The following is a 72,089-nucleotide window of genomic DNA, read 5'->3' on the forward strand; positions in this document are numbered from 1 at the left end:
TTCCTGCTCTGAGTTCTATTATCATTTTATGTATCATGCTTGATTAGAACTTCATATTATTATATTGTTAGTGTCGAAGTCGACCCCTCGTCACTATTTCTACGAGGTTAGACTAGATACTTATTGGGTACATGTTGTTTTATGTACTCACGCTACACTTCTGCACTTGATGTGCATGATCTGAGGCAGGTGCATCTGGTTATCAGTCCGGCGCGCACGCTTGACTTCTGGTTCGAGACTACACGGTGAGCTGCCCTTCTGAGCCGTTCAGCCGCAGCCAGAGTCTCTCTTTTGATTTATTTTCTGTCTATTCTATTTCGGACAATAGAGTAGAATTCTTTTGATCCTACTAGTAGAGAATATACTTGTGACACCAGGTCTTGGCACATACTAGTAGACTCAAGATTTTGGATTCATTGTATGATTTCGATTTGTACTCAGTTGCTTCCTTTTACGCATTTTACATCTATCATTTCCTAAATCCTTTAAATTGAGAAAAGTTATTTACTTGGTAAACTTATTTAAAACGGGAAATCACTAGTTGTTCCGTGTTGTCTTGCCTGACAATGGTGTTGAGCGCCATCATGGCCTATAAAAGAATTGGATCGTGACATTAACATGTCCGAATATGCTCAACACTTCTAATAATTTTTCAAGTTCATTCAAAAATAATTGTCCTTTTCATTTTTCTAAATACAAAATAATATTTCCATTATATTTCGAATTAAAAAGAAAATAAAAAGGAAGAAAATGGAATAGATTTTTTTTTAAAAAATACGAAATTACATGTGACAACGTGTGTATTTCACCGTTTGCAAAATATTTGGTTCTCTATGCCACGTCAGCAATTAAGGGGCATTTATTCCACTTTTAAAAAGTTTAAGGGGATAATAGGATCCCCACAAAGATAAGGTATGTCGTAGAAACTTCAAGTATAATTTAGGAAGGACTTTATGCATTATCCCCTATTATTTGAATACTATCCAAAAATGAAAGATCAATTGATAAAACTATTACACGGGTTAATGACTTACCATGGTTATTTTGGTGTAATTCAAATATCTTGTTAAATTTCTTACCATGTTCATTTATGGTGTAATTCAAATATTATGATTAAATTTTGTGAAGTCAATCCAAAATAAAACTAATAAAATTTATTAATGTGCGCAATACTAAATAGCTTACCTTGATCATTTATGGTGTAATAAATAAAATTGGTTAATTGAGTTTTTGGTTAGGTACTTTATTTAATAGGTAAGTTATAAGTAGCTTAAATTTATCAATATGCGTAATTTGATACTACAATACATTTTAGAAAGAGTGATCCTTAGTCTCCTCATAGAAAAGGGGCTGTTTGGTTATTGAGGTTAGAAGAATAATTTCGATATGAAATTTGGTATTATATTCCAAACTACACCTGCTTGGCATTCCATTTTGATATAAGCAATTCTAGTATAATTTTATACCGCAACTTGAATATTATTTTACACGGGTACATTGTAGGATAATTCATACGAGAATTAGCTTTATAGGGGTAAAACAATAGAATTACCTTGATGTTGATCTTTCTATTTTTTATTTATTTAAGGACAAGTGTAAAGTTATAAAACTTTTATAATATACCTCCAAATTTTTGTTTTTACTAAAAAACAAACGTTCCGATAAATATATATAACTAATAATTCACGGATAATTATTCCTCACGTACAATTTCTTTGTCATATTCTTTTACTTATTTTTTAAATTGGAAAGACTATATAGCGTACACTCTACCCTCCCCAGATCCCACTTGTCGGAACTTATTGGATTGTTGTTGTTGTTAAAAGACTAAAGGTAATTCTTAAAAAATTTCATATGCCACACTTTCAAATTTTACGGGAGAAGAAACTCGATTTCTTTTAGCGTATTCTTCTAGATTATCAAATCTTCTTCATGTATGTGACCTTCGTTCGCCAGAAAATCTGCATATTCAGGGACGTATGCAGAAATTTTTCTAAGCGGCGTTAAAATTTTTGAAAAACAAAAATAAATAACTTTAGTTATTATATTTCTAAACAAGAAATAACATTACTAGAAATTCGGCTAAAACCGATCGCGGCCGACCGACCGACTTCGGTTTGTCAAAAAATCGACCGAAAAACCAATTGAAGTCGGTCGATTTTTAAAATATTTTAAATTTTAATTATTTTTTACAAAACCAACCAACTTCGGTCGGTTTTATTTGGCACAAAAATTATTTTCAAGAAACCGACCAACTTTGGTCGGTTCTTGCATTGGAATAAATTAAAATTAATATTCAAAAAATCGACCGAAATTGATTGGTTATTTCGGTTGGTAATTTTAGAAAACCAATCGATTTCAGCCGGTAATTTTAAAAAAAAAAAATAAAATCGATCGAAATTGGTTAGTTATTTTCATGCGAAAATGCAATTAAAGAGAATAATAAATAAAATAAAAGAAAGTCTTAAACCAAAATGCACCAATAGTCCTGTGATAGAGTAGTATTCTGCCACAGTACAGACCCCGATTCGATTCTTATATCGTGCGTTTTTTAATTATATAGTTAAAAATACCGACCGACTCAGTTGGTTTTTTCGATAAATTTTTTCTTTTTTGGTCGTTTGTGAAATTTAATTAACCGAGTGTCCGAGCATCTACTTATCTTGATCATTTCTAAAATCTGACCAAGAGCACCATCTTTGAATTGAGTCTTGATATTACCATCGGTATCCAATTTAATCTTTCCTGCACACGGGGTGAGGAGAGGAGACCAAGCTATTCTTACGTTAATCTGTCAGCAAACGTACCAAGGCTTTGGTATAAACAAAACTCAAAATAATGTAAACCAAAATAAAAAATAAAAAATAAAAAATATAGTGGGACTAAGGTTTTCGCCACCACCTTGGGCTTTGACCTGTCCTCATGACATTATGTCATCTACGTCGTCTTGTGCTCCCGCATGTACTAAAGTGGGGTCCCATAAGTAGTCATGCGCAAAGAAAAAAGAAAAAACAAATGTATTTTTATTTTCTAATCCCAAATAATTTCAGGAATATAATGCGCATGCCTTTTGCCAATGCCAACATATATCATCAAAATCTTCAAAATCCTCACATGCCAACACTTGTACTAGGTGGTCAACCTATACTCCATTTTTTCTCGGTATGTATATGTAATTAATCAATTTCTATGTAGTATTAATTAAAATGTTTTCCTTAGCAGAACTAGCATGCCCAACAAATTGTTATTTTTTAAATTTTTTAAAGATTATCAAAACTTGCAATCGTACTTTCAAATCACTTAAAATACCTTCAGGTCAAACCATTCCAAATAGTTAAAATAATTTACCTTAATGAGATGTAAACTTATAAATTATCATCCCATCTTGAATCTCGTTTTCTCCCCCCCGCCCCCCACAACCCTCCCCCCAACCAAACAACCCCACCCACATTTTCTTAATTTGAATGTGTGGTCACGTACACCCTTTTTTAATTATAGATGTGATCATATTGTGTCTAGAGGTGGTGGCAGAATTTCTACTAAAAGAGTTAAAAAAAAAAGTTAAAAAATTAAAGGAGATTGTATAACCAGTAAAAATTGAACTAGTGACCTCATAAAGACTTCAAACACTCTTAATCATTAAGTTATGCTTTTGGCCTCTATCAAGAGAATTCAAAATATAATATATAAAGACACAAAACGAATTTTGCCTTATATGTAATATGTATAATGTAATTTTTGGGCGAAAGGAGTTCACCTTCTGCCCCTAAATCCGCCCCTGACTGTGTTAGTCACGAACGAGGCTTAATCTACTAAATGAACAGGTATTTTAATTTCTAATTATGTGCTTAATAATTTTCTCCTTGTCTCATGGTCTATATTCCAATCATCTCTATTTGTCACAGAGGTATGCTTATGGATTTTGCAAGTTTTTCTTTCTAGTAAGAAAAATTAACCATTAAAACTCTAAAGGGAGATTCTAAAATGAGAGATGCTGATTACAATAATAAAAACAAATCAATCCTTTATCAATAAGGGTCACTCAGAAAACTGTATTTTTGTGGCATGCACCCACTAGTCCTTGTTTAACTTGTTAGGTCTGTTGTCAATTGTCCTAACTGTGCAGATCATATCCATTTTGAAAAAGGGAATAACTATTAAATATAACCAGATCTTTGTCTGCTCAGATTTTAACTATAAAAGGGTAGTCACGTTAAGCACCTTGTATCCACTCTCACACAAAACTCGTTTATCCTTCTTCTCAACGTCTCTTTACTTAGCTCTTATCTAATCTTCTCAATCTCTCTTCTTCTTAATTTGTTGAAACTTTCTAGTTTTTTTGATAACCATGGGAAGTGAAGCTTTGGAGTTTTTTGCTTGTGATAATACTTTTCGATATGAACCAAAACGCATAACAATGGAGGAGAGTGATGATCTTCCCATTAATGATGGTTCTTGGTTTGAAGAAGAGATTGATGTTGATCTCAAATGGTCTTTTGCTTTGAACAGGTATATATATATAAATAAACCCTTTATCAGCGATCTCCATTCAGATTCTTCAGTGTATATATAGAAACTAAACTTTACATAAAATCTGGTTGTTTCCTAAATAAATATTAATTTGGGATGTCTATATATATAAGATACGTTTAAAACTTTTAAATTTGTTTGTTTTCCTATGTAACCTTTGTTATTTTGTTATTAACACGTCTTTTAACGTACGAGCTTCATTCTTTCCTATGATTCAAGTACCTTTCTTATGAGTTCAGTACTTCTATTTGCTCAGATGTCCCATCACAATGTGTGACCATCTTATTAAAAGCTTAAAATATTATAGTAAACACATAGAAATAATTATTTATTTAATTACGCCTTTAACAGCGTTATCAAATTAGTTTTTTTTGTGTGTAGATTCTTAAAAGGTTTTATAAGATTATTTCTTTAATTATGACTTTGCTTTTGGTACCTTCTCTTTCTTATACATACGTGCTCCTAGATGATACATGAAGCATAGTTCAACCTCGAAATGATTCTAGTACAGATCGAGGAGTCATACAAGCAACATGACTTGCCTACCATGGAAATTTGGTTTTGGGGGGGGGGGGGGGGCTCCTTTAATTTTTTCCTTTTCCCATCCTTTTTCTTATATTCATTGATAATCTAAAAAATATTCACATAATTAGATTACTTAAAAATCAACTATATAAATGCTTTAAAAAATGAGTCAGCATCTTGAAAAAAATATTTATGAATTATCTGTTGGAGTCACTATATATTTTTTTAAATCATCAATGGATTTTGATGACTTTTTACCCTCAAACGTCATTATGAGAAGATAAGATTAATTTGACGTGTATCTCTCGTAATGATGTTCGTATCCAATTTGCAGATGGCCATCATGTGTAATTCTCAGGTCCTCGTAAAGATTAACACTGTAATCTACCTGAAAGATTTTGTCAGATGATTTACTTTTTAAAAAATTGTATATTCCACGTCACTCATAAAGAAATAATTTAAATCATGTTCACACATGTCAAACATGATTATTTATTTACCACAGTAATTTATATTTTTGAGGTTAGATTTGGATAACGGGATGGCATTTGAATGACTAATTAAGTTTTGACTTATTATTTTTACTAGTGTGCTGCACAAAGGAACAAGCGAGTACCAAGATATCGCCCTTTTGGACACCAAGCATTTCGGGAAGGTTGATAAAATTAATTATTATTTTAAATTTTTTATTCGGTCTAATTCTTTAATGGAAAAGTAAGTTTGATCTATTCTTAAATATTTCTTATTATTATTGTTACTAAAATATAATGCATGGATGTAGGTATTGGTGATAGATGGGAAGATGCAGAGTGCAGAAGTGGATGAATTTATATATCATGAATGCTTAATTCATCCAGCTCTCTTGTGTCACCCTAAGTGAGTATTTAATTAATCATTCCTTAAGCATGCTTAAGGACATAAGCATTCTTACCTTACTTATTATGATGCCTTTTTGACTATTAGAATAATCATATTGGATTAGCTGTATAACTGCCAGGCTTCATAACCAAACACTACAAGAAAGAGAAGAATTAACGAATTCTGTCGTTAAACAACATATTTTCATCGCTAAACTTATTTAACGATGGATTAACAACGGATTACTAAAAAAAATCCTATTAGATATAGACTAGTTATCGATATATTAGTGACGAATTTTGTAGCCAATTGTTGTTTACTTTGAAAAAAAAATTCTTATATATCAATTTGCAGCCCAAAAAATGTTTTTATAATGGGAGGTGGTGAAGGATCTGCAGCAAGGGAAGCTCTCAGACACAAATCTATGGAGAAAGTTGTCATGTGTGACATTGATCAGGTAAATTTATTTATTTATTTTTATTTTGTTGAGAAGTTCAACACTATATTTTATTAGAACATACCGACAGCTAATTACTTTACTGGAAACCAACCCCAACAAAAGTAAGTGATGGTGTTTCAAGTGAAAAATGAGAAGTCAAATAAGAATTAGTATATCCTCTTTTACTGTACAAAATCTTGATTCTGTAAAAGAAAAACAAAAGGTGAATTATCCGTAAGTGTGAAATCGAACTTTATCTCTACTCTTTGGTAAATAACAGATTATGTGCCTCTATAAGAAGTTAAAAATAATAAAAAGTAGTCAAAAGAAGTGTGATTACTAAATATGCAAAAAAGACAATAGTATTGTCTCTAGCAGCTAATATGTAAAAATTGGAATAGAGGCCTAAATTTTGTTTGTGTGACTTATCTAATCCTAACTCCTGCTTATAATTCTATTGAAAATTTATAATTTATTAGGACATACCGACAGATAATTACTTTACTGGAAAGTGGAAACCAACCCCACTAAAAGTAAGTGATGGTGATTCAAAAGCAGGGGCGGACCGGAGCACAAAGACCGGGTTCACCGAAATTTGTTTATACTTTATACCTTATAAATATCTATAAATATCATATTGTGAACCCATAACCTATTGTATATTAAGTTGAGATCGTTGTAGGAACTCATTAACTTTAAATTCTGGATCTTTCTTTGTTCGAGAGAGAAGTAAAAAAAAACAGAATAATATATCCTCTTTTACTGTACCAAAAGGAAAACAAAGGTGAAGAAAAATTAAACACACCAATATGTAATATTAGTACATGTTCTTCAATCCAGCTTTAACCACTTGAATTACCATATTCCTTTTAATTTCTTATCACAACAAGCGTATATTATATTAAATTTACCGATAGTCCCTAATCCCTATTAAAGTTATAGCTTGAATTATTATGAAAAATGTCTTATACAAAGTATTTATTAAGTAATGGTACAAAAATAAAATAAAAAAATCTTATACAATTTTTTTAAATTTTTTTGGGACTTTTTTGCAGGAGGTTGTGGATTTCTGCAGGAAGCATCTAACAGCAAACCATGAGGCTTTTCGTAACAAGAAGCTTAACTTGATCATTAACGACGCCAAGTAAAAATTCTTTCTTTTTAAAATTACATACGCCCCGTATCCTCTCTGCCTTCACAAGTTAGAGGTAAAATTTGCGTACACACAGGGGCGGATCTAGCAAGAGTGAAGCGGTGTCACATGACACCGCTTCGTCGTAATTTTTGTTAAATGTATATATAAATAATCTGCAAAATACCATATAAGCTACATAAATTATTAGGTGTGACACCACTTGTCATCCACACTTCTTGGCCAGTTGGTATAGCGCTTGATTTCTTTAGGGAAGGTCACGGGTTTGAACTTCCTTGGAGAGTGTTTCATTCGGTTGTTAAACACTTTTGACTTTTGTTGTTTCTTTTTAATTTTGGGTCAATTAAATTATTTTGTTACTTTTTTATTCTTTAATTCTTTTACTTTTTTGTTAGAACTTCTTTAAATAGTTTTACTTTATAAGTGTACTCTATAAAATTATTCAGGGTTCTCAAATAGATACTTTTATTTATAATTCAACTTAAATTTTAATAGATTATCCTAAAGCATCTATCAAACTTTCAAAATCAAGTTTAGAATCTCAAAATTCATCTAAATTGGAAGAAACGGCCAATGGTCGAAGCAACATCGACAAAGTAAAGGAGTTAATTTAAATTCCTTAAAAGTTGACGCTAAAAAATTGACAACTCAAAAATATTATTTTTTGGAGTATAGTGTAACCAAATACGTGATCTTTTGCTTCTATAGTTACTTGATTCAAAATGAATACATTAACTAAGAGGAAGGAAATGTATTTTCAAGCATAAGATATACACCCGAGCGGATGCATCATGGTTGAAGCGCTGTCAAAAAGGTGTAATTTTTTTTTCTCTTTAAATGTAACACCGCTTATAAAAAATTCTGCGTACGCCACTGCGTACACACTATTCTCCAAAACTGGGATTGTTGTTGTTGTACATACGCCCGTGTAGTTTACCCATGTTGACTTTAAATTGATTTGATTTTGCATGAATGAAGAGCTGAGCTAGAGCAGAGGCAAGAAAAATTTGATATTATAGTTGGAGATTTAGCTGATCCAGTTGAAGGAGGACCTTGTTACCAACTCTACACCAAATCTTTCTACGAAAATATCCTCAAACCTAAGCTCAACGACAGTGGCATCTTCGTTACTCAGGTCACCTCTCAAGCTTCCTTATAGCTATTGTTCAATCACATTTATTTTATATATTGTTACTGGCAGTATAATAAATTTTTACATCGTTGGTATTACTTAAACTCTCGTACATTCAGGGCATGTGCATTATTTTTCAGGTTACTAATTCTACTAATTATAAATAGTTATCTTTAAAAGGAAAGCCTTGGAGTAACGGTAAAGTTGTCTCCGTGTGACTTATAGGTCATATTTCGAGCCGTAGAAGCAGCCACTAATGCTTGCATTAAGGTAGGCTATCTACATCACCCTTAGGGTGCGGTTCTTCTGCGAATCCTGCATGAACACATGATGCTTTGTGCACCGGCTATCCCCTTTTTTATGATAAATAGTTATCCCTAATTACCTTTAGGGTGACCTGATAGCGTAAAAAAATAATAATCATGCTCTTGTTGGATTACTCAAACTGCTAGTCAATATGCAGGCTGGACCAGCAGGGGTTTTCACACACAAGGAAGTTTTCTCATCCATTTACAACACAATCAAGCAGGTCTTCAAATGTAAGTCTCTATTGTGGCTGCAACATCTTCTTAATTTGAGTTTTAACACTTCTTTCTACATATTACTAAATTTTTAATGTTGATGCAGATGTGCTGGCATATACAGCTCATGTACCCTCTTTTGCTGATACATGGGGATGGGTTATGGTTAGTACTAAGATTCAGATCAAATCCTAAACTAAATATTAGTTCAATATTTGCACAGCTAATAACTAACAAAGTTGGCACTAATTTGCAGGCTTCTGACCAACCATTCTGTCTTGATGCTGGAAAACTGGACAAGAAAATAGCTGAAAGAATTGAAGGGGAACTCTTATATCTTAATGGTGCTTCTTTCTTCTCCTCCACCATCTTGAATAAGACCGTTGCCAAAACGTAAGCTCTATCGATTATTTCTTCTTATTTTTGGTATAACGAAAGAAAATTTCATATAGATAATAGTTATAAGATACTTAAAAAGAGTTATACTTTGCCATTACAGGCTGAAGAATGAGACTCATGTGTACACTGAAGATGATGCAAGGTTCATTCATGGACATGGAGTGGCATTCAGAAATTGAGGCAACAAATTGGTGGGGGAACTGTACAGTCAAGTGTTTGGAAACAAAGAAATATGAAGTAGGGGGGTGTTGAAACATTGAGAGTTCTCTCAAAGAAAGTTGTTACTTAGTAGCTTTTGGTTTGGTTCAGCAAAATAGGCTTAGGCTTCTTCTGGTTGTCCTATGACTATACATTTACTATTTTATGTACTGCTCAGAAATGAAAAACAAAAAAAGACCTTTTTCCAATCATATGTCATATTTTACATATTTGGTAAATATTACTTCTTGTTGTGTTTTACAAGTACCCCCCATACCCCTTCACAATTTTTATTTCCTAACTGAACATGAGAAATGAAATGGATGCAACAACAACATCCCAGTACAATCCCACAAGTGGGGTAGAAATGAATGCAACAACAGAAAATATTAGAATCACTTGTTGCTATGTCGTTGTTAGTGATGACTGATGATCACTTACTACTACTAATAAAACTAAAAAAAAATGACAGAAAATAATCAAGAAACATGCTCATACTGAGCATTGCCTGTAGAAAGAAGCAAATCATAGTACTAATATTGAATTCCACTTTCTAACCAAGAGCTTGTAACTTAATGGCATTCAACACTGAGGGCAGCCAGCTAATAGAAGAATAGACATCTTGTTTGATTATCTGCTGCAAATTAAGCTAGATTAAAGTTTCATGAGTTGTATTTTGTAGACAACTTTTCGGCGATTATGGAAAGAGTCTTATTGCTAGAATAAAACTATATTTTACACTTAATTCCACTAACAAGATGCATAATCATCAAACTGAATCAATCAACCAGTCTCCAAGCACTGTATATAGTGGTAGTACAGTCCCTCCCAAACTGGTCTACTCTCAGGAAATGTTTGAAACCCGAGAAACAAGAGACAATAAGATTTATTCTATAAAAGATCTTAACAACTGCATCCAATCACAAACTACACAAAAATTGTCCCTTTCTTATGGAGATTTATCTAGATACATAAGAGGAAGAGAAGGAACTTTATATATCCTTTCTCTACTCAATCTAGAAACAAGATCGAACATTATTCTGGTTCTTCTCCAACACTCTCCTTAACTGTATTAACACTAGAAGAACAAGTATCGGTATATAAAATAGCACGTTTGGACCTCATACACGTGCACTAAACTCTAAGAATCCTTATTTATTTTGTATCCATAAGTTCATTTTGGTTTCACAGTAAGTTTCTGTGAGCAACCTAGGTTAGCCTTGATGAGGTTGTTTTGCGCCTCATGTTCCAACTTTCAGACATTTACAGGCCATCCTTTACATTTTCCTCATTCTATATCTACTATTAAAGTGTTTACACAACCACTCCTGAGTACTCCATTTTAAGACTTGAGTATGATTAGACCAAGTGATTCCAGATATTGCAAGCGATTCATATTAATATCCTATCCCTCCTCAGACCAACGCATCCATTAAAACTAAGGGTGTAACATCAAGAACGATTTAACTTATATATGCTGCAAGTATAAATAAAGTTTTTAGGGGTCGTTTGGTATGAGGTATAAGAAGGTATAAAGAAAAATTTAATACCACCTTAATACTCTGTTTGGTTAGCAAACCAGGTATAAGTTATCCCGGTGTAATTTTAATACTGGGATAACTTATACCTTATAGAATGTGGGGTAATTAGCACCGGTATAACTTATATCTTCTTCTTAGAAATTATACAATTGTCATTCTTAATACAACATGCCAAACAATGAATAAACAACAATCCCAGCATAACTTATCCCAATATAAGTTATACCGGCATAACTTATACAATGAATAAACAACAATCCCAGCATAACTTATCCCAATATAAGTTATACCGGCATAACTTATACCAGTATAAATCGTATTCCAACCAAACGACCCCTACAGTGTCAGTGATACTCAACATGTTGTAATAGGTAATAAGCCTTAACTTTTAGTTACTAATCTTACTCTTTATGAACGATTATATATAATTAACCGTTCATTTACACTGTGAACATATAAAATCTAATCAGAAACAGAGAAAGATCACAAATTGGAAATACAGAATCACAAATTGATGACCTCTCAACTTGGTTGCACTTACTGTAATACTAGCAATATAATATGAACACAGTTTGACGTCATCATTTCTTGAATTCAAAATACTTTAAATTCATTGATAAAGAGTATTAGCACATACAGTAATACAAACTAGAAATCAGAGAGAGTTTACAAAGAAACTTAACAGATTTATCATGACATTTGAAAGGCTTAAATTAACTTCTCTTAACAGGATCAAAGTTGGAAACACCAACAATAGCTCCAATAATGGCAGTAAGCACAACCCCACCTGACACTATGCTGAGCAAGAAATTCTTCAAAGATGGTGAAAGTCCTTCAGCAGCCTGAGCTACATCTGGCACCACCATTGAAGCTGTCAAAGCAGCTGCTGTTAGTCCAGTAATTGCCTTCTCCTTCAATGAAGCTGATATTTCAAGCTTTGATTTTGAGACTTTGTTCACAAACACTGCCTTTGATGGATTCACTGGCAATGGCTTAAAGAAAGCATCTGAGGTTGGTGTAACCCTCTTTTGGCTTGCTTTGGTCACTGGCATAGCCATGCAAACTGAAGCCATTTTTTTTCCTTTTTTTTTTCTTCTGATCTTTCTTTCTTCAAGATTTCTCAGAGATAATGGAACAGAGGAGGAAAGAAAGGTTTTTGCATAGGGTAAAGGAGAAATGAGAGGTGGAGAGTGGAGATTTTCTGCCTACGTGGCAATCTAATGTTGTCCTACGTGGCAACTTCTAAGCCATCTTATAGGGGATAATGTTATCCAGCAAGATTTGATGAGTCTCATATGGTGGAATTATGAGTGTCAAACGGGCGGGCGGGCGAGATATGATTCGGGTCGAAAATGGATAAATTATTCGACTTAACCATATTTAATACGGATAAAAAACGGTTTAACCGGCAGATAATATTGATAATTATATTATCCATGACTTCTTGCATATGATTACTTTTGGAAGAATTCTTAGTCTCCCTAACTTGAGGAACTCTCAATTTGAAACTTTATAAATGTAAAAGTTAGACCCCTTAGTTATCTATTGATTATCTACTTTCTAAATGGATAATACGGTTCTTATTCATATTTGACCCGTTTTTAAAAAGTTTGTTATACGATCCATTTTCAGTGGATAATACGAGTGGTTAACGGTTTTCTTTTAACAATTTTGTCACCCACGCGTGAAATGAAAGAGTATCATTCGTGAATAGCCAAGAGTGCGACAATATGGTTCAATAGTTTAGTATAGAGATTTTAAGATATTCACATAAAAACAAAACCAATTTAAATTTCAACCAAGATAAATGAAAAATTAGCAGCCCATTAGTCATTGGTAAAGAAAAATGTAGGCATCATAAAAAAAAATAAAAATTAAGTGGCTTATTCACTGTACTATCTTTTTTGATGAGTATAACTTATAGTAAAATTTATTCATAAAAAATTCATATTTGACATTATAATTGGATTAATTATACGTACCAACATTGTAAAGAACTTATACAATAATAATGTAATTTAACTTATAGCATGAGGTGCATAGATATAAGTTTGTGATTGGAACTGAGACAAAAATTCAAATTGGAAAATAACCATAAACGTTGAGACAACAACGATGGTAAGGCAATAGGAGGAACTTGCTCAACAGATGCATTACAAAATACAAATTTTGGATATATACACCCAAGTCTCACAACTAAATACACTTGATACTTGTTCAATTATAGTCTTTAAACTAGCAGGTTGTGAAAACAATTTTCACTTTGACTACTCGACTAAAATTTACACTCACACAAGAATTTTATATCTTACCCACCAAATGCAATACAGTTCTAATTGAATTTCAAAGATCTCACTTACTGTTAAAGCGCATTTTGTGAAATGTTCTCTAGCTGTTAGAAATAATTGTCGGGAAAAAGGGGGAATTTTCTTTTTTTGGGAGAATGATTTTAACTCTGGAAGAAAAGGATTTGCAATCCTTTGCCTTACCACTTAGCTATGTCAATTGTCATCGCCAAAATGCTACAAATACAAAATATGTAGATAAAAACTTTCAAACTGGCTTTTTAATTCAAACAAGTTCACCGCAAGGGCTAAGTTTGCTGTTGGCGTTTTGTCATCCATATCAAAAAGAGAATCTGAAACATTAAAGAGAAGCTAAGGTAGAAGGTGAAAGAATATGTGGCTCTGTAACATAAAACACTGAAGCACACAAGATTTTCCAATATTAAAACATCACAAAGAATTATTTCTTGCACAAATGGCCACTTGCACACAAAATGTTTGCAGATGAAACTTTTATGTTACAAATATTATTTAATGTAGTACACAGAAAACCAAAGGAGACGCATAGCTTGTCAGCTCTATTATTGTGGGAAAGAACTGCTCAAGTCTTTCCTCATATAAATCTCAAAGAAAAAAATTCATGATACTTTAGATTTACGTCTTTGGGAATGTTGATACTGTTGCGGAAGCCAAATGTATATAGTGTGAATAAGTCACAATTACTATACCAAAAATTATGACAGCCACCAAATAATAAATAAGACAATAAAATAACAATAAAGGAAACACCAGAATTTACGAGGTTCGGCTAATTTTGCCGACTCCTCGGACACAACCAATATTTTATTCTACTCCAAAAATACAAGTGAAATAATACTAAAGAGAGAAGATACAAATGCCTTAAACAGATGAGAAGACAAATGAGAGGTGTGTTTAAATCCTAAACATTAGGCCTTCTTTTATAGGGAAAATTTCCTAACCAAATGGCTAACCCACCGATGTGGGACTTCGCCAAATTCAACAAATCTCCACCTTGGCAAAATTCCACATCTTCAATCTTCTCTCAATAACAAATTTTGGTTGTGTCTTCATCTTCAATCTTCAGTGTTCAACAATGTTGATCAAATCCAAACAATGTTGAAACTTGACCGCAGTCACCACTTTTGTCAACATATCAGCAGGATTCTCTGTGGTATGAATTTTCTTCATCGTGACTCCACCTTCTTCTATGATTTCTCGTACAAAATGATACCGAACATCAATGTGCTTCGTCCTTGCATGATAAACTTGGTTCTTTCGCTAATTGAATAGCACTTTGACTATCACAAAAAATTGTGATACCTTTTTGTTCAACACCAAGCTCCTTTAGCAATCCTTGAAGCCAAATTGCCTCCTTCACAGCCTCTGTAATAGCCATATACTCTGCCTCTGTTGTAGACAAAGCAACTGTTGACTGCAAAGTAGACTTCCAACTAACTGGTGCCTTTGCAAAAGTAAACACATAACCAGTAGTTGATCTTCGTTTGTCCAGATCACCCGCAAAATCTGAGTCACAATATCCAATTACAGACTGATTATCTTCCTGCTCAAAAACTAACCCGACATCTACAGTATTATGAATATACCGTAGAATCCACTTCACAGCTTGCCAATGCTCCTTTCCTGGATTATGCATATATCTGCTAATAACTCCAACAGCTTGTGAAATGTCAGGTCTCGTACAGACCATTGCATACATCAAGCTACCAACAACATTTGCGTATGGTACCTTTGACATATACTCTCGTTCAACTTCATCCTTTGGCGACATAGTAGTACTCAGCTTAAAATGAGGAGCAAGTGGAGTACTAACTGGCTTAGTCTTGTCATCTATGCCAAAACGTTGAAGTACTCTCTTCAAATATTCGTTTTGAGATAAACAGAGTTTCTTTGAACGTCTATCTCTTATTATCTCCATGCCAAGAATTTTCTTTGTCTCACCTAGATCCTTCATCTCGAACTCCTTCTTCAGTTGAATCTTCAACTTATCAATTTCTTCCGAATTCTTGGAAGCTATCAAGATATCATCAACATATAGGAGAAGATATACAAAGGAACCATCTTTAAGCTTGTGCAAATACACACAATGATCGTATTTGCTTCTCTTGTACCCTTGCCACAACATAAACTCGTCAAATCACTTGTACCATTGTCTAGAAGATTGTTTCAATCCGTACAACGATTTTTCAAGTTTGCACACCATATTTTCTTTTCCAGCAACTTTGAATCCTTCTGGCTGAGTCATGTAGATTTCCTCCTCCAAGTTTTCATGAAAAAACGCAGTTTTTACATCCATCTGAACTAGTTCCAAATCCAATTGTGCTACCAAAGCCAACATAATTCTAATGGAGGAATGTTTTACAACTGGAGAAAACACTTCATTGTAATCAATTCCCTCCTTTTGAGCATATCCTTTGGCCACCAATCTTGCTTTGTAGCGAACATCTACTTGGTTAGGAAATCCTTTCTTCTTTGCAAATACCCATTTGCACCCAATTGCTTTCTTTCCCTTCGGGAGATTGGCCAATCTCCATGTATGATTCTGATGAAGGGACTGTATTTCATCATTCATGGCAATCCTCCACTTATCTTCTTCTGAACTTTGGACAACGTCTTTATAAGTAGTAGGAACATCATCAGCTACAATTGAGGTTGCACAAGCAACCGTCTCTATGAGACGAACATGTTTCGTTATTGTTCTTTTTGGCCTGTTGGTTGCTATTGATTCAAGTTGTTGTTGAGGTTCCTGAGTTGGAATCTCCTCTACTGGCTCTCCTTCCAGAGGGTAATCTTCATTTGTTTCCTCATCTGCTTCTTGTGTAGGAAAAATAAATTTTCCCTCAAACTCCACCTGCTTAGAAGCACCTTCATTTTGTTTGGTATCTTCTGTTACCTTATTTACCATAGCAGATTCATCAAAGGTAACATCCCTGCTGAATATTACTTTCTTTGTCATAGGACACCATAAGCGATATCCTTTGACTCCAGAAGTAATTCCCATAAAAATAGCCTTCTTTGCCCTTGGATCCAATTTTGACTCTGTCACATGATAATATGCAGTTGAGCCAAACACGTGCAAAGAGTCATAATCTACAGCAGACTTTCCATACCATTTTTCAAATGGTGTCTTGCCATCAATAGCAGCAGATGGTAAGCGATTAATGAGGTGGCATGCATATGTAACTGCCTCAGCCCAAAATTCTTTGCCCAAGCCAGCATTGGACAACATACACCGTACCTTCTCCAGCAAGGTCCGGTTCATACGTTCTGCCACTCCATTCTGTTGTGGTGTATATCTAACAGTGAAGTGTCGGACGATGCCATCATTTTCACAGACCTTATTGAAATGATCATTTTTGTATTCACCTCCATTGTCTGTGAGAATACACTTGATCCTCCTGCCTGTTTGATTCTCCACCATCGTCTTCCATTTGAGAAAAATTTCAGCACTTCATCTTTGTTTTTCATTGTATACACCCACACTCTTCGAGAAAAATCATCAACAAAGGTTACAAAATAGTACTTCTCACCCAATAAAAGTGTTTTGGAAGGACCCCAAACATCAGAGTGTACATAATCCAAAATGTCTTTAGTATTATGGATCGCTGTACCAAATTTAACCCTTGTCTGTTTCCCTTTGACACAATGCTCACAAAACTCCAAGTTGCAAGCCTTGACTCCTTTTAACAATCCTTGATCTGATAGAGTTTTCAAGGATTTTCCTCCAGCATGTCCCAAGCGCATGTGCCATAGCTTGGTTGCTTCTGCCTCTTTGTCGTCACTGGATGTCACTGTCGCTGTCCCAATAACTGTACTGCCACAATAGCGGTACATATTATTATTCTTCTGATTAGCCTTCATTATCACTAGTGCACCGAAACATACTCTCATCACTCCATTTTCTGCAATGATTTTAAACCCTTTTGATTTCAGGGCTCCCACAGAGATGAGATTCTTCTTCAAATCCGGTACATATCGAACATCTGTTAATGTTCTGATCATTCCATCATGGTTCCTTAATCGTATTGAACCAATGCCATATGAGGTAAGAGGGCTGTTATCCGCTATGTGGATGACTCCATATTCTCCTTCTTGAAATTCCATAAACCAGTCCCTGTTGGGACACATATGATGGCTACAAGCCGAGTCCATCAACCATATGTCTGATGATGTTAATGACTCTGTTGTAACTAATGAGAAGTCTGAATCATCACAATCAGCTACATTTGAATCCATAATGGCCTTTCCATTGTTATGTTTGGCCTTATTCTTCAACTTCGGACAGTCTTTCTTCCAGTGCCCCTTTTCTCGACAAAAGGCACATTCATCTTTGCTGGGTCTGGATCTTGACTTGGATCTTCCCTTCTTTGTCCTCATTTGACTTTGAGGACGACCCCTCACAAATAGTGCTTCTCCTTCTCCGCCCTTCTGTTTTTCTCGCTTTCTTTGTTCATAGCTGTACAAAGCCGAACAAACTTCTCTGAGAGAAACTTCGTCATTTCCATGGAGTAGAGTAGTTTCAAGGTGCTCGTACTCATCAGGAAGTGACGCCAACAACATCAAGGCCAAGTCACCATCATCATAAGTTGTATCCATATTTTGCAAATCTGTGACCAACTTATTGAAACTGGTGATATGTTCATTCATCGTGGTACCAGGAACATAGGTGAAGTGAAACAGTCTCTTCTTCATGTACAATTTATTTTGACTGTTTTTCTTCAAAAATTTATCCTCCAGTGCTTTCCATAATTTACTTGCAGAAGTTTCCTTTGTGTATGGATATTTCTACTCTCTAGCAAGGTAGGATCGAATGGTACCGCAAGCAACACGGTTGATAATTCTCCAATCTTCTTCTCCAATAACATCTGGTTTCTTTTCTTCAATGGCCAGATCTAGCCCTTGTTGAAAAATGACATCTAGAACCTCGCATTGTCACATCCCAAAATGTCCGGACCCGTCAAATATTTCTACCGCAAATTTCGCATTTGACACAATTCTTGTCATAAGCGAAGATGCCAATGATGACGTGTTGTTGACACTTGATGTAGATTCTTCTTGTCTATTGTCTCCCATATTTGACACAAATATTATTTAATAGCTGACGACACAAATCAAGATTATTTCCTTTCTGGTGTGGAAGATCAGACTAAACTGCAACCACAGAGCATACTCAGACAGAACCTTGACTCAGTTACCAAGATAAATCTTTTCTGATGTGGAAGATCAGACTATGTTGCAACCACAGAGCATACTTAGACAGTACCTTGGCTCTGATACCAATTGTTGCGGAAGCCAAATGTATATAGTGTGAATAAGTCACAACTACTATACCAAAAATTATGACAGCCACCAAATAATAAATAAGACAATAAAATAACAATAAAGGAAACACCAGAATTTATGAGGTTCGGCTAATTTTGCCTACTCCTCGGACACAACCAATATTTTATTCCACTCCAAAAATACAAGTGAAATAATACTAAAGAGAGAAGATACAAATGCAATGCCTTAAACAGATGAGAAGGCAAATGACAGGTGTGTTTAAATCCTAAACATTAGGCCTTCTTTTATAGGGAAAATTTCCTAACCAAATGGCTAACCCACCGATGTGGGACTTTGCCAAATTCAACACTTACTGCTCTTTGATCGAGAAGATGAACTTCCTGGGGAAGAAGATCGTATTTTATATTAAGCTCGTCAAACATTTTCTTCATTTCGAGGCTCAGCTCAGTTCTTGTCTGTTCATTTCACAAAAGTTTTGAAAGTTCATAGTATAATTGAAATAGAGTACCATTTTGATTTTGTTCATATTTTCAATCTCCTTCACCACCACGTTGTGATTGGATGCCAATATTGGGGAGTTTTCTCCAAGTACCTGATAATTCAACAAGAAGAAAGGTGAAAAATAAAAAACTTGAGTGAAAAACGAATGATATTACAAGGTATAGGGCAAAACTTATACAATAAGATATCCTTATCTACATCACGTAGTTGCGAGTTTGCATTGTCTTTGAACAGGGTTAATCAGTTTTTCCATGAAAAGAATACTGGTCAACGACTCGTGTTCAAACTGTAATATGCTTTCTCAAATTCTAAACTTTAAACTGATTGCTCTTGTAGAATAAAGCCTGAGCTCAAATTCCAAATTCATGGTATATGTTGGAGAATAAAGCCTAAGCCAAATTTTAAATTCAAGGTGTTTCAGTAATCAGAAAGAATCCTACTCCGCCTTAACATCTACCTGTATCTCTCTCGACCCATAGGGAGGACTTGGACATATGTAGGATCCAACTGCACTAAGTTAGGCTCGGGGCTTGGACAGGCCCCTAGTTGTCGTAATAAACCCCAGCTTTCAACATTTCGAGAAAGCTAAGGTTTTAGATGAATGTTCAACAGCTAATTTTCAGATTCTAGCTAGACTATTTTAACTTTTGGATTCGCTAAAGCCACATCAAGAAGTATCTTACAAATTGCTGCAGAAGTCATATCTTTAATTTTGAATGCTGTGCTTTTGTCCTAATAAATTTCCAGGGATAATAGACTACAAATACCGGAAAAAGAAGAGAAGAATTTTCTACTTACTTCTTTGTTTTCTCTTTTAGAGCTCCTATCTTTTCCACAGGTGTCCTGTAATCAACGGAAAACTCAAAGGCATCACCCATATCAGGACTTCTGTAGAAATTGCTGATTGGCTTGACGGCCAAAACTGAATTTGGGTAGTATATCTTTTCGTTATCAAACCTCAAGAATACTGTGGTCAGGATATTCATTTCTTCAACAATCATCTGCAATTTGCAAGATAAAAGTGTGAATCAATAAAGAAAATGCAAAACAGCAAGAAGATGCAATTAGCAGACATTACCTGAACACCATCAATGACACATCGATCACCAACATCAAAAGGATGCATCACAAATACGAATATAAAAGCTTCAAATATAGTCTTGCAAGTATTCCCAAAAATAAAAGCAGCAACCACGAGTTGTGACGACAGAAAGACAATCACTTTAGTAGTCGCTATCCCCACCAAAAGGAGCTAAATGATGATTATTATGACAACCAGAATGCATGTCACGATCTTGTTCAATTGCTTCACAGCAGTTTTTGTATCATTCAAAGCATGCGATAGAGCTCTTCGTCCTTGATAAACCTTAACCTGATATGCCAAAAAGGACAAATGTGCCAAATACTCATTCCACGACTGTCTCAGAAGGAGAGCCCTAATTGTGCTCCCCTAATCACCAGAAAAATGTCTAGAATTACTTTTAATTTCTAGATCCTAATATTCTGCATCATGTTGGCAATTAAATATCAGACGAAATGGATCTAGTTTAAATCATGCCTAAAGTTTTTCTAGTAACCAAATCTGATTTAGATTCTTTTATATCGGTTTGCCAGGCATAATCTAGGAAAATGAGTAAGTTGTGAGCATACCACCCATTCCGTCAATGATTTCCTATCAATCTGTCCAGTTTCTGCCACATCTATCATGGGGAACACAATATCGACCTCTTCTTTAATCAAGAATCTCGTAAGGTCATACTCATCAATGTACCTAGACATCCAAAAAAAAATGAATCTGAATCAAGAGGGATAACACTTGCTTACATTTAGTCGAAATGTGACAAATTAAAACATCAAAAGCCATGTTTAAAATGCCAGTGTTTTCTTACCAGGAACCGGGCGATGCAACATTCCTGAGAATGTGATAGGCAGCAGCAATTGCTTCCTCCTCATTGTTGATCTCCTTATCTGCTTGCTCACCACCTGCATAATAGTCATTCTCACCGAGCGAGCCAGAGATAGTGGAAAGTCCTGAGTTAGATATTACATCAATTAACGTTTTCATGGTCCATGCAGAGACCTTTTCTCGCTTCATCTGATGAAGTTTATTGATATCAATCACTGCCTTTTCTTTATTTTCCTTCCCATCTTTTCCCTTCTTTGTTCTGCGAAACTAAATTGACCGGAGGCACTGTTTGATCTCCCCGACATCTGAGCAGACTCCATAACTGGGAGTCCTGTTAGACTCAGTAGAATATATTGATGAAACATTGACTCTTGAATCCGGTCAAAGAATGTGTTTACGTGGAAAGAGGCAGCCAAAATCTTTAGCAGCAAAGTCTTCAAGAGCCACAAGAATGCACCAATAAGCAAAGCTGTAATAGTCCAGGTAATAAAATTAGTAACCATCTCAGCGGTACGCGACCGTTCCTCGTTTGAGAAGAGCAGAACCCATGTGAGAAGAACCAAGCTAAACCAAATGCAGACTTGAACACTTTTCTTTAAACAAAAGACAAAATACAACACCTTCTTCCTCAACAAAAAGTTCAATTCTATCAACAAGGCAACAAAATGTATAAACCATTTAGTAACCAGCATGCCACTAAAGGTCACCATAACAAGGACAATCCACTTCCAGATCCTCAAATCCCAAAGCTTCCAATTTTGGAACTTTTTTACCAGTAAACTAGCAAGTAAACAACCTAAAAGGCAAAGAAATAGCAGCCATTGAATCAGCACTTTTGCTTTAACTCTGTTATACTTCAACTTATTCCTTGAGTTCACTTTCTTATATATCTCCTCATCTTTAAATGTACTACTGGAACCCATTTTAGCAGTAGGAGAAGCGTGATTAGATACATTCCTATTGGTACAGATTGTTCGCCGAATCTTGATTTGGGTTTCGAATACGTACATCTTGCAAGGGATTTTCGTCGAGTGAGAGTTTCAGTGGTGGGGATTTTGGGTGGTTTGTTGGAGCTTGGGCTTGGGCTATACCTTGCAACTTCAGGTGAGGAATCACTGACTTGGACTGTTGATTTTGGTGCAACAGGACTTTTAGAATCCTTTTGATCTCCAGAGATCATGACAACCACTTCACCACAGGGGGGTTTTCTTGTTCTCTGCCATGCTTATCTCCCCACTAAATTTTGCAACTTTACCATTTGTATCCATTCCACCCAAGCTAAACATCAAAAAACCTAAAGAAATAGAGAGAAGACAACATGTAACACGTCTTGATCATTCGTGGTTCAATTTCACAATAAATGTGTACCTTTTACTTGGTTGTGGCATTTATGATTATTGAAAGAATCACACATTGCAATAATGAAGAGAATTTGAATACTCCCTCCATTTCAATTTAGATGAGTTAGATTGATTCGACACGGAGAGAAGAAATACTTTTAAAATTTATGGTCTTAAAAGTTTTAGGTAAAAACTTTATGGGGTCGTGCCATTTGCGTGGTTACAAAAACTTCTTAAAATGGGTAAAAGAAAAAGTTTAAAGTTGAATTATTTTCAATTATAAATATGTGTTATTCTTTTTTGGACAGACTAATAAGAAAAATGTGCATCTAAATTGAAACTGATGGACGGAGTATTTGCAAACATTAAGTACCAAAGTACTACTATGACACTACAAATTCAATGCTTGTACCTAACCAAACCAACGTTTAACAAAACAGGCTCACACACACGGAGGTAACCTGGTTCATCAATATCTTGATCGCCTCACTGGGACATATACTATTAATCATGCGTTTGGATATAGTATATTCTAACAATTGTCATAGTTAAAAGTCTAATTGAGAGATTGTTTGGATATATACTATTAACCATGAGTTTGGTATAGATATAATATTTATTATTAAATAATTATTTATTTAGTTTTAATAAAGTTTTAAATAGATCATATATTAGTTTGTGTCCTTTACTTATATAGTAGATGATTTAGTGTATAAAGTTTAGCTTATACATGAAAGATTAAATCATCGGTTCTTATAAATATAAAGTTTGAGTTCATAATCTAACGATGGAATTGGACAAACCAGCATGGATGATTGTAGCACAAGATTAATATAATTTATAGAAAAAGGTCAAAGTTGCGCACTATCAAATATTATTTAAAAGTATACCCTTATACTATTTGGTCAATTGTGTCCCTGCCATTATACTTTCGTTCAAATCTATCCCTAATTTAGACGGCTGATCACGTGGCACTACAAGACTCAATTGACTCATCCCCAATTTAAAATACATGATTCCTCTTATCCGACCCTAAATCCTCCACCTAACAAAACTCCAACAAACAGATCCATGAAGTCTAACAGATCCTTTCAAACTTTCCCGGGCTAAGAAGTGGAGATCATCCTCGATATCCCTTCTCATTGTCGGGCTTTTTAGAAGTGTTCCCCTCAAGGCCAAAATAGCTTTAGGTGCACCACTGGGTCTGATAAGTACAAAATCAGTAAAGTTGCAGATCGATCCCACTCCAATATTCCACCAAATATGGATCCATCTCTTTCACCGTTTAAGGTTTTCGTTTTCCGGCAAGTTCAAAAAGTAGCGGAACCTCCTATTTTTTTTTAGATATTACAACTTGCAAATAAGAAAGAGAAAATGGATAAAGGCAGGGATGTTTTGGCCATTTTTTAATCAAGATCTGTATAACTCGCAGGCCTTCGTGCTGGATGAAAATAAAGAAGAGGAAAAATAGTGAGAGAGTAGAGGTAGTCAGTCGTGGTGGCCTTGTGATTTTTCCGTCGAGTTTCGCTGGTTCCGTTGCTGGTTTGGTGGAACGGAGTTGTTGAATGATGAAACATGAAGAAGGAGAAGGGAGACGAAGAGGAGATCCAGTACCGTGGAGATTAGTGCGCCCGGTGAAATTTTTCATTGACATGCCATGGGTTCCGGCGATTTTGGTATGAGGTGAGGGAAGAAAAGAGAGAAAGTTGGAGAGGTGAGCAGTGAGAGGTCGTGTCTGGTGAGGGGTTACGTTAGGTGGGGGGTTTTAGGATCGGGTAATGGGTGAGGTAAGAGAGTATTATTAGCTGTATATATTATTATTGTTTTGATTTATTAAAAGACGAAATTTTTTTGTGGGTCAATATGCCTAGTAAATTGGGATATATATATTATTAATTATGAGTTTGGTTTAGGTATAGTATTTATTATGAAATAATTGTTTATTCGATTTTAATGAAGTTTTAAATAGGTCATATATTAGTCGGTGTCATTTACTTATATAGTAGATGATTTAGTATATAAAGTTTAGCTTATACACGAAAGATTAAATCATCGGTTCTTATAAGCATAAAATTTGAGTTCACAATCTAATGATTTAATTGGACAAACCATCATGGGTGATTGTAGCACAAAATAAAATTTAATTTATCTTGATTATGAGAATGATTTAATTCCAACTTCTTATGCTAGTACATTTTGTATATATTGAACAGGCTAAGTAGAGATAAATATTTTATACTGAATTAATAAAATAAACTCTCTAGCCATTAAATGTACTTATACTCTTAATTTTGATATAATTATTGTTAGTTTTGTATATTATTATTGTTTTGATTTATTAAAAGGCGAGATTCTTTCGTGGGTCAAAATGTCTAGTAAATTGGATAATAATAATAATATATATTGGCAAAATAATAGTTAGCTGATGGAATCCATATCTCGGTTTAGAGATTGATGATACATCTTTATGAAAGCTTATAAGTTTTTCATGTGTAAACCCGACCGGTGAATTTTGTATCCGACATATGAAATAAGTTAAGCGCAAGCCTAAAACAATAATCAATAAATTAAATTGTCAGTAATTTAATTTAATTGATTAGTATCTGAATCTTAACACGGGGAGGTAAATAAGATTTAATGGATGAATTTAGAAAATGAATAAGGAGTGTAATTACGAATTTTTAGTGGAATAATTCGTAATTAATTATAGTTGATATTAATTTTGAAAATTAGAAATTAATTCCGTAATTGGAAGTCTTGTTAATTAAATTATGTGGTCCATGTTGTGCCTAAACAATAGGAAATAAAGGAATCCCTTTTCTGGTGGAAAGAAAGGATTTTAGCCCATAAAACTTGTGTTATAAATACATAAGGTTTTCCACATACAGGTAGAAGAACAAGGTTGCCGAATTTTCAGCCATTTTTCCGAGAAAATTTCACCAACACGAAATTACTATTTTCTGATATTATTTGAGTAATACAGTAGAAGATCGTGGAACGTTCGGAGATCGTGATCCTGCGAGTGGTGGTAATTTCATTGAGTTGCTGTGGAATTAGAGGCTCACATGATAGAGGAGCTTTGTTCACGCTTCAAGAGGTAATCCGTGAAATCCTGTTTATACTAATTATCGAGATTACATGTGACTTTGATAATAGTATTGCTTTCGCTGCATATAATAATCCATCACGCTCAAGTTTTTTTTTTGAGAAGATAGATACCGTTATTAAGATTAAATATTGTTCATAATATTACAGACCCTTTGTGTCTCTTGGTGGACACATAAGTTCCCAAGACTAGCTAACAGATTATATGCACCTTCTGAGAGGTGTTTAATAAAAGGAGAACAACCAAGCTTATCTAGAGAAAGTTGTTGCATAACGATAGGTGGAGGTGTAGCAAAAATTGATAGTTTCCTGATTCTGGATTGATTAGAGGCTTCCTTGGCTAGCATGTGTGCCACCATATTTCCTTGACGGAAATTATGTCTGATCACCATCTCCTCCTTCTTCTGGGGCACTAACAATCTACAAGAGTGTATAATATCATTAAAAATATCATGATTTGTTGTTAATACCTGCATTATCTCAGTAGAATCAGTTTCTACTTCAAGTGGGTAGAGTCCATTCTATTTTGCTATTGTGAGACCTGTTTGGAGAGCTAGAAGCTCTGAGTGTAGGATGGTCACAACATGGACTTGTTGGCTGAAACCCATGGTCCAGTCTCCTGAACTAGTTCTGAAGACTCCTTCTATAGCGGCTGATCCTTTTTTAAAAGCACCATCAATATTGAGTTTGTGCCAATTTCTCGGAGGCTTATGCCACTGAACCTTAATTTTTTTTGGGCATGCATGCCAATTTCATTTTCGGCAAAGAACTTGTATTCTAAGGTGTGGTTGATCATAGTTTTGACTTTTAAAACAAGGGTTATATTATTGTGGATGTTGTTGTTTCTGTTAAGCCAGATGCCCCATAAGGCAAAAGCAAAGAATCATCCCAAGTAATTGGGAGGTTGGGCAAACCATGGTTTAAAATTTTAATGGCGAGTAACCAATGTTCATTTGTGTTTTTTGGAATGTGGTGAATAGCTAAGGTTTGCCAAAACTTGAGAACGAAAGGGCAGTGTAAAAAGATGTGCTCGATAGTCTCATCTGCCTCTCGACACGTTGTGCATTGTTTGTCAATATTAATCTCAATATAAGCTAAGTAGGATCTTGTGGGGAGTTTATTGTGTAAAACCAGCCACATGAAGTATTTGATCTTGTTGGGGCAGTTTATTTCCAAATCTATTTAAGTTTTTCCTATTATGTTGAAGATTACTAATGATGGTATAGCAAGAAGTTGTGTTGAAAAGACCACTTCCACTATTTTCCCAGATAACAATATCTTTGTGATTTTGGGTTAAAGAGAGAGGAATTGTATTAATCTGTCTTTGGATGGGATCTGGAAGATTGAAAGAAAATTTGCTTAGGTTCCAAGTGTTATTAGCAATAAGATCAGTTATTTTGATGAAGAGATCACCTTTATTGAGGGGACCATCTATACAGTTTCTAAGGCATGGCATGGATGGAATCCATCTTGAGTTCGAGATATCAATGTTAGAATTTTTGTTAGGAATCCAAAGAATGCCTTTGTTACAGTAATACCACCCTTTAAGGATACTTTTCCATACAAAGGAGGTATAGATTGTGTGCTTGCATGAGGAATAGGAGCAGGCCAATGTTTTAGCCCAAGGAGAGTTGATTTGTGAGATTCGGTGCCAAGAGAGACCCATTAACATAACAAGATTTTTATCTTTAGCTGCCCTTATTCCAAGTCCACCAAATTCCTTAGGGGTGGTGATGGTTTTCCAATTAATGAGGTGAAGCTTCTTCTTTTCTTTAGTAGATCCCCAAATAAAGTCCCGTTGGATTTTATCAATATGTTTATGAATCTTAGTGGGTAGTAAGGTATATTGTATAATTTAGTTAGGGATGACATTAATGGTAGAGTGGGCTAACGTAGTTCTCCCCGCAATATGAAAAAAATTAGTTTTCCAACTAGCAAGCTTGGTTTGCATGTTATCAATAATAAATTGAAAATCCTTTGGTTTGGGATGGCGATGGAGCATAGGAAATCCAAGATATTTCCCAAAATTCTTTGATATTTTAAGGCCAATAAGATTGGCGTAATGCTTGGCCTTTTCATTAGGCATTTGTTTGAAAAAATAATTTTAAACTTATTGTAGTTTATTTTTTGTCCTGATAAAGAACAAAATGATTTTAAACAATCAGAGATACATGCGCAACTTTTGTCATTGGCCTTTGAAATCAAGGTTAGGTAATCAACAAAAAAGAGATGAGATAAGGATGGACTTTTATTTCTAATATACTAACGGGGTCCCAATAAAGAGTATCAACTTTATGGGAGATCATACGAGAGAGCATTTTTAGACTTAGGATGAAAATATAGGGAGATAGAGGGTCTCCTTGTCTAATTCCCTTACTAGGGCTAAAAATATTTGTGACACTCCCATTAACTAAAACTGTTATGTTGCTAGTGGAAATGCTGCTCATAATAAGACGAGTTATTGATGGAGGAAAGTTGAAGTAGCGAAGAGTACGATAGATAAAGGATCATTCTAGCCTTTTCCAGATCAATCTTTAAGATCATATTAATTTTAGACCCTTTCATAGTTCGGAAGTAATGAAGGAGCTCTTGAATAATAATAGTGTTATCACAAGCTCTCCTATTTTTGATGAAACTGGATTGGAAAGGGCTAATCAAGTGTGGGAGAAAGGGTTTGATCGTGTTAGCTATGATCTTAGTAATGAGCTTGTAGCTAGTATTACACAAACCTATGTGTCTCATTTTTTTTTATATTATTAGCGTTGGAAAATTTAAAAATTAAGCATAACAGGGTGTTATTAACAAGGTTAGAAATAAATTGTGTATGGAAGACATTGTGGCAGAATTTGAGTACTGAGCGGCCAACAATATCCCAATATTTCTGATAAAAGAAGGGATATAAGCCTTCCGGCCTGGGTGCCTTGAAGGGTTTAAAAGCAAAGAGGGTATCTTTAACTTCTTTTGTGCAAAGAGGTCTGTCTAAGGACGGGAGATCAACAATTGGTAGGGTCATTTTTAATACTTAGCCAATTTGTTTTTGAGTGATCAGTTGTGAACAATGATTGGAAATTGGTGAAAATATGATTTTGAATGGAGGCTTGATCGTCAATCCAGTCACCATTACTATTTTGAAAAGAGACTATTTTGTTCCTTCTTCTTCTATTGGTAGCGGATATGTGAAATTTTTTTGTAGTAGCGTCACCCTCATTAATCTAAAGAATCCTAGTCCGTAGTTTCCAATAGTCCTCTTCCATTCGGAGGATAATATTGTATTCATCTTTTAGTTGGACCTCTAAGGTTTGAAGAAAAGTGTTATATGAATAATTAGGGGATTGTTGGATTCTTTGAAGTCTAGCAAGTATCTTACCTTTTTTTTAAAAAAATATCACCAAAAGTGTGAGACTTTCAAGATTGAATTTTTTAATAAAGATATTTGTAGCACTACATAAATTGTTACTTCTCCAGCTTTCCTTAACAATGTCTCTAAATTGAGGGTGGCTACACCAAATTGTTTCTAGTCTAAATGGCTTGGAGGATGGGAAGAAGTTTTAGGGATAAGTTCAACTAAGAGGGGGTTATGATCTGAGTAGGTTTTTGGGAGGTGTATTATGGAGACTTTAAGAAATAAACTAAGCCATTCTTCATTAGCAAAAATTTTATCAAGGCGATCCATAATTATACTTTTACTACTTTTCCTATGCTTAGACCAAATGTATTTGCACCCCTTAAAGCCTAGGTCCATTAGTTGACAATTATTTAAACAATTTCAGAGGAAATTAGCACGATTCCGGTTTATAGGATTGCCACCAAATTTTTCGTTTGTTGACATAACATCATTAAAATCGCCTCCTACTAACCAAAGGCCTTTATAGTTCTCAAAAGTTGATTGAAGATTATTCCAAAGAATATTACGGAAGGACCTATTAGTACTAGCATAAATGGAGGTAAATAACAAGATTCTACGTAAAGGGAGTACCTCTATCATTGCATGAATTTCTTGATCCCTTCTAACAAAGCTATGTATAGTGACGATGGTGTTATCCCATAGAACCACCATACCTCCTGCTTGACCATCTGCCGGAACTTCGATCATGTCGGAAAACCAAATTCATTTAGAAGAAAGAGATGAGAAGACATCCTGGTTTCAAGAAGAGTAGCCATGCAAGGTTTGTGGGTGTCAACCAATCCCTAAAGTTTCTGCGGAAGTTATCATTTTTTTCTCCCCTAATGTTTTAGATTATAAAATTAGTGGCTCGATTCATGTTGATATTCATGGCTGGATGATTCCCGTTTTCCACTACTGTCCTCCCCCTCATTGGGTTCCTCCTTATAAAGGGAATAAGGATCATTGCATGGGACTACAGTTGGATCCTGAGGGGGACGGATGTCCATTGAGCATTTGAAGAGTGCTGGTGGACAACTGAGAATTTGCCTCTGCTCTTGCATCTCCGTGAAGAGAAAAACCTTTACTTCATTTAGGTTTGAAATTACAACTAGTGATTCCGGTATCAGGTTGACAACATCTTTTTGTTCTTCCACCATTGGTTCTTCTGGGCCTTGTTCTGGCACTAATGGTGGAGGGGAGTGGACTGGTGGTTGTTATGCCATTAGTGGTGGATGATGAGGCATGGGTGGGTGTTATGGTGGCATCTGAGGGGGTGGATCATTGTTTGGGACTCGATTGTTCTACGAATCCCAAGGTATGAACACAGGATTGAGGATGGCTATATTTTCTGGGCGAAAGAAGGGAATGTCCATGGATATGTTTTGTAGAGAAATGGGATTGAAGTGGTGTGTAAGGCTCCACTGGGCTCTTATCGTGTTGATCAAATCAGCGTTCATGTTTGGAGCTAGAGGGTTGAGGACATTGTTGATCCAAACATGGTTCAAGTAGTTGTTCATCACAAGTTGCATGCCCTCCGAAACTAGTTAAGCTAAGTAGTTGGAGTTTTGAAGGACTATCACTGTCTCCTGGCCTTCTATGATCATGTTGAGAGTGATAGCATGACCCATCAGGCCCAGTTCTAGCCATGAAAGGGGTTGGTGATTTTGAGGTAGTGGAGTTTGAACGTAGTAGGTCGGAGGGTTGGGCATTTGAGGAGGGAGTGGTGAGAGATTTGCCATTGTTTGAGCTCTGTGGTGTCTGAGTATTTGTATCAGATGAGACCTACGTCTCAAGGTGAGAGGGATCCTTGGCATTGTTTAAGTTGGAGTAAAGGTTTATAGTAGTGGAGCCTTGGGTAGTGAAAGGGTTTCAGAGGTTAGTATAGGGGTTGGAGTTAGGGTGATGATTGGAGTTTCTACTTGCATGTTTGTGGAGTGGGATAGCGTAGGTTTATATTAGAGATTTCTTCAGATTTGCATGATGGCACGTGTTGATAAGTATTGGCCATTTGTAAGGTTTGGGCATCTTGGTTGGATAAATGTGGTGGCCCATTGGATTCATGTAAAAGAATTTGGTGAGTAGAAGACGTTTTATTAGTGTTAGTAATAGGCAGGTTTAGGGAGATAGATGGACATGGATCCTGTGGCTTAGTGATATCCATAGGGTTATTAGGGGGACCATTAAGGTAGAGGTGATCATTGGTAGAGTGCATGCCATTGAGCTGTTAAAAGGAGGGGAATCCACGTGGGAATTAGTCATAGAAGATAGATTATTAAAATATTAGCATTGGGGGGGGGGGGGGTATTCTACAAAACCATGTGCTGACCATTTAGAAGAGAAAACTGGTTTTCCATTGATAGGCCATAAAGATTAGCAGATTTTTCATTGAATTGATTTAGAGTGTCAATTGTTTTGGGTGTATTTGTAGATATTAGTTCCTTGGACTTTTATTTAAGAACTTGGATGTTAAGATACTCACCTGAATTAGCATAAAAAATACGGACTGTTATATCTGTACTTGCTTTTGCTTCCTGAGTTGTTGGGATGAAGTTGTCTTTTTTAAGAGATGGACCCTTCCTTTTATTCTTGAAGTTGACAGTGTGCCATTACTTATCCATTGGGATTGTTTTATATAGAGCAACCGTAGCAGTAGTTCCCTCCAAATTGGTTGAAACTGTAGAGTTGTCTTGATAGTTAATTAATTTGTGCTGACATTGTCTTGTAGAGTGACCTAGAATGCTACAAGATTTGCAGAGTAGATTCTCTCCTTCGTAGAAAATTAATTGTGCGTGATTTCCTATGAAAAGGAAGGGCTGGACTGGACGGTGAAGTGATAGCTCCATACACAAACGTGTGTATCTTCCTCGTACAGCAGTAGAGGTGCATGCATCAACTTTTAATAATCTGCCTATTGTGAGCATGTGATTTTTGCCCTATATGAATTACTCCCATAAATTCAAAACAAATAATTTCTTTCAGTGTTTGCAATTTCGTGGATTTTTGTGATATTTTCTGTTAATTGTTTGCATTTTTGTTTGTGCATTTTAATTAGTGAAAAATACAAAATATATGTGCATGTGCATTTAGGAGTTAATTTTGCATTTTAGGAATTAATTAGTCATTAATTTTTATAAAAAAGAAAAGTCTCAAAAATAGTTTACTTTAGTTTTAATTTTGGAATTTAGGTTAGTTGGTCCTTTAATTTGGTTAGTTAATATTAGTAATTAGGAGTTAATTATTTTGTAAATTGTTATTTAGGTTTTCTTTTTTAATTTTGAATACAAAAGAAAAGAGAAAAGGAAAATTTTTTTTGGACAATTTGTGAAAGAGACTAGAAATTGGGCCAAATTTTGGTCTAAAGGTACCCAGCCCAAACGAATTCCTCGCCCCAAACCGGCCCAAACCCGCCCCATTGCCCGGTCCATTCCCCCCCAAATTAAAACGACACCACTTCAGTCTTGTTTATCCGGACCGTTGATCTCAGTTGATCAAACGGTCCGGAACTGGTTCAACATTAGTATTTAAGTGTCGGAAACCAGCCCCACCCCCCTCTCATCCTTCACCCCTCCCCCCTATTCTCTCCTCAGAAACACTCCCAAACCCTAACCCGCCGCCCCCTTTTCCACCACACTCGCCAGCGCCGCCGCCTCCGTTCACCACCAAAATAACACCCCATGACCACTAAACCCCCCTCATTCCAAATCCCTGATTGGTTTCCCTCGAATATTGCCATAGCTCCTCGAATCTTAGATCTGAAATGAACCGCAGAAATCCCCAAGTCAAGTTTTGGCGAAATTTCGTGTTGAATCCGATTTTGTTCGTGTGTTCTTCGTAAGAACACACGATTAACATCAGGTTTGTCCGGAAAATCTGAGGATCTGAAGACCCAGGCCCCCTCTTTCATTTTCTGAACTCTTTTTAGGTATTCTTCTTTTCTTCTCCTGGTTTAATCTGTTCTCCATTTATTTTTCGGGTTTTTGTTTCAACTCCTCTTCTTGAATCATTCTTCATTTGTTCCGGAGTTTATTTATTCATGCATGAGTAATTGGAGTCTTGTTTTTAGTTAGTATAGTTAGGTTGTAATCAGATTAGTTTTAAAATTGTTAGTTTGGTTAAGTTTAGTTAGTAAATCATTTAGGCTAAAGCTTTAATTGTCCTGTGTTATTTGGTGTTTTCAACTTGTTAATTAGATAATTGCTAGTTGGGCCGAATAGATTTTTGATCTTGAGGGTTGGATTTTGGGTCTATTCCATTTTATTTGGGGCTGAACAGCTGGGTCAAATTGACCCATAGCCCATTCGGTCTATCTAGTATATTAACAGGGGTTCAGGGGCAACTTGGAAAGTCTAGGTGGGGGTAGTCTAGGGAATTGGCATAAAGAATCTTTAGTGTAACTGATTTGGAAGTTTCTAGTGAGGGTTTCTTTGTGAATTTCAGACTTTTAATAATATAACTCGAGTAACAAGCCAATAAGTGAGGGACTTTTAAGCTAAAAGAAGATTTAAAAAGGGACTAAAAAGGTAAAAACAAATCTGCAAGGCTGCCCTAGTAACTTGCCTATAAAGGCATCATTTCTTTCCTTTCAAGGCAGACCCAAGAGAGTTTTTGAGAGCCGGAAATCCAGAAGATATAGAAGCTGCATAATTTTACTATTTCATAGACTTCAATAGCTAAAAATTCTGAGAGGAGAGGGAAAAGGGCTGAAAATCTTAGAATAACATTGTTTCATTAATTTCTTTGGTGATTTTTGAGGTTTTCTTGGTGTTAAGTCAATTTTCTGGTCAGCTGGTTCTAATATGGGTTAAAGTCGAGTTGTCTTGAGGTTTGCTACTCCATCGAGTGACTGAAGTTAGTGTTTGGATGATTGAATCTTATCTGCTGGTTCAAACTTGGCTCAAAGCTGGTTTTCTTTGGCTATTTCTGGGCTAACACCATTGCTGTTGTTGTTCTGCTGCTGAACCATCAATTTCTGTTTTGTTTTAAAATCCAGGTACCTCTTGGAACTATATACAACATGTGCAATGCAAACTTGTATTTGAGTGTGGAATACCATGGATACAAGTTGTCTTTTGAGCTTACTCTTCTATTTTATTCATTTCTGTAATGTCCTGAATACAATCTTATATTCTGTCTAGTAGGGCAGCCCTTCTCCCCTCTTTTATATTGTTAATGTCTTGCAAAAATCTGTGTGTGTGTGCTCGTTAATTTAATTCTGGGAATGTACAAACATGTGGATGGTTTACGTTGAGTTGAAGTTCAATCATATAGCTTGCATGTTGTTGAATCTTTGTTTTGACAAGTGAGCCATGAAATTATTATACTAAAAGTTTAAGCTCACGCTAAGCATGTTTGTTTCATATCTGTCAAGGGTTAATGTCATTTTGGGGCTGGTTTGAATTTATTTGATTAACATGGCTGTACAAGAAAGCAGAATTGTCTAATGATGTACAGCATGATTATAGGATGATTACAGTTTCCGTTTTTTTTTGTTATCTGTTCTGTCCTTTGAAAACGATCAAGTTCAGAAGCTAAATGGATGTCATAGCCATTTTGAGCAGAATAGTTTGGGGACAATTTGGAACCATCTATTCCTTGCTTGTGCGCTAGTTATGTGGCTATAGGGACTCGATCTTGAGTCCCTGTTCGCCTTTGCAAAATTGGGCCTTCTTTTGGGCCCAACTTAAGTCCTTTAGAAATCAGGGAATTGGAGCTATTGCAACATGGTATTGGGCTCTCTTTGAGCCCAGATTTAAGATGGGGACTAGACCCACATCAACATTGCAAATAATTCTGATGTTCTGCATGTCCAGAGGCTCGACCATTCGCCTATTTTTTGGTGTTTGCGATCTGGGCCTCTGCTGGGCCAATTGCTCATGCAGAACCATCATATGCGATCTTCCATTTAATAGGTCCTGACATGGATTTAGGCCCCTTCAACGTCAATAACATTTAGTTCGAATTCATTATCAATCCGTTGGCTACTAGAACTCAGTTTGAACACTTAATTGAAAGAAGAAAATAGGAATCCTCTTAGCCTTGTAAAGTAATAAACTAAGTCCATCTATTAGATTCGAGGTGCACCAAACCAAACAAATCTTTAAATGTGTGGCCCTCGCTTAATTAATAGTCCTTAGAAATAGAGGCACGCCATTTAGTAGAATTTCCATGGCCCTCGCATTTATTTAGATATAAAAATTGACAAATGAACGGAGTTTGCTTATGTACGTTTAATATACTATCCTAATTATGGACACGTTCGCGTGACATGATTATGGTTTCTAAAAATCAAAAACCGGAGTATGCGTTCGCGCAACTTCGGCCGAACTTTCTTAATAATAGCCAAGCATTATTAATTGTGGACACGTACGCGTGACATGATTTTTGACGCGCCAAACAAATGGGTACGCGTACGCGTGACCCATTTCAAGATAATTTCCTTAGTTTAAAAGCGGTAAATGGTAAATGCACATAGGTTTTAAAATCAGTAATTGAGCAATTGTTATAAGCCAAGTATGATCAAAGCGACCGTGCTAGAACCACGGAACTCGGGAGTGCCTAACACCTTCTCCCAGTTTAACATAATTCCTTACCCGGATTTCTATGTTCGCAGACCGCAAATAGAGTCATTCTTTTCCTCGATTCGGTATTTAAACCGGTGACTTGGAACACCATAAATTATTCCAAGTGGCGACTCTGTTTTTTTAATAAATAAACAATCCCGTTTTGATTGTCACTTAAATTGGAAAAAACTCCCTTATACCCTTCTGAGATAGGTAAAAGGAGGTGTGACAGCTCTGGCGACTCTGCTGGGGATCGAATCCAGAATCTCTGGTTCAGGGTTCAAGAATTCGAGCTTGTTAATGATTTTTACTTGGCTTCATTTATTGTTAATATTACTGTATTCTGTGAATCTTTTGTACTAAATGTTATTTGTTTACTACTTTATTATTGTTTGAATTGTATATAAATGTTTTTTTATGCCACCTCTCTGAGTCTTCTGAAAATGATACACACATTCGCGTGACCCGCTTTTTCTGTTGAAATTATACCAAATAGAACGAGGCTGGGCAAACAACAAGGCCGGGTACACTTCAGTTCTCCCGGTACGTCGCCCCCTCTTCGACCCCAGTTGTCCGCTCGGGTACCCAAGTCTAGACCAAAACCCCAGGAGTTAAACCTAGAAAAACACAGCTTCATGCCGGATCCCTAATAGGAGCATTTGTTTGCATCATGTGCATTTGACTTAGGGGACTCAACACAGTGGTTGGGTCCGTCTAGGACATGTGTGCCCGAAACAACAGACCATCCTGATTCATTCGATGTGCTATGTGTACATTTATTTATTTTGGCTTGCATGCTTACCGACTAGGGAAAATAAAGCAAAAAGAAAAATCAAGAGTGATGTAGGGAAGGAAATAAAGCCCGATTCTAAAGAAAACCCCGGTATTTGAAAAACGTCCCGAAGCTCTGCCAAAATTTTTTAGAAAAGAAAGTTATTTCAAAAGAGTCAAACACTGTGTTCTTCCAAATGTGTCAAAACTGACCGAACTACGCAGGTCTGATTCTCACCGGATGTGGGATACGTAGGCAACCTACATAAGGTTCGGCCTTATTTTTTTTAAAAAAAAGAAAAAGAAGAAAAAGAAAGTCGATGGTCAAGTGAATGCAGTCTGGATTTTTGATCAAAATAAGCCGATCCAGCTTCGTCAATGTCTTAAACCGTTCTTGCCGAGATAGCCTCGGAGTATTTTTCAGTTGTCGAAAGGCTATTTTCGTAAAAGAATGGACAAGTTTGTGAAGGGTCATAAAATAATCCTCCCCGGCCTCAAAATTCATGTGAAATTGGGAAGGGGCCGCATTTGCAAAAACAGTCACTTGGCTTAAATTGGCATATAGGGGAAGAAATCATGGTCCTTTGATTTGTTTTTTTTCTTTTCTTCTTTTCTTTTCTCTTTTTTTTCTTTTCTTCTTCAAAAACCTGTTTACAAAAGGGTCCACTCGAGTCAACCCTAACCTTAACCTTCCACAGGAACAAAATGAATACCACCAGGATCCGCCAGAAGTGGTCAGGGAACATGCTTAGTTGCACTTGCGTATGTGGTGGAATGATCTAGATGAAGATGGTCAGAAATGGGTGAAAAAGCAATTGGGTGCTCTTATAAACATTTTTGAGATCAAACCACGGGAAGATCTGATCAAGGCTTTGGTAACTTTCTGGGATCCTGTCCACAATGTCTTTCGTTTCTCGGATTTTGAGATCACCCTTACTTTGGAGGAGATAGCCGGGTATTGAATTCAGACGAGATTTGAGGAAGTAACAACTTATATTTCCAAGGGCTCCATCGGTGCACAAGTTCTTTGACCTCCTGAATATCAGTAAACAGATGAATAAAGAACGTGTGAGCAATGAGTGTTGTGCTTTCCATTTCTTATACTTCAGGTTCGGGCACTCTGCTGGTTTTGAAACACATGAAAAGGGTCTGAGCAATAAACAAGACAAGGGCCTTTGGCAAATTCATCGCCGGTTCGCATTTATTGTGGCATTCTTGGGGATCATGGTTTTTCCAAATGAGAAAGGGACGGTGGATATTCATATGGCTAGAATTGCACAAATCCTCACTACTAAGGAAGATCATACACTTGCCCCGTTGGTGTTGGCAGATCTTTATCGAGCATTGACTTTATGCAAAGCAGGGGCTCAATTTTTTGAAGGTTGCAGCATCCTTCTACAAATGTGGTTGATCGAGCACCTTCGCTATCATCCCAGATTCATGAGTTATGGTTCGAGCCCGAATAACTTCATCACTAGTTACGAGGAGAGGGTAAAAGATTACAATGCACCAGAAGGGTTTGAAGCATGGATCTCTCACTTGAAAGTTCTTAATGCAGGTAAGGTCGAGTGGATTATAGGATGGCTCCCGAGGACAGAAGCCATCTATATAACTGCTACCAAAGGCTACCTGAGGTTAATGGCGTAAGGAGTATTCAGCCATATGCACCGCAGAGGGTCTTGAGTCAATTGTAAAGGTATCAGATTGTGCCTGAAGATGAAGATCTAAGCACCCAGGTCATTGAGTTACATCCAGAAGCTACATTGCCCGAGGCTGTAGTTCAGCAGGATTGGAATAGCTACCGGTATCTAAAAAATGGCACCCAGGTACCACATATCTCCAAGGGGGAAGTAGATCCAAATTATGCTGCTTGGTTGGAGAAAATGTCTTATGTAAATAACTTGCCAGAGCCCAAGAGGCCCACCAAAAGGCCTCATGTTCAAGCCTTTGATGATAAAATTCAGGAGAGGTTTGCCTGGGGGGAGAAGGAAAAGGAATATAAGGCCACCATCCATGATCTACGAGAAGAGTTGAGAAATGTCACCTTCAACAATGATTTGCAGGCACAAGAGGCCGAAGGTGAGAGAAGAAGATTGGTGCGAGAAAATGAAACTCTCAGAGCTCAGGTTCGACAGTTGAAAATTGAAGTCGAGAACCCAGGCCGAAGCAGGAAAGATGAAAGGCTCATTTATAACCTTACTCAAAAGGTACGTGACTATGAAGATGACCTGCAGAAAGCTGAGTCTGAACTAGCAAAAGCACATGCAAGGTTGGCTAAAAGCGCCAAAGGGCGTGCAACTTTCGTTCAACAGATGAAAGAAAGATATGAAAAAGGGGTCACAGGTTGGGAAAAGGCAATTGGCAACCTCGAGGGTGAAATGGCTAAACAAGCCAAAAATTTTAAGGCTGAAAGAGAACATTGTTACGCCTTAATGGCACGGCTAGAAAGAGACTTGCAACAACTCCAAGAGCAGAACCGGGTAGCCGAACAAACTTTGGAAGCTAGAACCGAACAGATTGGGCGTTTGTTGCAAGAGAAGGGCGTCATAAGAGAGCGAGTCAAAAGGGTCGTCAACTACATCGCGATGAAGTGCAGTAGCTGTGAGAATATGACTAGATCTATGTTCTTCGCTACTGTGATGATTTTTGGTTGACGGGTAATGGAATATCTCTACCACCTCCAAGGGGATTTAGCGAGTCGGCGCGCGGCGAGGCCGAATGATGCCCCGCGGGTCCCGGGGGCAATTGAGGCACTGATGTATTCATGATTTCTTGAGTCTGTATTTTCTTTCCATTAAAGTCTGCCAGTTTGTCCTGGAGTCTGTATTTCTTTTATTAGAGTATGTGGGTTGTTTGTTTTTCGAGTCTGTATTTCGTCTTTCATCAGAGTCTGTTAGTTTTTGTTTAAGTTTATTTCTGAGTCTTATTATGAAAAATTTTGAAAATTCCAAAAATATTTTATTATTTTTATCTCCAAGAACTACGCTTGGTCTGATTCATGCGGGGTCATGATACATAGGCAATCTCCATAGTATTCGACCGTAACCAAATGAGAAAGAGAGAAAGAAAATAAGAGAAAAAACAAGAGAGTAAAGAAAAGAAAAAGAGCGGAAAACCAAGAAAGAAAAGAGAGAAAATAAGAAATCAAGAGAGAATAAAAACAAAGAGAGAAGAGAGGCAAGAGTGAAAGGAAGGAAAAGAAAAAGGGGGAAGTTTGTAATTGAAAGTAAGAAAAGGCCGAGATGACACATGCAACCGATCAAATATATAATAGTGACGGTTAACTGTTTAGGTGCATTCATGCCCAATGTGCGGTTACCAATCTGTTAAAAACATAATCGCTAACAAGGTTGTTGTTTGATGTATTGAGTCCATGCAGGTGGTTAGTTGGTTGACATTCTGGCAACTCACTCATACAACACCCGATCAAAAGACAAGCTGAATATGGCCAACCAAGAACCGGAGAAAAGTATTGTTGACCCGTCGAAAGAGGTGGAAGAACTAGATGTTAATGCAATGAAGGAAGAGATGTATAAGTTAAAGAAGCAGATGGCTGAAATGTACCAAGCCTGGGCAAAGGGGCATCCACCACCGGTTTATCCCGCCAACCCTGCTTATATCCCACCATCAGCCCAACCTCCGGAGCCTCCCATTGTTAACTCATCTCCAGCCTTTCCCCTCTACCAACAATGCTATGGCGCCACTTCCCATGCTTCTCAAGCTCTACCACCCAAACAAGTCCCATACCCCCCACCAATTACACCTATTTTTGTGGCACCTCCACCTGCTGCATTGCACCGATCTTCCAGTGAACCTCTGTTCCAAACTCACAAAAACTAGTACTATCCCCCTGAACCCACCTTCAAAGTTCCAGAACCATATTCTTGCACCCCTCATCTTGATATCCCGACAGAGACCGAGAAGCCACCCAAAAATCCCGAGCATGAAGAGATGATCAGAAAGGTCAAAAGCTTAAAACAATTGTTCCGAGATATGAGGGGGTTGTGAGGTCAAGTAAGTGTGTCCTATAAAGATTTATGTCTGTTCCCAGATGTTCAGTTACCAGCAGGGTTCAAAATGCCCAAGTTTGATCTGTACGACGGGCATGGTGACCTAGTAGCACACTTAAGAGGATTTTATAGCAAGATTAGAGGAGCAGGTGGAAGAGATGAGTTGCTGATGGCATATTTCAGCCAAAGTTTGAGCGAATCAACATTAGAATGGTATACCAGACAAGATCACAGCAGGTGGTACACATGGGACGATTTGGCCCAAGCCTTTGCATACCATTTTCAGTACAACCTCGAAATTATCCCAGACTGTCTGTCATTGACAAAGATTGAGAAGAAGCCCGGTGAGAGCTTCAGGGAATATGGATTCCGTTGGAGAGAGCAAGCAGCGAGGGTTGACCCCCGATGAAAGAAAGTGAGATGGTTGATTATTTCTTGCAGGCTTTGGAACCCACTTATTTTGGTCACTTGGTGTCAGCAATAGGCAAGTCCTTTAATGAAGTTGTGAAAATGGGAGGCATGGTTGAGGAGGGACTCAAGTCCAACAAGATCATGAGTTATTCAGCAATCAAAGTGACCACCTAGGCCATTCAAAACGGTACTAGGGGTGTACTCGGGAAGAAGAAGAAAGAGGATGTTGCTATAATTGAGTCGGGAGCTTGGGTTGGATCCAGGAACCTTCCACGTTACTACAACCTACCTCGACCCTACCACCAAACTTACCCCCACACTCCATATAGTCCACCACAACACTACTACCCACCGCCAGATCCCTATTTTTCCGTGCATCACACACAAACCTATACCTAACCTCCCGCTCACGCATAATGGCATGCGCCGGTTCCACCAAGTCCATACCTAGCTCCACAAAATGTCCATCCACCCCCAAGAGCCTACAGAAATCCCCCTGAAACAGGTTTTCGGCCAAATCAAGCCTTTAAGAATTAGAGGTTGCAGAAGCAAAAGACTTTCACTCCATTGGGAGAATCATATGCTAGTCTATTCCATCGACTAAGACAATTGGTTATGTTGAATTCGATCGAGGCTAAACTGCCGAATCCCCCTCCTAGAAATCGTGACCGCTCGGTGAGTTGTGAGTATTGTTTAGGGACCTCGGGTCACGACACAGAGAAATGCTGGAAGTTGAAAATAGCTATTCAAGAGCTAATTGATACTAATCGGATTGAGGTCCAAGCCCCGGAGGCACCCAACATCAACCAGAACCCGTTGCCGGCCCATCATGAGACTAATATGATTGAGATAGTGCATACGGGAGGGGATCCTAAGAAGCCTTCGCAAACCGTCATGATGATTCGGGCTAGTGAAGCCAAGCTATTTGAAAAGTCAACAAGTGAGAAGTCTGTGATCAAGCTGAACGGGGCAAATAGCGAACCATCCCTGGAGGTCAAGAAGGGGTCCTCAAGTGACGTTGCAAAAAAACATGAAAGAGCGAAAGTGGTTGTGCCAGGAGTGACGAACAAGCCTGTGGTAATTGTGAAGGGCGCATGCACAGATCCTGTCGTTATCAAATCGGTAACTCAATTACCGATAGCCAACAGCAAGGCAGTCCCATGAAATTATGAACGAGTGATAGTGACTTACAAGGGGAAAGAGATTAAAGAAGAAGTGTGTGAGACTCATGGTTTGACCTGATCGGGGAGATGCTTTGCCCTCGAAGAGTTGAGAAAAGCTAAGACCTCAAAAGATAATCCAATGTTCGTGAAGAAAGCAGTGACCGAGGAAGAAGCAGAAGAATTTCTGAGAAAGATGAAAGTACAAGACTTTCATTGTGGAGCAGTTAAGGAAGACACCAGCTCAGATCTCGCTCTTGTCATTACTGATCCATTCAGACGAACACCTTTGGGCTTTGATGAAGATCTTGAACGAAGCCCACGTTCCTGACAAAATCTCATAAACCACTTGGAAAAGATAGCTAACAAGATATTTGAAGTAAACAGAGTCACTTTTTCTGATGATGAGTTGCCCATGGAGGGTACCGAGCACAATAGGGCCCTCTATCTGACGGTGAAATGTGAAGATTCCGTGGTTATTCGGGCACTAGTTGACAACGGTTCCAACGCAAATATTTGCCCCCTTTCCACTCTAAACAAGTTGAAGGTGGATAATAAAAGAATTCACAAGAACAATATCTGCGCTCGGGGATTTGACGGTGGAGGGAAAGATTTGGTTGGGGATATAGTGCTCGAGCTTACAATAGGGCCAGTTGAATTTACTATGAAATTCCAGATGCTTGATATGGCTGTTTCTTACAATCTGTTGTTAGGTCGACCCTGGATTCATGCTGCCAAAGCGGTCCCATCCACTCTGCATCAAATGGTTAAATTTGAATGGGATAGACACAAAATTGTTGTGCATGGCGAAGACAATTTGTGTGTTCCCAGCGATGCCATTGTTTCATTCATACAGTTTGAAGACGACAAGGGGCCGTGGGTTTATCAGGTTTTTGACATGGTAGCGGTAGAGAATATTCCTGAAGGGAAGTGCGTGCCGACTCCAAGGGTAGCTGCTGCATCAGTCATGGTAGCCGTCGAAATATTGAAAAATGGTTTCGTACCGGGCAAAGTTTTGGGCGCATCTATGCAAGGTATCGTACAATCGGTTTCTCTTCCTAAAAACTTGGATACATTTGGTCTGGGGTTCAAGACCACAGTTGCAGACGTGAGAAGAGCTAGAAAAATGAAACAGCAAGCATGGGCCCTTCCAAAGCCAGTCCCGCATCTTTCCCGATCATTTGTTAGGCCTGGTAACAGAAAGTGCCCAGTGACGTCGGTTCCCATTTCGGTGGTTGATGTGGATGAAGATTTGATGGAAAGGTTCGAGAGGATATTCACCGATGTGAACGTGTTGGAAGCTGGAGAGGGTTCTAGCAAGGCGGATGTGCAATTTGTTGGGCCCGGTGCAAAGATTAACAATTGTGAAGCTACTCCTCTCCCCACTAGGAGGGAGGTTTGGTAGTTTGCTTTGATTTTCTTTCAATTTATCTGGATTATTCCAGGGTTGTAATTTAGATTCTATGTTCCGTCCGTTTGGATGTATAAACCCCGTTATCTTTAATTTCAATGAAATGCAAGTTCTCTTTTCCTCTCTTCCTGATAGTTTTATTTTTATTTTCCTTTTTTCCTTGTACAGTTCTTTTTATGCTGGCTTCAATGATATGACATGCATGCGGAATCTCCAGCCCAGTCTTAAAAGCCAATCTAGTTCTGAAATAGTAATTCAAGAAATAGAATGTGATGTTGAATCGAAATATGACGAGGATGAAGCCTTTGAAGAGATTAGTAAAGAATTAAGCCATTTTGAAGAAAAACTTAAGCCTAACCTGAGTGATACAGAAGCAATCAATTTAGGGGACCAAGATAATGTCCGGAAAACTAAAATAAGTGTCCATCTTGAACCACAACTCAGAGAGGAGATAATTAAAACACTGTTCGAGTATAAAGATGTTTTTGCATGGTCCTATGGCGACATGCCAGGTCTAAGCACCAGCTTGGTGGTTCACAAATTGCCCACTGATCCAGCATTCCCCCTGTCAAGCAGAAGCTGAGGAAATTTAAAACTGATATGAGTGTGAAAATCAAGGAAGAGGTCACCAAACAGTTTGAGGCCAAGGTCATTCGGGTCACTTGGTATCCCACTTGGTTAGACAATGTAGTGCCTGTGCCAAAGAAAGACGGCAAGACCAGGGTGTGTGTTGATTATCGAGACCTCAACAAGGCGAGTCCCAAGGATAACTTCCCATTTCCAAACATCCATATATTGATCAATAATTGTACCAAACATGAGATTGGTTCTTTTGTGGATTGTTATGCGGGCTACCATCAGATCTTAATGGATGAAGAAGACGCAGAAAAGACAGCATTCATCATGCCATGGGGAACGTACTGCTATCGGATCATGCCATTTGGTTTGAAAAATGTCGGGGCGACCTATATAAGGGCAATGACGACCATATTCCACGACATGATAGACAGGGAGATCGAGGTTTATGTGGATGATGTGATTGTAAAGTCTAGAAAGTAGTCTTACCATGTCAGAGATCTGAGAAAGTTCTTCCAAAGGCTTCACAGGTACAATCTCAAGCTCAATCCTGCAAAATGCGCATTCGGTGTTCCATTTGAAAAGTTGTTGGGATTCATAGTCAGCCGACGAGGTATTGACCCGTCAAAGATCAAAGCTATCCAGGAGTTGCCGTCCCCAAAGAACAAGACTGAGGTGATGAGTCTATTACGATGATTGAATTACATCAGCAGGTTTATTGCTCAACTCACGACAACTTGTGAGCTCATCTTCAAACTGTTAAATAAAGATGTTGCAGTTAAGTGGACAGATGAATGTCAGGAAGCATTTGATAGGATAAAGGGGTACTTGTCAAACCCACCTGTGTTGGTCCCGCCAGAACCAGAAAGACCTTTGATTCTGTATTTGACAATCTTGGACAATTCATTTGGATGCGTGTTGGGACAACATGACATCACTGGCAGGAAGGAACATGCAATATATTATCTCAGCAAGAAGTTTACATCTTACGAGGTTAAGTACACTCAGCTTGAGAGGACGTGTTGCGCCCTAACTTGGGTAGCCCAGAAGTTGAAACATTATTTGTCCTTTTATACTACTTACCTCATCTCTCGCTTGGATCCGTTGAAGTATATCTTCTAGAAGCCCATGCCCACGGGAAGGCTCGCAAAGTGGCAGATCTTGCTCACAGAATTTGACATTATCTATGTGACTAGGACCGCAATGAAAGTACAAGCATTGACTGACCATTTGGCTGAGAATCCTGTGGATGAAGAATACGAACCCTTGAAGACTTACTTCCCTGATGAAGAGGTAATGCACATTGATGAGTTGGAACAGATTGAAAGGCCAGGATGGAAAATTTTCTTTGATGGGGCTGCTAACATGAGAGGCGTTGGAATATGAGCGGTACTTGTCTCTGAAACAGGGCATCATTACCCTGTTATGGCTCAGCTTCGGTTCTACTATACTAACAACATGGCGGAATACGAGGCATGCATTTTGGGTTTGAGGATGTCTATGGATATGGGTGTCCAGAAAGTCTTGGTCTTGGGTGACTCAGACCTTCTGGTACACCAGATTCAAGGAGAATGGGAAACCCGAGATTTAAAACTCATACCGTACCGGCAATGTTTGCATGATATTTGTCAATGGTTTTAATCAATAGAGTTCAGGCATATTCCAAGGATTCACAATGAGGTCGCCGATGCTTTGGATACTCTAGCGTCAATGTTACATCATCCAGATAAGGCTTATCTAGACCCGTTGCATATTCAGGTCCGTGATCAGCATGCTTATTGTAACATAGTAGAGGAAGAGCTCGATGGGGAGCCTTGGTTTCACGACATCAAGGAATACATCCGAAGGGGAGCATATCCGGTACAAGCCACAGGTGATCAAAAGAGAACAATTCGTCGCTTGACAAGTGGATTTTTCTTCAGTGGAGGAGTTTTGTACAAAAGAACTCCAGATCTTGGGTTATTAAGATGTGTAGATGCCAGGCAGGCCGCATCTATCATAACCGAAGTACATTCTGGAGTCTGTGGACCGCACATGAGTGGGTATGTGTTGGCAAAGAAGATTCTTCGGGTAGGTTATTATTGGCTCACTATGGAGCGAGATTGTATCAGTTTTGTGTGTAAATGTCACCAGTGCCAAGTGCATGGAGATTTGATTCATTCTCCACCATCTGAATTACATACAATGTCTACACCATGGCCTTTTGTTGCTTGGGGAATGGATATCATTGGACCAATCGAGCCAGCAACGTCCAACGGGCACAGGTCTTTCTGGTGGCCATCGATTATTTCACCAAGTGGGTAGAGGCTAAAACATTCAAGTCTGTAACCAAGAAGGCGGTGGTTGATTTTGTGCATTCAAATATCATTTGCCGGTTTGGGATACCGAAGGTGATCATTACAGACAATGGGGCTAATCTCAATAGTCATCTAATGAAAGAGGTATGTCAGCAGTTCAAGATTACACATCGCAATTCTACCCTGTACCGCCCCAAGGCAAACGGAGTAGTTGAGGCGGCTAACAAGAATATAAAGAAGATACTTCGAAAAACGGTGGAGGGTTCTAGGCAGTGGCATGAAAAGTTGCCGTTTGCATTGCTGGGTTATCGCACTACTGTCCGTACTTCAATAGGGGCGACTCCTTATTTGTTGGTGTATGGCACCGAAGCAGTGATACCTGCAGAAGTGGAAATTCCATCCCTTCGAATTGTCGTGGAGGCTGAGATCGATGATGAGGAGTGGGTCAAAACCCGCTTAGAACAATTGAGTTTGATCGATGAAAAGAGACTGACAGCAGTGTGTCATGGCCAGTTGTATCAACAGAGAATGGCAAGAGCATACAACAAGAAGGTGAGTCCATGAAAGTTTGAAGTGGGGCAGTTAGTATTGAAACGCATTCTTCCTCATCAAGTTGAAGCAAAAGGAAAGTTCGCCCCAAATTGGCAGGGGCCGTTCGTTGTGACTAGAGTGTTGTCCAATGGTGCATTGTATTTGACAGATGTAGAAGGCAAATGTGTAGAAATGGCTATCAATTCTGATGCAGTCAAGAGATATTATGTATGATTTCTTTCTTTGATTGTACTTGTTTGTATTTGGCATGTCTCGAATATTGAAATAATGAAGGCATTTTGTTCTGCTATCTAAACACCTTATCCCTCGTTACCCCTTTGAACCTCATTTATTTTCTTTCATACCCCTTCTTCGGAATCAATAGCAAATATCAGAAACACAAGCGTAAAGATAAGTAAAGAAAGGAGAGAAAAAGAGAAAGGAAAAAGAAAAGAGAAAGAAAAGAAAAGAAAAAAAAACAAAACAACAACGACAAACGGAAAAACAAAAGAGGAAAAGAAGAAAAAGAAAAGGGAAGAAAAAGCACGACAAACAAAGTAATTCCTATGTCATGAACTACGTTTGACTTGATTCCTTTTAAGAATAAGTAGGCAGCCTCATGGTTCGGTCCCATCAAAACAAAAATCCAAAAGCCCCTAAGAAAGAAACTGGGGCAGAAGTTGTGGCTGTTGCGAGAAATCTGATTCCGAAAGTTGTAATTTTAACCTATTTGAATTATGTTGAGCCTTTTATACCGTTTCTTTCTAACCCCATCTAAAAGCCACATTACGGTCCAAAGAAAGACCTTCCGATCAGTCTTCGAGAAATGCCAAGTCGAGCAGGGAGAAGTGATTCATATCAGGGGGCAACACTTTGGTCCAAACAGGGAAAAGAACTGAAAAATGAGAGAGTCTTATTGGTGAAAACCCTCACGGACACCTTAAGGCGAAAGTGAGTTGATAGATGAAGGAATGAGATAAGTCTGCTGGTGAAAACCTTTCAAGGCACCGCAGGATGAACAAGGTCGGGATTTGAGGTGAAGAAATCAGGTTATGGAAATTTTGGGGCAACAAAGTATGGCAACTGAAAGTTGATTGGTTGGACAGACTGGGCCGATTAATCCAAATTGCATGTCATGATCATTGGTGCCAGCTGTTCCACTCAGATAAGTCTCTTTTCTTTTTCTCTTCAGATAGTCTTCCAGTTTTGGATTTCCTTATCCTTAACTCTGAAAGTCACTGCATTTCATTTCTTTGGGTTTATTTCTCTAAGATATTCCAAATGTCAGTTCTGTTTAAGCAAATAAGAAGGAATTTCAGAGCTCACTACCAGCTTCAAGATTGCAAATCACAGTGCGGCTAGAGCATACCAAAGATAGCATGATGTAAAAGGGGATAAAATGCCAGCAAGAGTTCCATCGGCAAAATGATCTGATAATTTCATGGGAGATGCAGAGGTTCAGTTAAAGGGGTCAGAGATGTGAAACAACGGTTCGGGGATAGAATACTCGGGTCATTCAAGTTATGGGTTTTTGAAAGTCAGTCGGAAAGTCAAGCGGTTTAGGGCCAGTTCGGGGAAGCCAGTTAAGACAAAACAATGCAGTGGAGAGACCTTCAGCAAGAATGCCATCAACTAACCACCACATTTTAAAACTGACAAATTTTCTTTGATTGAAACAGGGGCAGAAAGTTTTGGTTGTTTTGGGAAAATCCTCCGCAAATAAAGGCGAGCACCAAACAGGTTTGACGGTAAACTCTCATGTCCCGCCTGAATAATGGGATTCAATTGGAAATTCTCAGGACCCTCCTGAAAAATGGGACCTAGCTTAAAAATCAAAACAATCATGACTAGTAAAATCTAGCATAAATGTACCCCAAGGAGTGTAAGATGGTTTCAAGTTCGCATGCTTGAGATGGGATTTAGTTTTTAAGTTTTCAGGACCCTCCTGGATAATGGGATTTAGTTTGAAATTTTCAGGACCCTCCTGGATAATGGGATTTAGTTTTTGATTTTCAGGACCCTCCTGGATAATGGGATTTAGTTTTTAAGTTTTCAGGACCCTCCTGGATAATGGGATTTAGTTTGAAATTTTTAGGACCCTCATGGATAATGGGATTTAGTTTTTAAGTTTTCAGGACCCTCCTGGATAATGAGATTTAGTTTTAAATTTTCAGGACCCTCCTGGATAGTGGGATTTAATTTTAAATTTTCAGGACCCTCCTGGATAATAAAATTTAGTTTGAAATTTTCAGGACCCTCCTGGATAATGAGATTTAATTTTAAAATTTCAGGACCCTCCTGGATAATGAGATTTAACTTTAAAATTCCAGGACCCTCCTAAATAATGGGACTTAGCTTTAAGATTACGATTAGATAACATCATTTAGCATAAATTCTGCTGTAGCTTAGTATAATTAAAGTTGTCATGCTTAAGATAAAATTTGACCTTTGATTTTCAGGATCCTTCTGGATAATGGGATGTAGCTTTAAGACCCTCTTAGATAACAAGATTTAGCAAAAGTCACACCTTTAGAAGATATAACTTAGATTTAAAATTGTCATTTAGGTAAAGAATTGTCAGGACCCCCTGGATAATGGGACCTAGCTTTCAAATTCTTAGTAATATTTGGTAATATGATTCAGTTTAACACTCACCCATGTGCCCAGCTACCAAACTGGGGTAGAAATTTCTCTGTTTTGTCTATTTTAATCAGGAGCCCACCCGGAGAGCAGAGAATACTTTCAAGCGCAATAGTCAGGAGCCCACCTGGAGAGCAGAGAATACATTTCAAATTGAAGTCAGGACGCCCTCCTGGAAAGCAGGGAATACTTTCAAGTTTAGCAGTCAGGAGCCCGCCTGGAGAACAAGGGAGTACAATTCAAGTTTTGGTTTTCCAAAATTCTTTGATATTCGGCAATGTGATTCGTTTTACACTTACACATGGTCCCATATACCCAAACTGGGGCAGAAAATTTTCTTTGTTTTTGTCTGTTTTGCAGAAGTCAGGAGCCCGCCTGGATAACATGGGAATACATTCACGTTTCAAAGTTAGGAGCCCGCCTGGAGAGCATGGGAATACATATCAAGATCAGCAGTCAGGCACCCACTTGAAGAAGGGGAAAACATCTCAGCTTACAATTCAAGGTGGCACAAATGGATGTCATCGAGAGAATAGAGGACAACAAGAAACACAAAAGCAAGTTTGAAGATCTAGATAGGATTTTGTAAAGCATAGATCATAGTTTAGTCTATCTTCTTTTATTTTTGACATGGTGTAATAAGGGGTTCAGTGAGCAGTAGTAGCAGCAGCAACAGCAGTGAAATCACAACTGCATGGTAGTCCCAGCTACTAGACATCCCTGAACTACACTGACCTGATTCCTTTTTGGCCAAGGATATGTAGGCAACCTCAGGAGCAGGGTGCGGTAACCTCTTTCAAAAATGCTTCCCACGGAGTATTCAAACGGGATAAAATCGCTCGTATCTGCTCACAGTAGAGGTGCATGCATCAACTTTTAATAATCTGCCTATTGTGAGCATGTGATTTTTGCCCTATATGAATTACTCCCATAAATTCAAAACAAATAATTTCTTTCAGTGTTTGCAATTTCGTGGATTTTTGTGACATTTTCTGTTAATTGTTTGCATTTTTGTTTGTGCATTTTAATTAGTGAAAAATACAAAATATATGTGCATGTGCATTTAGGAGTTAATTTTGCATTTTAGGAATTAATTAGTCATTAATTTTTATAAAAAGGAAAAGTCTCAAAATAGTTTACTTTAGTTTTAATTTTGGAATTTAGGTTAGTTGGTCCTTTAATTTGGTTTAGTTAATAATAGTAATTAGGAGTTAATTGTTTTGTAAATTGATATTTAGTTTTTTTTTTAATTTTGAAAACAAAAGAAAAGAGAAAAGGAAAAAGAATTTTGGACAATTCGTGAAATAGACTAGAAATTGGGCCAAATTTTGGTCTAAAAGTACCCAACCCAAACGGATTCCTCGCCCCAAACCGGCCCAAACCCGCCCCATTGCCCAGTCCACCCCCCTCAAATTAAAACGATACCGTTTCAGTCTTGTTTATCCGGACCGTTGATCTTAGTTGATCAAACGGTCCAGAACTGGTTCAACTTTAGTATTTAAGTGTCGGAAACCAGCCCCACCCCCCTCTCATTTGTCTCCTTCACCCCCTATTCTCTCCTCAGAAACACTCCCAAACCCTAACCCGCCGCCCCCTTTTCCACCACACTTGCCGCCGCATCCGTTCACCACCAAAATAACAGCCCATGACCACTAAACCCCCCTCATTCCAAATCTCTGATTGGTTTCCCTCGAATATTGCCATAGCTCCTCAAATCGTAGATCAGAAATGAACCCCAGAAATCCCCAAGTCAAGTTTTGGCGAAATTTCGTGTTGAATCCGATTTTATTCGTGTGTTCTTCGTAAGAACGCATGATTAACATCAGATTTGTCCAGAAAATCCGAGGATCTGAAGACCCAGGCCCTTCTTTCATTTTTTGAACTCTTCTTAGGTATTCTTCTTTTCTTCTCCTGGTTTAATCTGTTCTCTATTTATTTTTCGGTTTTCTGTTTCTTCTCCTCTTCTTGAATCATTCTTCATTTGTTTTGGAGTTTATTTATTCATGCATGAGTAATTGGACTCTTGTTTTTAATTAGTATAGTTAGGCTGTAATTAGATTAGTTTTAAAATTGTTAGTTTGGTTAAGTTTAGTTAGTAAATCATTTAGGCTAAAACTTTAATTGTCCTGTGTTATTTGGTGTTTTCAACTTGTTAATTAGATAATTGCTAGTTGGGCCGAATAGATTTTTGATCTTGAGGGTTAGGTTTGGGTCTATTCCGGTTTATTTGGGGCTGAACAACTGGGTCAAATTGACCTATGGCCCATTCGATCTGTCTAGTATATTAACAGGGGTTCAGGGGCAACTTGGGAAGTCTAGGTGGGGGGTAGTCTAGGGAATTGGCATAAGAAATCTTTAGTGTAACTCATTTGGAAGTTTCTAGTGAGGGTTTCTCTGTGAATTTCAGACTTTTAATAATATAACTCGAGTAACAAGCCAATAAGTGAGGGACTTTTAAGCTAAAAAAGATTTAAAAAGGGACTAAAAAGGTAAAAACAAATCTGCAAGGCTGCCTTAGTAACTTGCCTATAAAGGCATCATTTCTTGCCTTTCAAGGCAGACCCAAGAGAGTTTTTGAGAGCTGGAAATCTAGAAGATATAGAAGCTGAATAATTTTACTATTTCATAGACTTCAATAGCTAAAAATTCCAAGAGGAGAGGGAAAAGTGCTGAAAATCTTAGAATAACACTATGTCATTGATTTCTTTGGTGATTTTTGAGGTTTTCTTGGTGTTAAGTCAATTTTCTGGTTAGCAGGTTCTAATATGGGTTAAGGTCGAGTTGTCTTGAGGTCTGCTGGTCCATCGAGTGACTGAAGTTAGTGTTTGGATTATTGAATCTTATCTGCTGGTTCAAACTTGGCTCAAAGCTGGTTTTCTTTGGTTATTTCTGGGCTAACACCATTGTTGTTGTTGTTGTTCTGCTGCTGAACCATCAATTTCTTTTTTGTTTTAAAATCCAGGTACCTCTTGGAACTATATACAACATGTGCAATGCAAACTTGTGTTTGAGTGTGGAGTACCATGGATACAAGTTGTCTTTTGAGCTTACTCTTCTATTTCATTCATTTCTGTAATGTCCTGAATACAATCTTATATTCTGTCTAGTAGGGCAGCCCTTCCTCCCCTCTCTTATGTTGTTAATGTCTTGCAAAAATCTTTGTGTGTGCTCGTTAATTTAATTCTGGGAATGTAAAAGCATGGGGATGGTTTAAGTTGAGTTGAAGTTCAATCATATAGCTTGCATGTTGTTGAATCTTTGTTTTGACAAGTGAGCCATGGAATTATTATAATAAAAGTTTAAGCTCACGCTAAGCATGTTTGTTTCATATCTGTCAAGGGATAATGTCATTTTGGGGCTAGTTTGAATTTATTTGATTAACATGGCTATACAAGAAAGCGGAATTGTCTAATGATGTACAACATGATTACAGGATGATTACAGTTTCCGGGTTTTTTTTTATGTTATCTGTTCTATCCTTTGGAAACGATCAAGTTCAGAAGTTAAATAGATGTTTTGAGCACGTGATTTTTGTTTTTGCGCGACAGTCGCTCCAAAAGAATAAAATTTGTCCTGCTGTACAATTTTTGGATTTCTGTGCGGCACTTTGTTGATTTATTTGTGACTTCGGCCCATTTTTTATTTATTTACTTTATTAAAACAAAATTCAAAAATGTGTACGTGTCATGCATAATCTGAACCATAACATGGTTTAAATAGAAAAGCATAAACAGGCACCTTTGTCCGTGATTTTGTTTTGTTTAATTTTACTTGTTTTGAAATATTTTAGTGTGTGTGCAAATAATTGTATTGAGTATGCATTTAATTTTAATTTGATTTTTTGTTTAGTTTTAAAATAAATAAGAAAAAGAAATAAAAAAAAAGGAAAAAAAAGAAAGGACCCCTTCTTTTTCCGGATTGGGCCAATTTAATAAAATTGGCCCAAACAAACAATGCCCAAAACCCAGGCCTGCCCGGTCCAGACCACTTAGTGCCCAGGGTGTCCAAACGACGTCGTTTGGATCGTGCCTGATCTGGGCCGTTGATCTCAGAGTGATCAACGGCCAAGATCAATCCCCCGTAACCCACCAACAAACCCGACCCGTTTACACCCGGACCAAACCCAAACCCTCAACACTTGAAACGACACCGTTTCACTTAAGACCATCAGATCCAAACCGTAGATCTAGATTGATCTAACGGTTGAGATCAACCCACCCACTAACTATATAAGCCCAGATCCTTACCCTACCCCCCTATCCAATACCCCAGCCTCGTCGTCTTCACCCAAACCCACAAACCCTAGAGCCGCCCCTGTACCCTTCGCCATGAAAAACCGGCGGCATGAACGCCGGTGACCTCGCCCTGAACACCATAGAACCCCCTCACCACCCTGAACATAGACCTGTTAACCGTTTCGTTCGAATCACCCTCCAGGTCCTCGAATCTTCATTTGAAGATTCGAGTCAAAACTCGATCTACACCAACCAACCCTAGCTTCACACCAGACACTCCCCAGACCCCCCTCGTGACCAAACCATACTTGGTTTGGTCCGAATCTGACCAGGGAAGCCTGAATCCCGGATCTGAGTTTTGGAAATGTTTGTAGTTCTTCGTCACTGGTTCATACCGGTTCAACCGAAGAGATTAAGGTCTAATGGACTTTAATCAAAGTGTTTCTCATCTGAGAAACACTTCGATTAAAATCCATTCAGCCTTAAGAAAGGTCTGTCCAAATCCGAGTCAAGGTTTTGATTTTTCAAAGATTTGAGGTGAGTCTTGTTTTCTTTTCTTTATTTTTGTTTTAGTCCGTGTGATTTGTTTTTAAAAGTCTGTTCATATTTGTTTTTAATTTTACCAACTTCTGTTTGTCCACTTTGCCTGAACTTCTGTTTGTTTGAATGAGTCTTTATATTTGCCCTGATAATGTGTATGTAAGTGGTGTGCAATTAGCTGATTCTCTACATTGAACTGATCAATTGGCTTCTCGAGCACCACTTTGCTTAGCCAGTACAATTCAAATCATATGTCGATACTGTTGAATGTTTGATTTTTGGTTACGGTTGTATGTGTTATGATTAATATAGTCGAGTCGACATATGTCGTCAATTAGTTTCAACTGTCCAAACAATAACAAATTGACTTGCTTCTGTTGAACATTTGCCTGAATCAATTAAGAACCAAGTCCAGTTACTTATAGCTGTTAATATGATTTCAGAAACCTAAGGCTTGGTCTGTTAATTGAAATCTGAGTTGATGGCATGTGCACTTGTGCACAGCATGTGCATTGTGCACAGCCTGTTTTCCTGCATAAGAAGGCTTTTGATTTTAAAAATTGTTTGACAGCATATGCTGTCAGATATATTCTACTGCCCATACCTTGCTTTAAGTTTAAAAAGTATTAAACCTTTTAAAAGTTAAGTCTGCCAGGGAATGTTGATGGGGATTAATACTTAAATAACTAATTGGAATCTGAAAATGTAAAAGGCACATGGGAGGGGTATTGTTATATTCAAAAGAGGCTGTTAAAAGGAGTAGTGTTGAGGCTTATAAGAGGGGATACATGAACAGACACAGAGGGGAGACAGAATTATAAGGGAAAAAGAATATAGACAGACTGTGAGGAATTTTTGAAAGAGAGAGCTGAAATACACACTGAGAAGTATACACACACAGACATACATAGAGAGACACAGGGGGAGCCTAAACTGAAATTTTGAGAATTGAAGTTCTGGGGGAAAACAGTAAAAAACTGGAAAAGGTCTCTTTCTGATAACTTAAGTATAAGTTCAAAACTGCAGACTGATATTGGATTCTTGAAAAGAAAGAAGATAGGGAAAGGGATAAACAGAAAATCAGCAATTACTTCTGTCTTGTTTGTCTGATTCCCAGTCTTGTTCAACCTGTTCAATCAACTCTGTTTTCTTCCAAGTATCAGCTGAGTTCATTAGTTGATTCATATTGGTCGTTTCCCCTGGATTGGTCTGTCTTGGAGTATTATTCCTACTGCATTGTTTGCTGCTACCTGTCTACCATTTCTTGTCGGTTCTAACTGTATCTTGCACTGGGAGTTGTTCTATTGGTACCTGCTGTTACTGCTGCTGTTTGGTATCGCTTCTATTGCCCTACTGACCCCTTGCTCCTTCTGTTGTATCCAATATCCAGGTACATACTAAGACTCGCATTTGATGTAACAATGAAAGCATGAATCAAAAGATTTGAAGGAGTTAGAAGCACCTGTTGTATTGCTTATGAATTGCCTTTTAATGTTGTTAAGATTTGTAGTTTCTTGGTCTGATTAGCCTAATAGAGACACATTAGTAAGGTTGTACTTAATTAAAGTTTATGCCAATCTGAAACTGTGACATTTTATTCGTTTAGTAGTACATAAGATGTAAATACAATCCATGAAAATGTGCAGCCATTTTAATACAATTGTTAACTCAAACTCGCTATTTAAGCATGTCTCGAATATGTAAGGGCAAATGATTGTTTAGATCTAGCTAAAGACAATACAGTTTCAAACTCTTGAGTTTCAGTTTGCGTGAAGCAGTTTACAGGATGAGTTTCAAATACCACTAGTCGCATTTCCTAAACAAGCAATTTTAATTAATCTTGTCTGAATAAGTTAAAGTTAGGGAGCTCTTGTAACAGTCGTAGCATTTCATCAATCCCATATACATTTCTTTATCAAGTTCAAAGCATGTTTTCATGAGGTACGATGTTTCTTCAGTCCGTAAATAATTAATCGGACGATTAGCTAAAATCCGGATTTGGGCCAAACACATAGTTAAAAATAGCACGCATCTTTTCTTCTATTTTTAAGAGATAAACACATCAGAAATGTAACCGTTTTAGGATGTTCCTTCTAAAATAATGAGACGAGCCTCGCCAAATGAGATGTAAATCGCGGGGCCCTCAATAAATAACCTTGATAATTATCTAGAATTCAGGATGGGCCATTTAATAAATTTCATGGCCTTCTACAAAGATAATAACGCGTTAGACTCTGTTGGCGCGGTTTAATTAAATCACATTCTTAAGTTCGGGTGCACATTGATGTGACCCAAATCCAAATCTCAATGAAGTCCAAATGTGTCGACAATCACGGGTGCATTGATTGTGACGTGGTTCGAGACGCATTTTCACGACGTTGCAATTCTGTAAAATAAATGATAATAATAAAAGCGATTAAAACTTAATAAAAGCACATAGGTCACAACATGTATTTAAATCAGATATTTAGCCATTATAACAATTTAAGCGACCGTGCTAGAACCACGGGATTCGAGGGTGCCTAACACCTTCCCTCGGGTCAACAGAATTCCTTACTTAGAATTTCTGGTTCGCAGACTTCATTTGGAAAAGTCGAAAATTTCCTCGATTTGGGATTCAAGATAAACCGGTGACTTGGGACACCAAAAGCCAAACCTTTCCCAAGTGGCGACTCTGAATTAAATAAATAATCCCATTTCGAATATTTGTCACTTAAATTGGAAAAACTCCACCCGCGCATTTTAACCCTTCGGGGCGGGCGCGCAAAAAAGGAGGTGTGACAGCTCTGGCGACTCCGCTGGGGAATTGTACACCCAGAACCACTGGTTCAGGGTTCAAGAATTCGAGCTTAGAATAATTGTTATATTTGGCTTTATTATCTGATTTTTATTACATGTTTTTTGCGTAACGTGCTAAATGTTGTCTTTTACCGCTTTGATATTATCTGAACTGTATATAAACTGCGCCGAAACCTTTCTCTTCTTACTTCCGGGGAGAAGCTCGCTGGTCGGGACTCCCTATTCTGTTAATGTCAATACCTAAAATAAGAAAGAGGACGGACAAGTTACAAAGCCGGACGATCTCGCGGGTCCCCGGTACGTAGCCCCCTCCTCGACTCGAGTTGTCCGCTCGGGTGCACAGTCTAGAACAAATACCCAGGTTACGAACCTAGAATAACTTGACTTCATGCCGGATCCCTAGTAGGAACGCTTATCTGCATCATGTTGCATTTGACTTAGGGGACTCAACACAGGGGTTGGGTCCGTCTAGGACAGGCAGCCTGAAACAAAAAAGACCCCCTGGTGCATCCTATTTGTGTTGTGCATTTATTTGCTTCGGTTCCGCATGTCGACCGGTTCCTAAAAAGGGGAAAATAGCAGCGTAGGGGAGATAATTACTTATTTTTGGAGAATAAACCAATGTCCAAGTAGTGTCAAAACCTCGCCGGAATTTTTTCTAAAAAAAAAACTGTCTTTTATTGAGAGTTATTAAAAAAAAAAAAATAATTTCTTTTATCACTTTCAAAATCAAAAAAAAAAGAAAAAGTGTTTATTTTAAAAGTAAAAAAAAAATGGAAAATCCATAATTCAAAAAGTGTGTTGTTTCTTTTGTAGTACCCCTTTTATAAATTCAGACTAATGATCCAAATATTGCATAAAAAAAAAATATTTTTCTTGAGCCTTTATCTTTTTTCAAAATAATAATACTTATTCTTGATTTCTAGGTTTTCTCTATTCATGATATGCCCGAACTACGCCGGTTTGATTCTCACCGGATGTGAGATACGTAGGCAACCCTCGTCGGGTTCAACCCCATTTTTCTAAATAGCCAAAAACCAGTAAATAAATAAATAAAAGATGTGTCAAATTTTTAATAGAGTCGTAAATAAGTCAGGTGACATTGTTTTATCATAAATAGCCAAATGTTCCCGAAAGGGACGCCGGAAGGCTGACTTTGCATAAACAGCCACCTTTGGGTCTTGTTTAGCGTTTTTTTAGACCCGCACAGCCTTAAAATCTTTGTCTCCGAAGTGTTTAAAGGCCGTGGGCAAAGCTTGATCCTCTCTAAAAAAAATATATATATTTTTTGAGTCAGTCAATTTTGTTAAAATCACCTTAATAAATGTGCAGGATGAGCACGATGCAAAATGAACATTTTTCAATAATGACCCAAATCCCTGTCAAGTTACGGCTATGGTGGAATGATCTAGGTGTTGAAGGACAAAATGAGGTTAAGAAATATTTGAAAGGTCTTGTGGGTCTGTTGGAAGTCCAGCCTCGGGGAGATATCATAAGAGCTTTGGTTACCTATTGGGACCCGGCGCACAATGTTTTCCGTTTCTCTGATTTTGAGCTCACCCCAACTTTGGAAGAAATGGCCGGATACATCGGGAATACTGAACTCCCGTTGAGGGAAAAATACTTGGTCGCCCCAAGAGTCGTCACGGTACATCGGTTCCTGGATTCATTGAAAATACCTAGAACGGTCCACAACCCGGATCTAGCAGCCGGATTCTGTACTCCATGCTTCATATATGATAGATACGGTCACGAGGGGGGATTCAATAATCCAATCAACAAACTGTGCAGCAAAGGAGTTCGTCAGAAGTGGGACGAGCACAGACGGGTGGCGTTCATGATAACGTTTCTGGGTCTTCTGGTATTTCCGAGAAAAGATGGAAACATTGATTTGAAGATATCTGGGGTCGCCAACACTTTACTCACGCAAAGTGGCAGCACTCTCGCGCCAATGGTGGTATCTGACATCTTTCGAGCTCTCACAACTTGTAAAGCTGGGGGAAATTTCTTCGAAGGTTGTAACTTGCTCCTACAGATATGGATGACCGAGCACCTCTGCCATCATTCCGGGGTATTGAGCCATGGTTCCCCGGAAAAAACCCGCATAGAAGAATCTTACACGAGAACCAGAGAGATCACTTGGCCTAAAGGAGTCCTGGCATGGACCTCGTTCTTGCAAGCTCTTACTGCCAGCCAAATACAATGGGCGTTGGGATGGTTACCTGTTGATGAGATCTTATATATGTCGGCGGCTAAAACTCATTTCTTACTGATGGGGCTTAAGAGCATTCAACCTTACGCACCCTGCCGAGTTTTGAGACAGTTCGGAAGGTGCCAGACAGTACCTCATGAGGAAGATCTTAGCACTCAAACAGTTGAGATAAGTCCTAACGGACAGTTCCCAGAAGCGAAGATTCGCCAAATCTGGAATGAGGGTCAATATTTGAAATCAGATACTTGCGTGCGGGATCGAGCCAAGGGAGAAACGACGCCAGGTTACCTTGCATGGTATAGAAGGGAACTCGAGCATGAAAGGCCAGCTAAGAGACCCCACATCCGGGATTTCACCGAGTCATCGAAAAGGCATTGGGATTGGTTAGTAAAGGAAAGAGGTTATTGTGCCGAAATCAGCAGATTAAAACAACAAGTAGAAGGCATGAAATACGAGCATAGCGTGCAAATTGCTACCGATCTGGGAGAGCGGAACAGGTTAACTCAAGAAAATGAGATGCTCAGAGCTCAGATCAAACAAATAAGGTTGGACGCAGATAGACAACCAAGGCGTCGATCGGACGAGCAGCTGATAAAAGGGCTAAAAGGTGAAATCAGGGAATGGCGAGATGGTTTGGAGAAATCTGAAAACATCATAGCAGAGCTCAAAGCACAGTGGGATACAAGAACGGATAAGCATCGCAGGTACCTGAATCGATTGGAAAACGACCATGAGAAGATTGTTGCTAAGATAAAGAGAGAGATGGCTGCACTTGAGATCAAAGCAGCTAATCAGGCCAAGGATTTCCAAATTGAGAGCAGATACTGGTATGACTCAATAGCCCAGATGAAGTTGGAAGTACGGCGATTGAAGCATCAACACGTGCAAGATGTTCAAGTCTTCGAGATATGCAGCGATCAGATAAAGCACCTGCTTGTAGAGAAGAAGCAAACCAGAGATAGGATCAAAGCCGTTGCCCACGCCATCACCAGACGATGTCTACGATGTGAGAACATGTCTAGTGTTACCTTCCTCTCGGCAGTAATGGTTTATGTCAAGCAGACTATGCACGAGCTAGAGCAACTTGAGAGGGATCTCACGCCTAGGACTGCGGCGAGGCCGAACGACGCCCCGCGGAAACCAATTTTTAAAACCATAATGCATTCATAGGTCAAATCTGTATCTTAGCATCTTCTGCCTGTTTTTTTCATCAGGGTGATTTTTAGTCTATTTTTTGAGTCTAGGTTTATTTTCAAAGTTTGCTTTTTCTTTTGAAAAATGTAGTTTGTAATAGACTGCTTCAATAATAAAGAATTTGCTTCTTTCACGCTCATTTGTGTTTTCGAACTACGTAATGATCTGATTCACGTGAGTATCGTGATACGTAGGCAATCCTCATCGGATCCGATCGCATTTTCTTTTGCTAAAAAATATATAAAAGAAAAATAAATGTAAATAAAATAAAAAAAAAGAAAAAAAAAGGGGGAAATAAGAGGAAAAATACCGGAATGACGCATGCTCTCGTAGCAGACATATAGCAATCCGCTTAACTGTATAGGTGCATCATGCCCAACGTGAGATTAACTATCCGTTATTTGCTGCAAATTAACCGTGCACTTGTCATTGAGCATTTTCCAGGGTTTTTGAAAAGACGGTTGGTTTGGTGAAAGTCTGGCCTCGCACTCATACTTCACGAGGTCAAGGAGAGGTGTTCAACTACCTATTGTTAGGACCAGAAACAGTACTCACACTTATTTCACCAGGTCAAAAGGAAGTGAGGAAATGTCTTCGGAAATTCCATTGCAAACAGTTCCCGTCTCTGAGGAGAGCTCAATCTCAGCCGTCCTCACGCCTGAATCCGCAACTGCGGAAGAAAATAGAATCCTACGGCTCCGCATGTTGGAAATGTTGGATGACTGGAACAATGGGAAAGAGCCGCCAAGTGTCGTCCCCGGATTCCCTGAATTATTCTCCAGGTCAGGTGGGACTTCTAATGTCCCCATAAATTACCCTGCTACCCCGTTCGGGTACCCAGCCAACTCCGCTTTCTCCGCAGGATCACCTTCTGAGCCTCATCCCCGAATGTCGGCCACTGATGCAAGCATGAACATCTTTACTGCATCGCCTTGCCCAGCTACGGCACAGCCTGCCACATACAAGCCAAGCTTTGACTCATCCTCTTTTACATTCCAAGCACCATCGTTCTCAATAGAACCAACCAGGTTCGCTACCAACAATAATCCTCTACCGCCTCAGTGCGAACTCGCACCGGGACAGGATCAGAACCCCAGGATTGCAGAACAAAATGAGATTGCTAAGAGAATGAGAAGCCTTGAACAAAGTTTGAAGAATATGCAAGGGTTGAGCGGACAAAAGAGCGTCTCTTACGCCGACCTGTGCATGTTCCCTCACGTGCACCTGCCGACGGGCTTCAAGACCCCCAAGTTCAAGAAATACGATGGGCACGGTGACCCCATTGCACATCTTAAGAAATACTGCAACCAATCGCGGGGAGCGGCGGAAAAGAAGAACTACTAATGGCGTATTTTGGGGAAAGCTTAGTAGGGATAGCTTCGGAATGGTATATGGATCAGGAAATGTCCCGATGGCATATATGGGATGATCTCGCCAGAGATTTTGTAAAGCAATTCCAGTATAACATCGACATTGCGCCAGACCGAAACTCTCTGTCGAATTTGAAGAAGAAGCCTTCGGAAAGCTTTAGAGAGTATGCTATTAAGTGGCGTGAACAGGCGTCGAGAGTGAAGCCTCCCATGGATGAAGTGGAAATGGTCACTACCTTTCTCCAGGCTCAAGAGTCTGACTATTTCCAGAACATGATGTCGGCCATGGGTAAGCCATTCGCGGAAGCGATCAAGATTGGAGAGATGGTGGAGAACGGGTTGAAAACGGGAAGGATTTTGAGTCAAGCAGCCATAAGGGCAACCTCTCAGGCCGTCCAAAGCGGGTCGGGAGGAACAACAAGGGGGAAGAAGAAAGAAGAAACGACTATGGCAGCCTCTGAAGCAAGGGAGTATCGTCATCCCAGGCCCCATTTTCCGGGAAGAGCCCCACAACACTACTACCCCCATTCAAATTCGGCATATGCTCATCAACCTTATATGGTCATGAATGCCCAACCTTATAACCATCCACCGCAACCAGCCAACCGAGGCCCAGCTCCACCTCCCAGAAATTAGCCTCACTACCGCAACCACTATAACCCACAACCCCCGCAAAATAACTACCGCCCCCAAGAGCCACCTCGACGGCGGACTTTCACGCCCATCGGTGAGCCATACTCAACTTTGTTCCCAAAGTTGGTTCAGTTGGGTTTCCTGCAACCCATCTCTCAAACAAGGCAAAACCCGACATCTCCTTCTTACAAAGCCGGAGTCAGATGCGCCTATCATTCAGGGGCCGAGGGGCATGATACAAACGACTGCTGGTCATTGAAAAGAGTGGTCGAAAATTTGATAGAGCAGGGGAAAATAGTGCTAAGGGACGAGGAGATCCCGAATGTAACAAACAACCCATTGCCCGCTCACAATAATGGGCCATTGATCGGCATGATTTGTGAAGACAAAGAGTTCGACCCTGCTTTGAAAGCCATAATTGCCATTGTCGACACGGGGAAGAGGCCTGAAATAGACCAAAAATCAGAAAAAGAGGAGGAGGCCAAGGTCGCAGAGAGCAAGTCTGAAAAGAAGGTGGAAGAGAAAGTAGTACCAGCAAAGGGCGGAGTTCTTTACGTACCACGGGGCCAAGCTGAGAAGACGCAGAAATCCGGGATCAAAAAGACAAAACCTATGTACGTGCAAAAAGGGGCCTATGTGGTCCGGGGGACGATTCAACCACCTCGGCTGAATGAGCCAGTGGTTATCGGACGCGTGCCACAAAAGCCAATGACCAACCCGACCACAGTGCCGTGGAATTATAAAAAGACTTTGGTGATGTACAAAGGAAAAGAGGTCGTGGGAGAACTTCCAGAAAATACTTTCATCAGATACTCAAATACCCAAGAACTGAACGACGCCACACAAAGGCGCTTTCCTCCAAATAAGCCTGTGAGTGTTGAAGAGGCGGAAGTGTTCTTCAAACAAATGAAGATGCCGGATTACGAAGTGATAGATCAGTTGCGCAAGCACCCTGAGCAGGTGTCCATGCTATCATTATTGACAAGGTCGGCCGAGCATCAAAAGATCTTACTGAAGACCCTGAATGAGGCATATGTGCCGGTTGAAACCTCGGTGGAGCAATTAGAGCGGATGACAGAACGACTCTTCGCCGTCAACCAAATCTCCTTCAGCAAGAACGATCTACCCCCGGAAGGAGCAGCACACAACAAGGCATTGCATTTAACAGTCAAATGTGAGGACTACTATGTCAAGCGGGTAATGCTGGATGGGGGATCAGGTGTTGACATTTGCCCGCTCTCCACGCTGCAAAGAATGGAGATTGAGGCTGGAAGAATCCGACCCAACAACGTCTGCGTAAGAGCTTTCGACGGCATCAAGAGAGACACCATGGGAGAAATAGACCTGCTGCTGGTCATAGGACCAGTCGAATTTCGAGTCACTTTCCAAGTGATCGACATGGACACGTCCTACAATTTCCTCCTTGGCAGGCCTTGGATCCATGCGGCAGGAGCCGTGCCTTCCACTCTTCACCAAATGGTGAAGTTCGAGTACGAAGACCAAGAGATCGTGGTCCATGGGGAAGACGAACATGCCATTTATCGGGACCCATCCATCCCGTATCTTGAACCGAGAGAAGGGAGCGAACATACGGTCTATCAAGCTTTCGAGGTGGTACTGGCAGAGCAGCACGAAGAGGGAGTACCTTGCCCCCAGCCTTTCTTGTCTAACGCTTCGGTTATGGTGGCCAAAGAGATGATCCGGCACGGATTTAGGCCAGGGAAGGGACTTGGACGAACCCTTCAGGGAATAACAGAACCCGTTACCTTGCCAGTCATCAAGAAACCTTTTGGGCTAGGTTTCAAACCTACTCCAACAGACGAAAAATGGGCAAAGAAAAGGAGAAATGAGGGCTGGAAGCTGCCTCAACCGCTGCCGGATTTATATGCGACTTTCGTCAGGCCAAGGTACGCTGAAGAAGAAGAAGATGAGGTCTTCACAGCTGAGGAAATCGAGGAAATATGTGGGGCAATGAGGGAAATGCTCTACGAGGTCCACATGGTTCAACCAGGCGAAGGCACGAGCACTGCTGAGATGATGTACATGGGGCCAAACGCCAAGCTCCAAAACTGGGAGATCACGCCATTCCCAACTAGATGGAAGTCCGGGTAGACCTGTCCTGCCACCTTTCCTGTATCACAAGTTATCTCCGGGACATAACTTGAACGTTTTCTTCTTTTCAATTGTTGTTCCGAATTCCTAGTTGTAAACGTTGTTGTCTTCCAATTTTCCAAAGAAAATAAAAAAAATCATCATTGCTTTCCTATTCTTTCTTTTGTTCTGATTTTATTACTTTTCCTCTTATCTTCCTTTTCAGTCCTAATAATGCGGCTTTAAATATGACATGCTTGCGGACTTCACGCCCAGATCACAATGAGCTATTTAACTGCGAATTAATGAACCCAGAACCAGAATATGATGCGGAAGAGGCTTTTAGGGAGATAAACCGAGAGTTGGAATATTTCGAGAATAAACCTAAGCCAAATCTGAATGACACTGAACCGGTAAATTTAGGAACCCCGGAAGAAATCCGGGAGACCAAGATAAGCATTCACACGGACAAGAAAACGCGAGAGGCGATAATTCAACTTCTTCTTGAATTTAAAGACGTGTTTGCTTGGTCATATGATGACATGCCGGGACTAGGTGTCGATCTAGTGGTTCACAAATTGCCGATTCATCCTGATTGTCCTCCGGTTCAACAAAAGCAACGAAAGTTCAAAACCGAGGTCAGTGACAAAATTAAAGAGGAGATCACCAAGCAACTGAAAACAGGAATGATCCGGGTAGTCCAATATACAACATGGTTGGCGAATGTGGTTCCAGTACCGAAAAAGGACGGGAAAACTCGGGTATGTGTAGATTACCGAGATCTGAACAGAGCAAGTCCCAAAGATAATTTCCCGCTGCCCAACATCCACATCCTCGTTGATAATTGCGCCAAACACGAGATACAATCCTTCGTAGATTGTTACGCTGGATATCATCAGGTGCTGATGGATGAAGAGGACGCCGAGAAAACCGCTTTCACCACGCCTTGGGGCACCTACTGTTATCGGGTCATGCCATTTGGTCTAAAGAATGCTGGGGCTACTTACATGAGGGCCATGACCGCCATTTTCCATGACATGATGCATCAGGAAATAGAGGTGTACGTGGACGATGTAATAGTCAAGTCCAGGACACAGGATAATCACATCCAAGACTTGAGGAAATTCTTCGAGAGGCTAAGGAAGTATGACTTGAAGCTAAATCCAGCCAAATGCGCTTTCGGAGTTCCGTCAGGTAAACTTTTGGGTTTCATCGTAAGCAGGAGAGGTATCGAGCTAGATCCGACTAAGATAAAATCTATCAAAGATCTACCTCCCCCAAGAACGAAGAAAGACGTGATGAGTCTTTTGGGCAGGCTGAACTACATCAGTCGGTTTATTGCCCAGCTGACAAGCACGTGTGAGCCCATATTCAAGTTGTTAAGAAAAGATGCGGCGATTAAGTGGACAACGGAGTGTCAAGAAGCCTTTGATAAAGTCAAAGAGTACCTTTCGAATCCCCCAGTCTTGGTCCCTCCCGAACCAGGGAGGCCACTTTTCTTGTATCTGACAGTCTTGGAGAACTCTTTTGGCTGCGTCCTCGGGCAACACGATGTGACCGGGAAAAAGGAGCAGGCGATCTACTACCTGAGCAAGAAATTCACCAGCTACGAGGCCAAATACACTCTGTTGGAAAAGACATGCTGCGCTCTCACATGGGTTGCTCAAAAGCTGAGGCATTATCTCCAAGCCCACACTACATTCCTCATAAGCAGGTTGGATCCCTTGAAATATATATTTCAGAAACCAATGCCTACTGGGAGACTGGCTAAATGGCAAATCTTGCTTACGGAATTCGACATAGTTTATGTCACTCGCACGGCAATGAAAGCCCAGGCGTTAGCAGATCATTTGGCCGAAAACCCGGTCGATGAGGAATACCAGCCATTGGATACCTACTTTCCAGATGAAGAGGTAAACACCGTAGAAGTGATCTCAGAGGAAGCTCATGTTTGGAAGATGTTCTTTGATGGAGCCGTGAACGCCAAGGGTATAGGGATTGGGGCAATTTTGATCTCACCTGCCGGTCAGCACTATCCCGCCACAGCTAGACTTCGTTTCTTCTGCACAAATAATACAGCTGAATATGAAGCCTGCATTATGGGCATACATATGGCAATCGATCAGGATGTCAAAGACTTACTGATTATGGGAGATTCTGACCTGATCATCCGGCAAGTTCAAGGCGAATGGGAAACTCGGGATGTCAAACTTATCCCATACCGACAACATGTGGAGGACCTCAGCAAGCGCTTTACCTCAATAGAATTCAGGTATATCCCGAGGTGTCACAATGAACTGGCAGATGCACTTGCTACTCTGGCTTCTATGCTACCCTACCCGGGCGACGCCCACGTCGATCCTTTGGAAATCCAAATCAAGGAAAGACACGGTTACTGCACTATAATCGAGGCGGGATCAAATACGCAGTCTTGGTACCATGACATCATGAAATTCTTGAAGACACAAGAATACCCCGAGCATGCAACTGGAGATCAAAAGAGGACCATTAGGCGACATGCAAGTGGTTTCTTTTTGAGCAGTGAATTGTTATATAAGAGGACTCCGGACCTCAATCTCTTAAGATGTGTCGATATCGAGGAAGCGAAAAAGATCATGCACGAAGTACACGCAGGTGTGTGCGGACCTCACATGAACGGGTATGTCTTAGCAAAGAAGATCCTTAGAGCAGGTTATTACTGGATGACCATGGAGAAGGATTGCTTTAGCTTTGTTCGGAAGTGTCATCAGTGTCAGGTGCACGGTAATTTGATTCATGCACCTCCCACGGAACTGCATCCCATGTCCGCACCTTGGCCATTTGTCGCTTGGGGCATGGACGTCATTGGACCAATTGAACCAAAGGCTTCGAATGGACACAGGTTTATACTGGTTGCCATCGATTACTTCACAAAATGGGTAGAGGCTGTCACTCTCAAGTCGGTCACCAAGAAAGCTGTAGTGGATTTTGTACACTCAAATCTTATCTGTCGCTTCGGTATTCCTGCGACTATCATTACAGATAATGCAGCAAACTTGAACAGTCACTTGATGGGAGATGTGTGCGAGCAATTCAAGATAACACACAGGAATTCCACTCCTTATCGGCCAAAAGCCAATGGTGTTGTGGAAGCTGCAAATAAAAACATCAAGAAGATTTTGAGGAAAACAATACAAAGTTCTCGACAGTGGCATGAGCAGTTACCTTTTGCATTATTGGGGTACTGCACTACGGTACGCACATCGGTAGGAGCGACTCCTTATCTTTTGGTTTATGGGACCGAGGCCGTAATACCGGCAGAGGTAGAGATTCTTTCATTTCGAATCATTGTCGAAGCAGAAATCGAGGACAGCGAGTGGGTTAAGACTCGACTGGAGCAATTGACGTTGATTGATGAAAAGCGGATGGCTGCAGTTTGTCACGGACAGTTATACCAACGAAGGATGGCCCGTGCTTACAACAAGAAAGTCCGACCTCGGAATTTCGAAGTAGGACAATTGGTACTGAGGCGTATTCTGCCGCATCATGAAGAAGCAAAAGGAAAGTTTGCCCCAAATTGGAAAGGCCCATACATCGTAAGGAAAATATTGCCAAGAGGAGCATTGTATTTAGGTGATATCGAAGGAAATGACCCTGACACAGCAGTGAATGCAGATGCAGTCAAGAGGTACTACATCTAGATCATACTCCAAGTGGTCCTGACACGTTGAAAATGGCGAAGGTGTTTATTCCCCACTACTCCCCAAACACTACCCAATTCTCTCTACCAACTTTTGAGCCGCTTATCAAAAAAAAAAAAAAAAAAGAGAAAATAAAACAAAACAAAACGTTGATTGAGGCCTGAACTACGTTTGACTTGATTCCGAAAGGATACGTAGGCAGCCTCTCCCTGAGGTTCAGTCACACCAACAACAAAATCCCATCCACCCTGAAATTGAAAACCGGGGCATGTCGGACACTTGAGAAGTTTAGTATCAGCTACCTCTCTTTACCAAGTACAAGCCTTCAAATCAATTACCAAAGATAGTGGGAAACCAATAAGCATCACAAATGGAAACCGGCACACCCTGAGTTGAGAGAAATAAAATGAGAGAGTCTCGGCGGTGAAAACCTTCGGGCACCACGAGGCGACGGGAGTAGAGAAACCAAAATGAGAGAGCTTGTTTAGTAAAAACTCGCAAAGAGTGCTATCAAGCGATGACAGGAAGAGAAATGAGAGAGGTCAGCCAGTGAAAACCCGCGAAGGGCGCTGTTGGCCGAAAAGGAATGACGCCACCCCAAGAAGGTCTCGGCAAAGTTCCACCGGTTTTGGAATCACAAATCTGTTCTGGTTCAGGAAAACGCAAGTTCATGGAAGGTCGGACGTCCAGTCCAAAGAGCATGTCATGTCATTTAAAGCCAGCGTTATCTTCCTCAGATAAGTCTTTCTCGTCCCGGAAAGGGTATTCTTTTGCTGATTTGTTTTCCCCTTCTTTGTTTCTTTTTGAATCCCTTTTGCATTTTAACCCCGAGTTCAGGACACACCAGAAAGGACAGGTGGCATGGTTTGTTTGCACGGAATCCCGTCTCATGAAGGAAAGCGCTTCATCTCGTTTGGCATGATTGCCCAAACATTATGAATCATGATGTTTGATGGTGTTTCAGAGTAAAGAGGAAAGAGAGAAATCTTGAAATCTTCCCCAACAAGTCCGCCTTCGGACAAATCCCCACAGAATCTCCCCCTGTACAAATCCCCACAGAGTCTCTATTGTACAATCTCCCACGGAGTCTCCCCAATATACAAAAAAATAATAAAAAAAATGGAATCTCCCCAGCACATCCCAGCGAGTCCTTTTGTAAAAAATTCCCCAGCAAGCTTACCCCAACAAATCCTAGAAATCCCGCTTTGAAATAAATCCCCAGCATGCCCCATTGTACAAAAATCCACACAAAGAATCCACTTTATAAATATTCCCCACAGAGCTTCCTTTTTGTACAAATTCCCACAAAATACCTCCAATAAAATCCCCGTTGAGAACCTCCAAGCGAAACGGGACACAAAAAAAAAAGAGCCTTACGAAGCAAGTCATCACAGAATCCGGCAATACCAGCTTGAGCAGTCTAAAGGTTTCGCCATTCGAATCAAATCAGTGGCGGGACTTCGCAACAGAAATAGAGACGCAACAAAGCAATTGGGAACGATCAAGGTCGCCGAACCGACCGTCATTTCCGAACTAACAATTGTCCTTTGTCTGAAAAGTTGAAACAGGTATAATCCAAGACAACCGTGCAAGAAGCAGGTGTCGCCCAAAGAAGAAGGTACACGGGTACAAGAAACATTTTGGCAATAAAGAATTCACTCAAAAGGTAAGTCCCCGCAAAACTCCCTTGTATCTTCTACTAAAACAAGAAAATTCAAAAAAAGAGGTCGCTTAGTATTCTCGAACTTTGCCCCCAGCCAATCAGCATTAGGGTTTTAAACCCTAAACTGAATTATCCTTTAGTCAGCATTAGGGTTTTAAACCCTAAACTGAACTTTTTCCTTTCAGCCAGCATTAGAGTTTTAAACTCTAAACTGAGCTTTTCCATGCAATCAGCATTAGGGTTTTAAACCCTAAACTGAATTTTCCTTTAGTCAGCATTAGGGTTTTAAACCTTAAACTGAACTTTTTCCTTTCAGCCAGCATTAGAGTTTTAAACTCTAAACTGAGCTTTTCCCCAGCCAATCAGCATTAGGGTTTTAAACCCTAAACTGAATTTTCCTTTAGTCAGCATTAGGGTTTTAAACCCTAAACTGAACTTTTTCCTTTCAGCCAGCATTAGAGTTTTAAACTCTAAACTGAGCTTTTCCATGCAATCAGCATTAGGGTTTTAAACCCTAAACTGAATTTTCCTTTAGTCAGCATTAGGGTTTTAAACCTTAAACTGAACTTTTTCCTTTCAGCCAGCATTAGAGTTTTAAACTCTAAACTGAGCTTTTCCATGCAATCAGCATTAGGGTTTTAAACCCTAAACTGAATTTTCCTTTAGTCAGCATTAGGGTTTTAAACCCTAAACTGAACTTTTTCCTTTCAGCCAGCATTAGAGTTTTAAACTCTAAACTGAGCTTTTCCATGCAATCAGCATTAGGGTTTTAAACCCTAAACTGAATTTTCCTTTAGTCAGCATTAGGGTTTTAAACCCTAAACTGAACTTTTTCCTTTTAGCCAGCATTAGGGTTTTAAACCCTAAACTGAGCTTTTTCCATGCAGTCAACATTAGGGTTTTAAACCCTAAACTGAATTTTTCCTTTCAGCCAGCATTAGAGTTTTAAACTCTAAACTGAGCTTTTTCATGCAATCAGCATTAGGGTTTTAAACCCTAAACTGAATTTTCCTTTAGTCAGCATTAGGGTTTTAAACCTTAAACTGAACTTTTTCCTTTCAGCCAGCATTAGAGTTTTAAACTCTAAACTGAGCTTTTCCATGCAATCAGCATTAGGGTTTTAAACCCTAAACTGAATTTTCCTTTAGTCAGCATTAGGGTTTTAAACCCTAAACTGAACTTTTTCCTTTTAGCCAGCATTAGAGTTTTAAACTCTAAACTGAGCTTTTTCATGCAATCAGCATTAGGGTTTTAAACCCTAAACTGAATTTTCCTTTAGTCAGCATTAGGGTTTTAAACCCTAAACTGAACTTTTTCCTTTCAGCCAGCATTAGAGTTTTAAACCCTAAACTGAGCTTTTCCATGCAATCAGCATTAGGGTTTTAAACCCTAAACTGAATTTTCCTTTTAATCAGCATTAGGGTTTTAAACCCTAAACTGAATTTTCCCTTTAGTCAGCATTAGGGTCTTAAACCCTAAACTGAACTTTTTCCTTTCAGCCAGCATTAGAGTTTTAAACCCTAAACTGAGCTTTTCCATGCAATCAGCATTAGGGTTTTAAACCCTAAACTGAATTTTCCTTTTAATCAGCATTAGGGTTTTAAACCCTAAACTAAATTTTCCCTTTAGTCAGCATTAGGGTCTTAAACCCTAAACTGAACTTTTTCCTTTCAGCCAGCATTAGGGTTTTAAACTCTAAACCGAGCTTTTTCATGCAATCAACATTAGGGTTTTAAACCCTAAACTGAATTTTCCCTTTAGTCAGCATTAGGGTTTTAAACCCTAAACTGAATTCTTCCTTTGTTCGGCGTTAAGGTTTTAAACCTTTAAACTGAACCTTTCCCCAGCTAGTCGTTATTAGGGCTCCAACCCCGAACTGAGCATGCATATCCTCTTTCATTAATGAACTTCCTGGTGAATAATTAACGAAATTTTCCTAGTGAAACTGGGGCAGAAAATTTTGTTCGTTTGTTTTTTCCCGCAGGTCTAACCTCGAGCCACATGGATCGAAATGACCCACGAGATGAATCCTAGTTCGGAATCAAAAAAAAAAGAAAAAAAAAATCGCAAGATATCGGAGTAAATGGAAGGCGGATCGACTCCAACATTTGACTAAGGTCCTGAACCCTGCCAATCGCGCCTCACTCAGTATCCCGGAGATTAAA

At 38.9% G+C, this 72,089-nt stretch overlaps 2 protein-coding genes and 1 pseudogene across 2 annotated transcripts; 1 reads left to right on the forward strand and 2 right to left on the reverse strand.

Annotated features, from left to right (window-relative positions):
- Window positions 1–4,213: 4,213 nt before the first annotated feature.
- On the forward strand, window positions 4,214–9,964 carry LOC107790611 (thermospermine synthase ACAULIS5-like). The gene is made up of 10 exons (XM_016612562.2): window positions 4,214–4,509; window positions 5,644–5,710; window positions 5,837–5,931; window positions 6,268–6,370; window positions 7,408–7,496; window positions 8,484–8,640; window positions 9,101–9,176; window positions 9,265–9,323; window positions 9,415–9,551; window positions 9,658–9,964. The coding sequence occupies exons 1-10, from the start codon at window positions 4,349–4,351 to the stop codon at window positions 9,734–9,736; spliced, it is 1,023 nt and encodes a 340-aa protein (XP_016468048.1). The 5' UTR covers window positions 4,214–4,348; the 3' UTR covers window positions 9,737–9,964.
- A 1,916-nt stretch (window positions 9,965–11,880) lies between these two features.
- LOC107790612 (uncharacterized) lies at window positions 11,881–12,453 on the reverse strand. Its single transcript, XM_016612563.2, has one exon. The coding sequence runs from the start codon at window positions 12,367–12,369 to the stop codon at window positions 12,010–12,012; it is 360 nt and encodes a 119-aa protein (XP_016468049.1). The 5' UTR covers window positions 12,370–12,453; the 3' UTR covers window positions 11,881–12,009.
- Window positions 12,454–19,017: 6,564 nt separating this feature from the next.
- On the reverse strand, window positions 19,018–22,642 carry LOC107775172 (mechanosensitive ion channel protein 10-like; annotated as a pseudogene).
- Between the last annotated feature and the right edge of the window lie 49,447 nt (window positions 22,643–72,089).

The sequence above is a fragment of the Nicotiana tabacum genome, chromosome 1 (genome assembly GCF_000715075.1).
Source record: "Nicotiana tabacum cultivar K326 chromosome 1, ASM71507v2, whole genome shotgun sequence".
NCBI lineage: Eukaryota > Viridiplantae > Streptophyta > Magnoliopsida > Solanales > Solanaceae > Nicotiana > Nicotiana tabacum.

Bases quoted from the DNA above. Each gene is read 5' to 3' on its own strand.
- LOC107790611 (XM_016612562.2), top strand. From the start codon at position 4,349: ATGGGAAGTGAAGCTTTGGAGTTTTTTGCTTGTGATAATACTTTTCGA. The intron at 5,932-6,267 runs GTGAGTATTTAA...ATCAATTTGCAG, and splicing joins GCTCTCTTGTGTCACCCTAA to CCCAAAAAATGTTTTTATAA. The intron at 9,177-9,264 runs GTAAGTCTCTAT...ATGTTGATGCAG, and splicing joins AATCAAGCAGGTCTTCAAAT to ATGTGCTGGCATATACAGCT.
- LOC107790612 (XM_016612563.2), bottom strand. From the start codon at position 12,369: ATGGCTTCAGTTTGCATGGCTATGCCAGTGACCAAAGCAAGCCAAAAG.